The sequence below is a fragment of the Pipra filicauda genome, unplaced genomic scaffold, assembly GCF_003945595.2.
Source record: "Pipra filicauda isolate LSUMZ 115617 unplaced genomic scaffold, ASM394559v2 scaffold431_size579624_pilon, whole genome shotgun sequence".
NCBI classification, from domain to species: Eukaryota; Metazoa; Chordata; class Aves; order Passeriformes; family Pipridae; genus Pipra; species Pipra filicauda.
This window is the reverse complement of record NW_024104567.1, coordinates 1-61,640: the sequence shown is the minus strand read 5'-3', so window position 1 is coordinate 61,640 and position 61,640 is coordinate 1. Positions and strand designations below refer to the sequence as shown.

At 47.5% G+C, this 61,640-nt stretch overlaps 1 protein-coding gene across 1 annotated transcript; it reads right to left on the bottom strand.

Annotated features, from left to right (window-relative positions):
• Positions 1–15,869: 15,869 nt before the first annotated feature.
• LOC113997190 (centromere protein C-like) lies at positions 15,870–45,045 on the bottom strand. The gene is given in 20 exon segments (XM_039385753.1): positions 15,870–16,108; positions 18,052–18,142; positions 19,856–20,010; positions 20,300–20,398; positions 23,006–23,101; positions 23,901–24,005; positions 25,106–25,174; positions 26,105–26,178; positions 27,401–27,439; positions 28,010–28,397; positions 36,782–36,803; positions 36,909–37,633; positions 38,297–38,676; positions 39,265–39,468; positions 40,359–40,575; positions 40,669–40,759; positions 41,830–41,927; positions 42,251–42,312; positions 43,233–43,279; positions 44,905–45,045. Coding segments are annotated over 20 exon segments (3,174 nt in total). The 3' UTR covers positions 15,870–16,037.
• Positions 45,046–61,640: the final 16,595 nt, after the last annotated feature.

Genomic DNA, 61,640 nt, shown 5'->3' with positions numbered 1-61,640 from the left:
AAGGCTCAAGTGTTCTTTCAAAGTTGCTGCCAAGAACAACCTCCCGGAAGTTTCCTGCTGCATAAAGCACCACTGAAGAGCTGAAGTTGGTGACTGTACAGGATGGGGGCACACAGCCCTGTCCCTTCCACAGCCAGGCCTCCATGAATACTCTTGAAGGACCAACAGTGACCAAAATAGTCTGGTCTCTGACCCTATTTTCTGGGCCCCCTGCTCAAGGGGCCCCAGTGCACTCATCACAGACCAGTCCCTTGCAATCACTGTTCCCAGCACTGGTCTATCTCTCCACCTCATAAGGATTGTTTGTCCCCCATGGAGGAACATCAAATGAGCATATTTGCACTGTAAAGAAGAGAGTTAAGCATTCACACTGTGTGTGTGTGTGTGTGTGTGTGTGTGTGTGTGGAGAGAGGAATCAGAGTGAGCACAAACGTCATCAGCTACTTCTAGAGAGGCCAGGAAGGACAGTGTCTTGAGATCACTTCATTTTGAGAGTCACATCCCCTTGGAAACCACCTGAATGCAGCCCTGGGATGTGCTTCTGTGAACACAGCTCCCCTGTGTCTGTCCCTCAGGCCGTGGGGCATCTCAGAGAGGGGCAGAGCAGGGTCTCTGACAGCCCAACACAAGGCTGTGACCAACAGGCTGTCACAGGGACTGGGAGATCCCCTCTGCCTGAGGGCCTGGGCTCACTCCAGCAACGGGGCTTCTCTTTGGGCTGCCCGATCCCTCGTGCTGAGCGCAGGATGGGACAGCAGCTGGCACAGCTGGGCCCTGTCTGTGCCAGCAGCTGAAAGGAGCAGCCTGGGGACAGCACATGGAAGCTGCTGCTGTCAGGGCAGGGGAAAGGCCCCAGGAAGGCTGAGGGGTTGGCATGCTGCTGGAAAGGCTGTGTCCCACCTGCTGGAGCTTTCCTAGGAGGAAGGAAACTGCCCGAGACAGAGACACTGCCCCACACTGCAGTTGGAAAGGTGGAGAGAGGGGACGAGGAGAAAGAAATGTCCCTGCAAGGGCATTGCTGTGGGAGGAGAAGCATCCAGAAGGAGGAGGAGATCACTCCATGTGTGTATTTGAAGAAACAGAGTGTGAGGGTGGGCAGCGGTCAGGGAAGGGTTGCAAATGGCAGGGGTGAGAGCTGGGGGGGAAGCCGGATGGGTGTCTGCAGCCTGCAGGGCAACAGAAGCAGCTGTGGGACAGCACAGGACAAGTTGTGCTGGAGATGGCCAAGGGCACTGGCAAAGTTTGTTAACTATTGCTTTTAGGACCAGAGCTTCATATATGCTTGCTTCATATATGTCAGAAGATTGCTTTAAAACATATTTTTGCAGTCAGACCTTATCACCACCGATGACAAACCTTATTAACCTGTCACAATTTGTATTAATAAAGAGTGTTATTCCCTGAACTGTTGGAGTGAGTTCTTTCAGTTGCCAGCAGCGGGAAACACTTCAGCAGGGTCTGCTGAGGGGTCTTCATGTTGTTGGCTGAGATCCCCCTGACAAGGGCACTCAAATCACCCTCTGATCTTGTGAATCTTTACGTGAAGGATCTCATTACAAGATGCCACGGACTGGTTGGACACAAGGGTCTCGACTTTCCTGGGGGCACTGACAGGCAAAAATCTAAACTCTCTCCTTTTGGGTGGCATTTAATTGCTGCAGCGAAGCAAGGTTGTCAAGGATAATCTGCTGCAAAAATACAAATCTCTGCCTTCCCAGGCTGGGAAAGACTTGGTTCAAAGGTTTCAGCAAGTTAAAGAGAAAATTGTGGTATGCATGGAACAATGTCAGGCTAAGCAGAAATGTAAGGATGGAAATGGTAAAGGTACAATTTGTGTAGTGTTATAAACCTGTTTGTCTTCTGCACAATAAGAAGCTAAAAATTCATCTGCTTCTGAATGGATTTCTGATGTTGAGTCTGCTGTTTTGAAATCAGAAAATGTGGTGTTGAAGTCATCATTAGCCTTTGAGAGGGAAATGGGAGAAAAATTGGATAAACTTGTTGCTAAAAATGAGCTGCTTCAAACTGAGGTTGACCACCTTCAATGTCTTGTTGCACCAGAGTACAGAGAGAAAACTTGCTAAAAAAACAGGCTCCTGGTTTGGTCAGTGTTATAGGTTAGGACTTCAGGAAAATTTGTCTTTCCCCTGCCGCCCCCCCCCCCACCCCCCCCACTGTAGGAAAAACGGAGTTTGAGTGAAAAAGGGGGAAGGGAGGTCATTAGTTTTACAAAAGATGTACCTGGCTGAGCTGGCCGGGTCATTAGATTTACAAAAGATGTACCCTGGCCTTGCTGATGGGGAGAGAGGAACTGCTGTTTTTTGGGATTTTTTTGGTGGGTGTGTGTTCGGAGGGGAGAGAGGGCAGACGGCTGGGTTCTGTCGCCGGGACAGAGTCAGGGACGGTATCCAGGGATCTCTGGAGGAAGAGCTACTGAGAGCCCAGGCTCCAGTGGCAATCAGAAGGCCTGACCACCGGCCCTGCACCGCCACTGCCTCGTGACACCTGCCGGGAGCTACTGGTCGTTTTTTTTCCTTCTCTTCATCAGAGAGGTCTGTGTTTGCTGGGAGGAGAGGGCAAAGCCTTGGAACGTTGTCACCTGGGAACAGTGAGTCCTGTTGAGGGGTGAACTGCTGAGGGGAGGGTCCCCCACCCCGTTGTCGGCTCCCTGCACGACCCGAGACCAACCCCCAGACCCCTCTCCCTGCACGGTGACCGCCAGAGATCCCACAGCGCCTCTTGCCGACCATGACAGAGAACTGCAGGCCCTACATCTTCGGCGGTCCAACAGCGCCCCCTGCAGGCCACGACAGGCATTGCAGATCCTGCACCTTTAGTGACCAAATAGTGCCCCCTGCAGGCCACGACAGGGCATTGCAGATCCTGCACGTCCAGAGATCCCACAGCGCCCCCTGCAGGCCACGATTAGGACTGTGCTAAAGGACAGAGAAAGTACACATTTAGACTTTTTTGTTGTTTGGGTTTTTTTCTTTCTTTCTTTTTCCAGGATTGCTGTCTAGTTCTTTTGTGTTTTTGTTACTGTTTTTTGCCAACATACATATATCTTTTATTAAAGGGTTGTTATTTCTTCTGGGTTTTCCACATTTTCCTCGAGTAAAGCCCCTTAATTTTGATATTCCAATTGCTGAGAGAGAGGAGTTTGGTCTACCTCATAACTCATCCTCTTTAGTAAACAGTCTAGTCTCATCAGACTGCGACAGTCAGGCAACTTCATAAACCAGTGTCTTACCCTGGCATTGAGACTTGGGAAACCACAGACAACTCTGATTCTAAGTCTGAGGAGAGACAGAAACCAGGAGACTTTAAGTTCAACTGATGTTTCTACAGTCTCCCAGCTTTCCTCACATTAATGAAAATTGGCTCATGAGGATAATGAGGATGCAGCTTCTGCTATGGGGAATTCTAAGCATTCTGGGGTCAGCAAGACAACCTGGTAAGTAACACTTGAGTGAATGGGGGGTTGTCTTGGGGGCTTGTTTCCCTTCTCTTTTCTGTCTCTCGGTTTCTCATTTTGTTTGCTACTTTCTTTGGAATAAATGCTGGTTTGTTCAGCTTTCAACTGTGTACTGTTTTCAGTTTTGGCAATCTCCCTGCTACACGCAGACATAACAAACAAATGACAGCATCAGCAGATGCCTTTCCATTCCTCTTTCCCTTCCCATTCCCCGTTCCTCTTCCCATTCCCACAGCCAACACACTATTTTATTTCTCACTTTAACAAAGCTCTTTTCTCCTTCAAGCCCCTCAAAGGTGCCAAGGCCACATAGGAGGCCACACACAAACAGTACTCCTCTTCCCACTTGACAACACCTTCCCCCTCACTGTTCTACAGGGAACACAGGAATCTGCTCGCAGAGGCCTCTCGTTTCCCATCAGCAGCTCAGCACAAGGAGCTAAAGGAGCTCAAGCCTTAGGCCACAAGAGTTGACAGCGAGGAAACTTTGGGAGCAAACTAATGCTGCTAACACGGACCCAGCTGAATCCAGCACACGATCACAGAATCCAAGAGTCCTTCAGCTTAGAAAAGACCTCCAAGATCAGTGAGTCCTGTGCAGCCCCTCCCCGACCACCTGCAGGGACTGGATGATGCTTTGCACAAGCACCAAAAGGAATACTGTGAAAGCCATGGCCTGCAGGAGGACACAGAGAAGAGGTTGGCTGGGGCTGGGAAGGAGGGAGCTGGCGCTGGGGGAGCGGGGATGGGAGCCTCGGGGATGTGGCGCAGCAAGGACAGGGGCCCAGGCAGCTGGCAGGCGGTAAGGCCTCACCCCTGCCCCAGCAGCAGCACCGGGCCCTGCCCAAGGTGCTCCTGCCAGGGGTTGGGCCCTGCAGGCAGGGGCAGAACCCACTCCCTGGGGCGGCCTTGCTGCCCCGGCCCTCGTCCGGCCCAGCCTCTCCCTGTGTGCGCACTCCCCACAGCACAGGCTGCACTGGGCAGCATCCCCTGATGGGCCCTGCAGAGGTGCCCCACGAGGACACTTCCCTTTTATGTCACAGGCGCCACAGCCTGTCCCAGCCAGCCCTGCCCATTGTCCCCACCCCGGCTCAGTGACTCACAGTGGCCCTGGCAACCAAAGAACCAAAGCCCCACACCCCCAGAGTGCAGCCCCACCCATCTGCAAGGGGCCCCCAAAGGGTTCCCTGCACAAAGCAGCCCCTCCAAACCCTTGTCAGATAGAAAACTGGGGGACATGACCCTTGGATGCTTTTAGTACAGAGGTACAAGTTTTCTTGAATAATGGAGGGGGTCACTTTTTTATTATTATATTTACAGTTATCCATTTGGGGACAGGATGTCCTACAGGCTAATGTGGTGTCACATTTGGAGTGAAAAGTACTTTTCAAAGAAACTCAGGGTGCATGGGTGATGCAGAGGAAGCTGCCAATCACCCAGTGTGAAGCTCAACACTGCTTTGCACCAGCACTGCCCTTTCACACACATCTTTGGCAAAGACAAAGATGTCAGGGTTTAGTTTCTAAATCAGTAACACTTGACAAGATGTCTTTATGAACTGACAGCAAGAGAACTTAGGAGCAGCTTAGGGTTGGCAAGTGTAGGAGCCCAGAAGAGAAGGGGCTGATGGGTAGGTCGTGAACACTGACAGCTGGATGGTCGTGGAGCCGACCAAGGACTGCTGGTAAAATAGAAAGAACATGTGACTGGGGAAGGGGCAGCACTTTTCCCGGACAAACATCCTTGTTCCAGTTCCAACAGACACAAAAAACAAGTGACAGCATCAGCACAGAAGCTCCTCTTTGCCTTGCCTTGCCTTGCCAGACATGAAAGACACATGCCCAAACACCAGCCCCTCCTCTCCCTTGTCAACCACTCAACCACAGCCTGCACACACCCACACCTGCCAGGGCCAACTGGCTGTTTCTCTTCTCTTTTCTGCCTGGGGGCGAAGGAAGAAGGACAGGGAGGGCATTTACCTTCAGGCCAGAGGGAAGGGGAAGGAGATCCCCCCAAATCCATCCCCGGCAGGATGGGGGCTGGGGGGAAATTGGGGGACCCCCAAGAGTATTTTCGAAGGGGGGGAAAGGATGGGGGCATCCACAGCGGGGTGGGGGGGAGGGACACAGGAATCTCGTGGTGGGACACTGGGGGGTTCCCAGTAGTTTCTTGGGGGAGTTGACCCTCAGCAGTCTGGGGGTGGGGGAAATGGACGGAGGAATCTGCTGTAAAGGCTTGGAGAGACCCAAAAGATTCTAGGAGGGGGTCGGGAGGGGCCCGGGAGTCCTGAAGAGGGTTTGGGGGTCCCCAGGAGGGAGTTTGGGGGTCTGAGGTGGTCCCAGGAGATTTTCAAGGGTTAAGGGGACGCACAGGAGATTTGGGGGGAAGGGGGAAAGACGGAGGGGAGGCCCCCAGGAGGGGGGCTTTCGGAGGGTATCCCAGGACTCTTGGGGGGGATCTGGGCAGTTCCCAAGAGTCTTGGGGGAGATTTGGAGGGGTCACCAGGAGCCCCCGGACCCCCCGAACTCACCCGACACCACCATGGCCTCGTTGGGGCCGCACGTGAAAAACATCTCAGCGGGGGAGACCCTGGGGCCGGGATCGATCGGGACCCATCGGGTTCAATCGTGATCCCTCCTCCCCCCCCACCGCCCCGCTCCCGGCAGCCCCCGCGGAAGTATCGACGTTCTATTGGATGACTCACCGGCGCGAGGAGAGGGGCCCAGCTGAATTTGGCAATGACGTCATTCCAGCAGAGCCGTTCTATTGGCTGCGACCCACGAGGGAGCCCCAGAACCTGTTCATGGCGTGGGGGGGAAGGAGAGCCGGCATGGCAAGGAAAGGGGGTGCAGAGGGTGTTCCAGTGCCCAGGAAAGGGGTAAAAAACTTTCCCCCCTCTCTCCCAGTGCCCCCCAGCCCATCCCGGTCTCTCCCCTCTCTCCCAGTGCCCCCGTCCATCGAGGTCCCACCCGGCCCGGCCCCCTGCTCTGCTCCGGCCTGGATTTCTCCCCTGCAGGGGCAGCTGAGGCGGTTCCAGGGCGGGCGGGAGCTTTCGGGGCAGGGGGTGGCTCCCGACGTGCTGCTGGAACCGCCCCTGGCAGGGCGGATCCGTCAGCCTGGGGCACCTCCTCAGCCGAGCCTGGGGGACGGGCCGGCAACTGGGAGGGGCTTTGGGGAGGAATGGGGAGGCTGAGAAGGGGTTGGGGGTCGTGGAGGTAAGTGGGAAGGGGTTTGGGGGAGCTTGGGGGGTTGGGAGGGAGGTTGGGGAGATTGGGGCAACTGTGAGGGGTTTTGGGGCATCGTTGGGGGTGTGGGAAGGGACTGGGAGAGAGTTTGGGGGCGTCCTCGAGGGGAAGGGGGCAACTAGGAGAGGGTCTGAGGGGTCCTGGGAGGGCTGGAGGTAACTGGGAGTGGTTTGGGGGCATCCTGTGGGGTTTTGTGGGTCTGGGAGGCAGTCTGGGGGCCTCGGAGGGTTTGAGGGCAAGTTGGGAGTGTCCTGTGGGACCAGGATGGGATTCGAGGGCTCCTGGAGGGGCTGGGAGGGGTTTATACCTTTATACTGCGGGCATTGTCTAGTATTGATGGGGGTAATCGGTGAGCTGACTGTTTCATAATCACCAAAATTTTGACAAGACTTTGAAGGTGGTGAACCTCAGTTTGAAGCAGCTCATTTTTAGCAACAAGTTTATCTGATTTTTCTCCCGTTTCCCTCTCAAAGGCTAATGATGACTTCAACACCACATTTTCTGTTTTCAAAACAGTAGACTCAATATCAGAAATCCATTCATGACTTCCCTGTCAGCACTCCATGCGGATGTCTGTGCACTCACTTTGGCCTGAGAGAAACCTGCCTGTTTGCAGGGCACTGACTGGGCAACTTTTCTTTTTGCGGGTGGAAAAGGGCAGAAGTAGGAAACTGAAAACACTGCCTCAGAAAAGCTCCTTTCCTTCCTAATAATTGTGCTTTGTCCTTCCCATTTGACAGTGGAAATGTGCTGGTGTGATCTGGATCTGTGAGCAGCCCTGACCTCTGTAGTGGTTTGAACCTTGTTCTCCCCAGAGGCTAAGAGAAGTGGTAGACCCCAAGGGGTGGAAACCCCTGGAAGTTTTGAAGTTCTGCCCAATGGACGCTCCTGCAGAAATGTAAACATACCACAACCAGACCGGAAAAGAAGAGTTGTAGTTTGGTTGTTGTAGGAGAGGTGGCCATGTTGTAGAGCCACGAGGAAGGGGCTCTGAGCCCCTTGGGGCCTCTGGCCCCCCTCCCAGCCCCTGGCTGGGGGGCTGCAGGGACCTGGAACAGCATAAAGCTGGGCTAGGTGCCTGTAGTTATGCCGGGAGATGTTTTCTCCATGGGCACAGAGCAGCAGCCGACGCTGACCAGAGAAACGGTGGCAGAGAGCCAGAGATAAGGACCTGAACTGGAGGAGTAGCAAAAGCAACATGCAGCACCAGAGAAAGGACTCCTGGAAGGAGAGCCGAGAAAAAAAGAGAGCCAGCAGCAGAGAGACAGAGTTTGGGGTAAGACTGTACCACACTCCCCCAAAACTCCCTTGAGACCCCTCTTGGAGAAGAGGGACATGGACTCCTATTTTGGAGAGCAGTTTTAGACATGCAGCACCGGAGAGAGAGAGGAGCTGAGAAGCTCAGAGCGTCCCGGAGCTGGATCGGGACGGCCAGATGGAATGCGGGGGGAGTTGACCTTGGCTCTCCCCCCTTGCACTGCTGCCACGGTGGCAGCCTGAGAGACAGGGCACAGAGGCCCTGCAAGAGATACCAGACCGTCACGAAGACCCCCCTGTGTCTTCGTGATATCACGTGGTGAAACGACCTTTGTCTGGGGTTACGAAGTCCACGGAAGACCCCTCGGTTGTGAGGCGATGGGGCCGAGAGAGGCTTGAATACCTCCCTCGTGGATGCTGGCAGAAAGCCAGCTATCAGCTGCTGCATGCATGAGATGAGGAGAACCTGCTGCCTCAGAAGATGCTGCTGCTTAAGGACTGGAAGGGATCTGTCCTTCTTTCCCTCCTGGACTTTTATTTGGAGGGGAGAAGAGATCTGATCCATTGTAAATACATATGTCATGGTAGAGATAGTTTGTGATCGTGTGTATAATGTGATGTTATATTTATTTGTACAGTCATTGTAATATATATTCCCTTTCCCCCACTTTGAGTCTGGTGTGTTTTGTCTGGAAAAACCCATCTCACATTAGGTTGAGATGTGGGAGGGGGAATGGAGCTAGGGAATTGGATTTTGGGACTATCTCAAACCATGACACCTCCCACAGCACTCATCCAATGGCAGGAAGACCCTGCCTGGTTCCTGCTAGGGTTCTCGCCACCCACCGACAGCTTCTCCCTGCAGAGGTGTGGGCAACTACCCAGGCAGGATGAGACCTGAGCCCGGCAGGCAGCAGGGTCCCTGCCCTGACATGAAGAACCCCGGAGCACAGGGACCCTGCTCTGCAGGACAGCCCCGGGCACCCCTGGCTGCACCCCCACCTTCCCAGCCCACAGCCATCCCTGGGAGAAGGAGCCCACCTGCACTATCTCTCTGACAGTGCTGCAGGGAAGGTCTGCCCTGGAGAACATCCTCCTCCTGTGCAACAGAGAAACTGGGAGAGTCCTGACAGAGGCGCAAGGCTGTGGGATGTGGTAGCTCTAGGAGATTCCTCCAGGAACACAAGGGACATTGCCCTGCGCCTGTAGACTCACTCTGCAGAGGAGTGTGAAGTCGTGTCCCCAAGGGAAGTCTCAGCTGAACACCTCCCATCTTTCCGCTGCCTTTAACCTCCCTCTGCCTTGCTTCTCTTCTCTCGTGGCTACAGGCAGTGCCCTCGGCCCTGCTGGGCTGTGCAGAGGAGCTGCTCCCGGGCAGAGCTGTCTCTCTGCAGTGCTGCCCGCTTGCCAGGAGCTCCCTGTGTGCCAGGAGCCCGGCCCAGCTGAGCAGCAGAGCAAGAGCCAAAGGTAGCCCTTTCTCTGCCCCTCTGGGTTCCCCGCAGGTGTCCCTGGGGCTCCAGGGGAACCTGCTGTGGAACAGGCTGAACAAAACAATGATGTTCCCTCTTCTCCCCTCTTCAGTGACACTTCTTTCCAGCAGTGACATTTCTCCCCTTAGAAAATTAACAGGGTAAGATGATCACCTTTTCTAGTTTCATCATTACACAAGATGCCAGGAGGGTGACAGCAAAGGATCTGATAACTCCCTGGCACAGTGGGGGTTTTCCTGGAGTCACACACAGAAATGTGTCAGGGCTCTGCGAGGTATCCACCTCTGAGCTGGACTGATGCACTGCTCACACACACTGGGGTGTTCAGAGACATGAGTCCTTCCCTCGCACACACCCAGGCAGTTCATTGCAGCAGGGGCAGGGTCTCCCTGGGCTCCTGCTGCCACTCCCAGAGCCTGGAGCCACCTCTGCCCTGTAGTGCTCCCACCCTGCCCACTCCTACACTTCAGATGAACACTGGGGTTTTCTACTCCCTGGAACTGCCCAGTCCAGTCCCTCCCCGGTCCCCCCATCTCCCTGCCCCGCCCCAGCCCAGCAGAGCAGCACAGTCGTTTCTGGTCCTGCAGTAAGAAGGGGAGGAAATAGAGGACAGGGACAGTGACTGTGTGTCTCGACTGCTCAGGAGATCATCAGCTCAGGCGGCAGCTCCTGCAGCCCCAGGGCCAGACTCGTTTCCCAGTGGCCCAGGCAGATGCTGCCATGTGGGCACAAGCTCTGCTGCCCAGGAGGGTCCTGTAGTGCAGAGCTTTGCAGATGGCCACATAGCGGTCGTAGGACATGATGGTGAGAAGGGCAACCTCCGCTGTGATCAAGAAGAAAAGCAAAAACACCTCTGCAGCTCATCCTGAGCAGGAGATGCCCCTGGTGTTCCAGAGGGCCATGGTGCAGACGCAGCCCAGGTGCATGAGGGAGAGGTGGAGCAGCAAGAAGTCCCTGGGGGTGTGCCGGTGGTGGTAGCAGGCTACAGCGCTGAGGATGAGGCTGTTGCCCAGGGGGGCAGCCAGGGAGATGCCCAGGAAGAAGCAGAAGTGCAAGAGCTGCAGCCCTCGCATGCCAGGAGAGGAAGTGTGGGATGGAGCTGCTGTTGGACAGGAGCTTCCTCCGGGCATCAGGAAGTGTCCAAGGAGGAAAAGGCAGCAGAAATTTTGGGGACAGATTTCCTAGACCAAAGCCCATGAATTCCTCTGAGCATCTACCCTCATCCCAAGTATCTGCTGTCACACATATGTAGATTCTGGACTGTAGAAGACAGGTTTAGCATGACTTTAAGATGATTTCTTCTGAATTTTTTGATTTATTTTTCTACTGCCAGGTCTGAGAGCTCTGTCACGGTGGCACAGGGGGCATCGTAGAATCAAAGGAACCCTGAGACATTTCAGAATCCCACATGTGTTGGGTCTGTCTGAGCTGGAGTTCATTTTCTCACTGCAGCCGTCACAGTGCTGTGCTTTGCATTGGGAGCTACAAGGGGGTTAATCACACCAGTGCTTTGGCAACTGCTGAGCAGGGCTGGCACAGCATCTGCATTGTCAGCTTCCTCCCTTGAATCGGGGGCAAGCTCATGAGAGGGGATACAGTCTGGCCAGTTGAGCCAAATGGACCAAAGAGACATTGCTACAAAAGCTCAGGAAAGGAACAAGAAAGGGGGAAATCAATTTTTTTGCAATATTTGCCTTCTGAACGGCCTCTCTGTGTGGTGAATCCCTGCTTCCCGTGAAGTGACCAGGCATGGCTGCTGAAGGGAAGTAGAGAATAAATCTCTTTATTTTCCTCTTCAATTATGCATGCACAAACTTTGGCTTTTGCTTTAGTAAAGTGCCTGATCTCAAGGTAGAAGTTATTTTCCATCTTCTTCTGTCTCTCCTGTCTGGCTGGGAAGGGCAGCGACAGAGCGGTTTGGTGGGCACCTGGCATCCAGACAATGTCAACCCAGTGCAAAATGGCAGGGTCTCATGGAACCAAAGGACTGCTGGGACACTGGGGGAACTCACGGAATCAAGCGACCGTCATGACTCTGCCCTGCATCACGGAAGTAAATATTCCCTGGGAAAGTACAGAAACCCAGGGAATTAAGGGAACGTCACTGGGATGTGCGGGACCTCAAGGAATTAAACAAACTCTGGGATATCTTTGAAACTTCATGGAATCAAAGGGATAAAACAAAAGAATTAAACCCAATGACCAGAAACCATTGGTTTGAACATTTCTTTAATATGCCAGTGGGGATTCATGGGGGTGCTCTGCCATGCATGAATCAAAGAATCAGTATAACTTTTGGAATATAAATACAGTGATACTTGAAAGACCCCCCTTCACAAGCAGCCCATACTTAAGATTTTGGGGTCAAATAGCATCTGGGTTTGCATTCGTGGATGCCAGCACAGAAAGCTCTTGCTCCCCAGGGAGTCTCCAGGCTGACAAACCAACTGCACCACAAAGCCAAAGCTTTTAGGCTTTCTTGCCTGGGACTAAGGGCTGTTGTTTCCTGTTTTCAGACGTGCCTCACAACACACAGCCCGACCCCCAGAATTGCACACAAAGAGAGATTCCTCCCACACCAAAGATGCCAGCACAGAGATGTCTTGCTGCTCATGGACACCTCACGCTGAAAAACCAACTGCACCCCAAAGCCAAAACTTGCTGCCTTTCTTTCCTGGCGATAAGGGCTGTCGTTTCCTGTTTTCAGTCGTGCCTCAAAACTGACAGCCCGACTCCAAAAACTGCATATAAACAAAGACTCGTCCCGCACCAAAGAGGCCAGCACAGAAAACTCTTGCTCCCCATGGAGTCTCCAGGCTGACAAACCAACTGCGCCACAAAGACAAAGTTTGCTGGCTTTCTTTCCTGGTGATAATTGCTGTCATTTCCTGTTTTCAGACTTGCCTCTGAACTGCCAGACCGACGCGTAAAATTGCGTATAAACAAAGATTCCTCCCACACCAAAGGTGATAGCACAGAAATCTCTTGCTGCTCATGGACTCCCTAGGCTGACAAATCAACTACACCACAAAGCCAAAGCTTGCTGGCTTTCTTTCCTGGTGATAAGGGCTGGCATTTCCTCTTTTCAGACCTGCGTCCCTACTGCCAGATTGACTCCCAAAATTGCATATGAAGGAAGATTCCTCCCACAGCAAACATGTAAGCAGAGAACATCTTGCTGCCCATGGAGTCTCCACGCTGCAAACCAACTCCACCTCAAAGCCGAAGATTGCTGCCTTTCTTTCTTGGCGATAAGGGCTATTGTTTCCTGTTTTCAGCCCTGCCTCCCAACTGACAGCCAGACTCCCAAAATTGCATACAAAGACTCCTCGCACAACAAAGATGTCAACCCAGAAAGCTCTTGCTCCCCGTGGAGTTTCCACGCCGACAAACTAATTGCACCACAAAGCCAAAGCTTCAAGGCTTCCTTTCCTGACGATAAGGGCTCTCATTTCCCTTTTCCAGCGCTGCGTTGAAATTGCCAGCCCGACCCCCAAAATTGCATACGGACGAGGATTCCTCCAACACGAAAGATGCCATCCTGGAAACTCTTGCTGCCCATGAAGTATCCAGGTTGACAAACCAACAGCACCACAAAGCCAAAGCTTGCTGGTTTTCTTTCCTGTCCATAAGGGCTGTCATTTCCTGTTTTCAGAACTGCCTCCCAACTGCCAGACCGACTCGCAAAATTGCATATAAACAAAGATACCTCCCATAGCAATGATGCCAGCACAGGAAGCTCTTGCTCCCCAGGGAGTCTCCAGGCTGACAAACCAACTGCACCACAAAGCCAAAGCTTCCAGGCTTTCTGTCCTGTCCATAAGGGCTGTCATTTCCTGTTTTCAGCGCTGCGTCAAAATTCTCAGCCCGACTCCCAAAATTGCATACGGATGAAGATTCTTCCCACACTAAAGGTCCTGGCACAGGAAGCTCTTGCTCCCCATGGAGTGTCCAGGCTGACAAACCAACTGCACCACAAAGCCAAAGGTTTTAGGCTTTCTTGCCTGGGGAAAAGGGCTGTCATTTCCTGTTTTCAGCCCTACCTCTTAACTGACATATGGACCCCCAAACCAACTGCCTACGAACAGAGATTCCTCGCACACCAAAGATGCCAAGGGGGAGCAAGAGCTTTCTGTGCTGGCATCATTGCTATGGGAGATATCTTTGTTTATATGCAATTTTGCGAGTCGGTCTGGCAGTTGGGAGGCAGGGCTGAAAACAGGAAACAATAGCCCTTATGGACAGGAAAGAAAGCCAGCAAGCTTTACCTTTGGGGTGCTGTTGGTTTGTCAACCTTAAACTCCATGGGCAGCAAGAGTTTCCAGGATGGCATCTTTAGTGTTGGAGGAATCCTCGTCCGTATGCAATTTTGAGGGTCAGGCTGGCAATTTCGAAGCAGCGCTGGAAACAGGAAATGACAGCCCTTATCGACAGGAAAGAAAGCCAGCAAGCTTCGGCTTTGTGGTGTAGTTGATTTGTCAGCCTAGGGAGTCCATGAGCAGCAAGAGATTTCTGTGCTATCACCTTTGGTGTGGGAGGAATCCTTGTTTATATGCAATTTTAGGCGTCGGTCTGGCAGTTGGGAGGCAAGTCTGAAAACAGGAAATGACCGCAATTATCACCAGGAAAGAAAGCCAGCAAACTTTGTTTTTGTGGTGCAGTTGGTTTGTCAGCCTGGAGACTCCATGGGGAGCAAAATATTTCTCTGGTGGCATCTGAGCTGTGAGAGGAGTCTTTTTATGCAATTCTGGGAATCGGTCTGTCAGTTGGGAGGCAGGGCTGAAAACAGGAAACAACAGCCCTTATCGGCAGGAAAGAAAGCCTGGAAGCTCTGGCTTTGTGGTGCAGCTGGTGTGTCATTCTGGGCACTCCATCGTCAGCAAGAGCTTTCTGTGCTGGCATCTTTGGTGTGGGAGGAATCTTCATCCATATGCAGTTTTGGGCGTCGGGCTGGCAATTTGGAGGCAGGTCTCAAAACAGGAAATGAGAGCCCTTACTGCCAGGAAAGAAAGGCAGCAAGCTTTGTCTTTGTGGTGCAGTTGGTTTGTCAGCCTGGAGACTCCCTGGGGAGCAAGAGTTTTCTGTGCTGGCCTCTTTGGTGTGGGAGGAGTCTTTGTTTATATGCAGTTTTTGGAGTCGGGCTGTCAGTTGTGAGGCACGACTGAAAACAGGAAACGACAGCCCATATCCCCAGGCAAGAAAGCCTGCAAATTTTGGCTTTGTGGTGCAGTTGGTTTGTCAGCCTGGAGACTCCATGGGGAACAAGAGCTTTCTGTACTGGCACCTTAGCTGTGTGATGAATCTTTGTTTGTATGCAATTTTGGGGGTCGATATGTCAGTTAAGAGGTAGGGCTGAAAACAGGAAATGGCAGCCCTTATCGCCAGGAAAGAAAACCTAAAAGCTTTGGCTTTGTGGTGCAGTTGGTTTTTCACCCTGGACACTCCCTGGGGAGCAAGAGCTTTCTGTGCTGGCATCTTTGGTGTGGGAGGAATCTTTGTCCGTATGCAATTTTGGGAGTCGGTCTGGCAGTTGGGAGGCAGCGCTGAAAACAGGAAACAATAGCCCTTATCGCCAGGAAAGAAAGCCAGCAATCTTCGGCTTTGTCGTGGAGTTGGTTTGTCAACCTGGGGAGTCCAGGAGCAGCAAAAGATTTCTGTGCCGGCACCTTTGGTGTGGGAGGAGTCCTTGTTTATATGCAATTTTAGGAGTCGGTCTGGCAGTTGGGAGGCAGTTCTGAAAACAGGAAATGACAACCCTTATCGGCAGGAAAGAAAGCCTGGAAGCTGTGGCTTTGTGGTTGGTTTGTCAACCTGGGGACTCCTTGAACAGTGAGAGCTTTCTGTGCAGAAATGCTACGAGGCCTGATTAGCGAGAAGACCACTCTCCGAACATGACTGCCCCCCCCCCGAAGAAATGGACGCTAGATGGCAGTCTTGCTGCACTAATAAAACCCAAGATGCTATATGACATCAAAATCATAACCTAATTCTTCACTGCTGTTGAAGGGGGCGGGGTCTTTCAAGCGTCACTGTATTTATATTCCAAAATTTATAGCAGATCTTTGATCCACGCATGGCAGAGTACCCCATGTATCCCCAGCTGACATATTAAAGAAATGTTCGATCCAATGGTTTCTGGTCATTGGGTTTAATTCTTTTTTTCCCCCCTTTGATTCCATGAAACTGCAAAGATATCTTAGGTTTGTTTAATACCATGAAGTTTAAACAACTCCAAAGAAACAGATGAAAAATTTCAGTTGGTGGCATCTTTGAAGCCACTCAAGATAACTTACATTAGCTATAAATATTTACAAGTCAAACTCATACAACTACCTGCATTTTCAAAACATGGAAAGCTAGAAAATCAATTCTAAAGTTATTTAAAATCAAAGAGATCAAAACTGATTTGCATTACTTAATATTTATTGATACAAAGGAAAAAATAATTTGCAACAAGCTATGTATTTACTATTTACACAGAAGAAAGATCTTTAAGATCAATGAAACAACCTGCCCCTAAAACTGGAGTGTCAGATGAAAACCTTCAGTGTTCTTCAGAATTCCTTTGCATTATATGATCTTCAATTTGCAGGTAAAATTATGGGGAAGAGGTATCCAACAATGTATTTCTTGCTTTTGGTCTAAATTATAAAAAGAACAGAAATTCGTTCAAATGAACACAGTTAAAAATAGGCCTATCTGTGCCATAATAGTGGGGAATTACCAGACAGTAAAGTGAACAACAGCAAATTGTACTCACAGCAGCAAGGACATCAGAGCATTCACCTACTTCGGTGCCAAATCAATAAAAATATTAGTATAATTTCAATTATGCTCAAAAGAGCACATTAGCCTAATTTAATTTAACTAACAGTGGTCTCTGACAAATGTGTTCATCTGTGCAAAATTTGAAGCTGTCAAAATCACACCTGGTTGTGGCATTGACACTTGCTCTGCATGTATTTTCTTATGCTATTTCTAATTCAAAAAGCTGTATTCTGTGAAGGACTTAGAGGCCTCAGTATTTAGCGTGCATGTGAGTTTCATGTTATTTTTATAGAAATCTTGTGTGTATTTTAATTCATTTAAACTCAGGTTTACCCAAACGGTCCCCAATCTCTGGTCCACAGTCCCAAAGGTCACGCAAAACTGCTTACAGTCGGGAAAATATCCAAGAATTAAAACTGTTGCTGAGAGAATAACAACGTCTGATGCAACTCACCCCACCAAGTCACAGCTGAGGACTGCTACTCCACATGTAGAATTATATGGGAAAAGCAGCCACTTGATAGCCTGGACTGCACAAGATGCCAAATTTCAAGTTGGTTTAAAGCCCGCACAGAATGAAGACTGCTGTTAAAAATTTTAAGTGGAAATAACACTATCAAAATACATTTTTGTAAAATGTTACGTGCAGAAGATTGTTAGCTAATTCGCCCAAACTGAGCAGTGGACTTCTCATCAAATCCAGGTATGTGTCTGCCTTAGAGAGACTCCTCAGGGCAAAGACCAGAAAGGGGAAGTCAAAGCTGACAGCTGCAGCAACAACTCAGCATGCACCTTTTGTCCTTTACTGTGAAGAAATGGATAGCAGTGGCCATTCACCAGCAGCCAAGCGCTCTGGCACACCCCACACGGATGGCCTGCTGTGCAACATGGAAAAGGCTACTTTCCAGTTGAGGTGTAAAGCATCAGGGTCTTCCCAGCACAAGCATGAACTATACTTCTAGAAGAGCAGCTTCCACAGCATGGGAGTCTCCGACTTCACAGGATGGCTGAGATCGGAGAGAAGCTCTGGAAGGCATTTGGTCCAACACTTTGCTCAAGCAGGACCACCTGTATCCAGTTGCACTGGATACAGGTAAGCTCTCTTTTGCCACATACGAGCTTCTGTCTCCTGATCTTTTCTGTACCTCTTGACCTCTCCACAGCTACCACAACAGTGAGGATGCCAAGTGTGTACACAAATACTCTAACATGCTTTAGAAATACACACTCCCACCCATGGCAGTGGGTAAGACAGAACAGAGATAAAAGGTTCTGAACTATGTAGACAGAGCAGTTCCACATGGAAGGATATATCAAATAAGCTTGGCAGGTCTCAGCTCCATCTCCAAGAGAAGTGTATGAAGCTGATCCAGAGGGGCCACCCAAGCTTTGCAGCTCATTCAGTCTAGACTCCCTCTTAGACACCGCAGAAACATCAAAGCCCAGGAAGATTACTTTGTCCTGGCATTTACCAGAATAGTCAAGCAGCAACAGGGTGTGAGAGGGCACTTACATCCACAGCACTTACATCTGCAGCAGTGGGCATGTGCTGCCATGCTAGACCTCTGTGCCAAAACCAGCTGGTGCCAAACTGCATTCCCACTGGCAAGAGGAATGAAGATGTAAGAGCAGGTGAATGCCTGGACTAGCCGGCCAGTACAAAATCAGGGTATGGCATGGTGCCTAAGTGATGGCCCTATACCTTCCCACTCTCTATTCCATCTCTCTTTCAGTCACTAAGTTTGGTTTTGATTCCCAGCACGCTAATTCAGTCTCAACCACCTCCAACAAATTGGTTTTAGACACATGTACTCACCTGGAGGAACATAGAAGGAGTCTCCTGTACTCAGATAATATGATGTCTTATGTAATGTAACAATAATTTTGCCACGGATAATATGGAAAGCCTTAATGAAAGCCAAAGGATTCTAAGATTAGCAATGCTTCCTTTGCAAACATTTCAGAAAGTTATCCAAGAAAACATTTGCACACATGTTGTAACAAAGATAAAAACCTGTCATGGTTTGAGATAGTCCCAAAATCCAATTCCCTAGTTCCATCCCCCTCCCACATCTCAACCTAATGTGAGATGGGCTTTTCCAGACAAAACACGCCAGACTCAAAGTGGGGGAAAGGGAATATATTACAATGACTGTACAAATAAATATCATATCACATTATACACACGATCATAACTATCTCTACCATGACATATAGTATTTACAATGGATCAGATCTCCTCTCCCCTCCAAATAAAAGTCCAGGAGGGAAAGAAGGACAGATCCCTTCCAGTCCTTAAGCAGCAGCATCTTCTAAGGCAGCAGGTTCTGTCTGTCTTCTCCACATGCAGCAGCTGATAGCTGGCTTTCTGCCAGCACTCATGAGGGAGATATCCAAGCTCACTCCCTCGGCCCCCTTGATGCAGGTAAAGGGGTCTTCCGTGGGCTTCGTAACCCCAGACAAGGTCATTTCACCACGTGATATCACGAAGACACAGGGGGGTCTTCGTGACGGTCTGGTATCTCTTGCAGGAGACTCAGCTCCTTGCTTGCAGGGCCTCTGTGCCCTGTCTCTCAGGCTGTCACCGTGGCAGCAGTGTGAGGGGGGGGAGCCAAGGTCAACTCCCCCCGCATTCCATCTGGCCGTCCTGGTCCAACTCCGGGACGTCTCTGAGCTTCTCAGCTCCTCTCTCTCTAGTGCTGCATGTCCAAAACTGCTCTCCAAAACAGGAGTCCTTGTCCCTCTTCTCCAAGAGGGGTCTCAAGGGAGTTTTGGGGGGCTGGTACAGTCTTACCCCAAACTCTGTCTCTCTGCTGGCTCTCTTTTTCCCGGCTCTCCTTCCAGGAGTCCTTTCTCTGGTGCTGCATGTTGCTTCTGCTGCTCCTTCAGTTCAGGTTCTTATCTCTGGCTCTCTGCCACCGTTTCTCTGGTCAGTGTCGGCTGCTGCTCTGTGACCATGGAGAAAACATCTCCCGGCATAACTACAGGCACCTAGCCCAGCTTTATGCTGTTCCAGGTCCCCGCAGCCCCCCAGCCAGGGGCTGGGAGGCCCACAGAGCCCAAGGGGCTTAGAGCCCCTTCCTCGTGGCTCTACAACATGGCCACCTCTCCTAAACAACCAAACTTACAACTCTCCTCTTCCGGTGTGGTTGTGGTATGTTTACATTTTTGCAGGCGCGCCCATTGGGCAGAACTTCAAAACTTCCAAGGGTTTCCACCCCTTGGGGTCTACCACTTTTCTTAGCCTCTGGGGGAAAACAAGATTCAAACCATGACAAAACCAAAATAAGCTGGCAGAACTGCAATCCCTTTTTTCCCCCACACTGCTGAAAAATAAGATGCACACCTCAAAAGGGGGATGGGGTCATCTTATTTATTTGATACTTCTGTCTTGCCTGCAAGATCTACACAGTAAGTGCACATAGACATAAAGATTTAGTATGACACAGAGGGCAATGTTCATGCAAAGTACCTCTAGCAAATGATTCATTAACATTCATGTGCATTAAGGGAGGGAAAGCCCCTGGAAAACCCATCAGCTTCATATGTTACTTCCAACCACACTAAGATCTCCTGTTTACACAGTCAGTTTTATAAAAATAAGAAAAAAGCACACTTACTATTGTATCCATGTGGACAAACTGGTGTCCCTTTTCCTTAAGTGGTTTCAAAATCAATTTACCAGTTGCAAAAACAGATGTATTCAGATTTTTGTATATTTCTACCGCTTCGTCTTTGAAGGAGCAAGCGTGACTGCTTTCAGTGTTAACACATTCTACAGAAAAGTCCAGGAGATTAGCATTAATGCTCTCATATAATTAGTCTTGTTATTTGCTCAATGCATTACATATTGTTTTAGTGCAACACCTTCAAAAGCTATATTCAATATTTAGCTGAAAAATCAAGACACTTTTTGTTTTCCTCAGAACTTTCTCCAGAAGAGCAATGACTATTTCAATAGTTTACCTTTTTATGCCCAATGTGGCATGAACAATTTTTTTCTTATCATTCTAAACACAGCTTATATAATTCACAAAGTCCCTTGGCCACATCCTTCAACTCACCTAGAACTACCTCCTCATTTGTTTCTGGGTCCAGTACAACGGTTGGCTTAGAAGTATCAGCTAGGTTGTGATCCAAACTTGCAGGTATCTCTCTTCTATCTGAGGAAACAAAGAAACCAAAACAAAATCAGAGAAATTATCACCATGCATTTTAAAAACTTATTGAACTACAACTTTTTCACAATTCTAATGTCACATGTTAAGTACTTAAACTTGTTTTAATAAGTGAACTAAACAGACTGAATACACTTCATTTAAATAAAAGGAAACCATCCGTAACAATTCCTTGAAAATGTAAGTTTCATTGAAATCATTTCTGTGTGTAATAGATGAAGGCTCTCTAAATCCTAAGAAACTTGCCAGGGGAATGCCAACTATTTATCCTGTGCTATTAACAACAGTATTTATTCAGAAGTATCTGTATTTTCAGAGAAGTGCTTTTCTAGCAACAGATGCTGAGAGGATATAAAATACAGGATGAAGACTAAGTTTTTTTGCTTTTACCTATTGCTGATAAAGGAGATTTAAGAGATAAAGCATTCTAAAGACTAAGTGCATGTCCAATTTTCCTTTTCTCAAGAAATACCATTACAGGAATCTCACTGTATGTTGTAAATCTGAGAACTATTTCTATAATAAAAAGGATATAATAAAAAGGATTTTTCCAGAGCAGGAAATATCCTAAGAATCAATGACAACTCTACGCTTTTCAAACAGAAAATAGATGCTAGAAAATGTTCACAACAGAATATCCCAAAGCTCTCTTGCAGAATTCTCATAAGCAGACAATTTTAACTCTACAACGCACAGGAAATTTCTTTAAATGCAACCAGAAGCAGTATGTTAAAGGCAAGCTGTTGCGCTTTGTAGGCACTCATGGCTGCTTAAATACCCTTACACCAAGACAGTCAGAGGTAGGAAGAAAGTTGCTGTGTTTGAACAGCTCTGTTCCAACATAACCATCTCTGGATAAAGAGAAGCAGCATCAGGTGTAACTCTATAGCTATAACAACAGAATTTTTATTTTATCAATAAGATTTGAGAATTCGTGCTAGAAATTTTACTCAGCTGACAGTCCCTATATATGCATCACTAAAACTGAAGGATGTGAGCAAAGGATCTCTGAGGATGGATGTCTGTTAGAGAGGAAATCGATCACTTCTGGAAGACAGTTCAAATGCACCCAAAGCAACCAATAGCTCTTGTAAGATACAACATAAACAGTCACTACCAGTTCAGGTTCACATGCACTGCAAATTATTTATATTACAACGTAAACTGTACTTGATTGATCAAGACCAGGATTCTGTCTCCCATCAGTGGCCAAAAGCAGGTACTTCTTCCATCCCCAAAAATGCCATAACAGAGCAATGGCACTTCCATGGAATACTTCCCACCTCTAACCTGGAACTCATACATATTTAGACAGTTAAGTCTCCTGTTAATATATCTAGATCTCATCTGGAATCTACACAAATATTTTTGTCCACAATATTATGGGGCAAGGAGCACATAGTGAGAATGGCCACCTTATTCTGCTAAAGAACTCAGCTCTCCATATCTTCCTGCCACACCTTCTAGTTCTTGTGTTTAAAAACAAACATATAAAAAAAAAGCCAATAAAACAATTTATTCCTATTTCTCTTCTCCACACCACTTGTGATTTTATAGGTCTTTCTCAGGCCACCACAGAACTCCCCTGAGGGCTGAGGAGTCTTCACTACGTAGTTGCTTCTGCACAGAAGTCCTCTCATGTTTTTGATGAGCTTTCCCTGAACCTTCTCTAGTCCTACCACTTTCTTCTTGAGTTAAGGGATAAAATTCACATGAAACACTCTAGAAAATCAGATATTTTTACCAACAGTGACCATTTTCTTCCTTATTTCTCTGATTATTATTTCAGCCCCGATTTGTTTTAGAACTGTGTTAGGACCATATGGCATTATCCATTCTTGTTAGTATTTGTTTTATTAGTTCTATAACTTCACTGAGAAATGTTTCAATTTCAAACAGCAGTTCTAGACAGTCCCCACAAAGAAAGGTTCTCCAACATTGAAACATCTTCCAGATTGCACAGCAAAAATAATTTAGCATTTGAATTTTGACTCTTTTCTGAACACTACCTAAATATTTATTATCTTCTGGCCACAGAGGCTCTAGCTAAGCTTCCTCTTCCTGTTTGTTTAAACACAGATTTATTGCCCACTTTGAACCATTTTATGCACTGTTCTTAAAGCTCCCTCTTCACCTACCATGTTGTGGTTTTGTATTTAACCTACAAAAGCTTGAGACTCTACTAACACCATATACTGCTTTTTTAGATGTGATATTACAGGTATCAGTAAAACGACCACAAGTTTTTATACCTTAACTGTGCACATTAGCATCACGATCTGAACACAAACAGAAGTACAGTTTATTTTTTTTCTACCCCTGCTTTAAAGGCACAACAATACTTCTGGGTATGTTCTGTATTTCTTCCTTTCTTCTGAAAAGTTAACGTTTTTATAATAAGAATATACAGCATTGCTACAGATAAAGTAAGAACAGGTTTTTCCACATCACGTTAATAGATTTTGTTATAAAATTATTTTCATCCACAGAGAGAATCAAGTGTTACAGGAGGAATATCTTACAGCAATAGAGTATTTGATTACAGATAACTTTGTTTTTAAGTATCAAAAGGGAAAAAGTCTGTGTTCGTACTTGTTTTGTTGGCTTTCTGCTTGTGACGATCCTTCCTCTGTCTATTCTTACTGCGAGATTGTGTTTCTGGATGCACTAATCCACTAATCACAAGCCCTCCGGAAACAAAAGGAAGTTAAACAAAGCTTGCTAACTCACAGTAACCTTAAAAACTTACACAACCAACAAGCATTTTAACCGAGCATTTTAACCTTGGTGTTGAAATTTTCAGACAGCGTTAGAAAGCCAGAACAAACCAAAAAGCTTTTCATTATTAAGGCAACTTGAGATATTTTGAAAATAATATTTATCAAATTTCAGTCACAGAGCATTTCAGAAAGCCATGATATGAAAGCAATTTTTTAAGAAAAAATATCAGTTTTAGGAACGCAAAGAAATACTATTCTCAAGCAAATTAATTAATTAAGAAAAGACAAAATATTAGGCTGCATTGGTCAGAAAAAATCCAAGAGAACAAGATATATTTGTTCACTTAGGGAATTTAACACTGAGACTGGATAAAATATTAGAGTATCTGCTCTGGAAAACAATCCTCACACAAAGAGAAATGCTCCAATGAATGATCCAGCAGATTGTCTCTTTTTCCAGTATCATACACAATCTCTGATGTAATAAACCTACTAGTATAGAGAAACTGTTCTGCTCTTCTCTAAACAGTGAAGGCAAAGTAACTTAACATACTCTCCTGATGCTATTTTCAGCTGACAAGGGAATATCAGGAATGAAAAGGACTACATAGAAAGGTGACTAAATAGCTAGTGACCATAAATAATCTTTAAAAAAAAAAATTACCCAAAAGTAAGCCTCTCAAAGTCCTCCTGGCACAAGATCAACCCACAGATTTTTCTTTACTGCCCCATCAGAAGGAAGCAAATAGGTATTTTGGAACTAATACCTGAAGAGTTCATAGTATAGTTTATGCGCTCGCCTCTCCAATATTCCAGAGGTCTCAGCCGTATCCTTTTCGTTCGACGAACGTTAGGTGTGTTGGAAGGCATTACTAATTTGAAGGATGACATAATTCATATTAAACATGAAAGGAAAATTCAGAGATGGAAAATATTAAGTATCCTTTCCTGTTTTGCTGTATCACAAGGGGGGGTCAGCACTTCCCAGCTGATATTTATATCACATTGCTATTGTGACAGGAAAATGGGATCCAAATATTGACAAAAGCCCTCTTTTGCATACATCACTATTTCACTCTCCTTTTTCTTAAACAATCACCACACTGACTTTATATTATACTTAGTTCTATGTATCTTAGTGAATCACTGAGACATGGACCTTAGGAGCTCAAGCACAAGGACAGAAAACATGCTACAACTGTGAAGACAAAGCTCTCGACAAAGACTAAGGACCCAGCCTAAATCTGAGGGATTTCATTAGCAGCAGTGGAAAGGCACTGCCTTAGTTACGGCAAGGGGAGAGTAAGAGACTGCATAAGCAGCTCCTCCTCTTCCAGATTCACAAGTCCCATTTCTGAGGTCCAGAAGAATGGCACTTCTGCCAACAGAAACTCCACGTATTTCCAAGATTTCTCAGATATTTATCTTCAGATGTACTTATTACATAGTCTCAACTTTCAAGTTGTCTAAGCTACCATATAGGAATACAGTAAGATATATTTTAGTATTTGGAAGGAAGACTAAAAGCCCTTTAAGAGCTAAGAGCAAATTAGTCAAGATATTTAAATGTTAAAAATGGTAAATATAAAAAAATTGATGAAATAGTTTTTGAAGGTAGACAACTAAAGTGTTGTGCATAAAATAATAATGAAGGCCATAAAAAGAACCCAATATAAAACAGACAAGCATGGGACTGCAATCGACTGCACACGCATTGTTCCATCCTATCCAGACTCAGACCACCACAGAAGGCAGGTTATTTGCACCATCAGTTATACTGCGTAAAACTAATACAAACTCTTACTGTTCTCACTGAACTGTGGGTTTGTCCTGACTCAGTTGTTTAGGAATACATTCAGTGCAGGTAGCTCAGTGTGCAGCTGCACGCCAGTCTCCTTCAGCAAACTTTACATCAAGTTGGAAATACATTTGTATTTACACACTAACATTATGATATTTTAAATAATCTTACCTATTTTATGCCTTGCTATGTTGTCTGACAATGGATCTCTCACTTTGTAATTCAAGTCATCAAAAGTCTCTGTAAACACATTCAAAAAACCACCACCATAGGCATTTAATATTCCTGACTTTTATTCAATATACCCACTAAAAGCAACCAAGGGTAATACAAGTCCCAATGATAGTGTTCCCGCTTAACACATTTTGCTATAAACATGTATGAAACCCAATGTAGATAAGCAGTATATGTAATCAGTAAGCTTGAAATTACATGAAAACTATATATTCAAGTAAATATTCCTCAGACCTATCCCTCTTGATAAAACACACATTGGAAAATTATGACAAAGTGCAAGGTCAATCAGCTTTATATCACTCAAACCTAGCTTCAGAACAAACTTCTTACAAGAACACACACAAAATTAGGTCTCTGAAGAAGGCACCGCATGAACTAATAACATTCGCATATTCACTTTTGGCTCTAAAATACTAACAAAATGACTTTTTATCTCCAAGGCTCATGTTCATTATGACAACACGTACAACTCATGTTGTGAAACTTAAAATCCAAACCAACCAAACAAAACTTTTAAAAAAAAACAGACACCACAAACCAAACCAACCAAACCAAAACATTCTTGGGTGAACAGGCCATCGGGCTGTACACTTTGGTCCAGGGTGGCCTGAAGTGATTGCATTTAGTACCATCACATGGCAACACATCAAACTGGTACAAACAGAGCCTGAAAAATGTGTTCAAAATATTTTGGAGCGATAACTTTATCCCAGTAGGCTTGATGCCAAACCCTGGAGGGTTTGTTCTTCCAAAGCTAACACAACATAAAGCTGGCATAGCGTACCACCTACTTGGACAGAAATGTAACCACAGCCAATAAAATCCACATTTGTTCTGGACAAGCTGAATACAACAGAAATTACTGAACCATCAGTTACAGTTTATAAGAAGCTTATACATAAAATGCAAGAAAATATCAACTTTAAACATTACCTGATGATGTATCATACTGTTCACAAGACTTAGTGCTGGAATCAAATTTATCGCAATGTTCTAGAACAGGCCCACTGCAAAAGAATAAAAAATAAACCTGCTTAAAGATGTTAAATGTCAAAGGAACATTACAGCACTACCATATATATAAAAGTTAAGTTTTTTTCAGATCATGTGGTCTGGGTTTTATTTTTCTTTTAAACATCTGTCTACAGTGATTAGACACTAAAGCAAATGACTGCTAGTTAGAAATCATAGGTCTGAAATTCATCAACTCCTCCTCTACTCAGTCACCAGGCAGAAAAATTAGTGTTCACACCTCTTCTCTAAACAGGTTCCTTAAACTTCTTTTTTTCTCCCTTCCAGAATAAAGATACTTTCTTCTGTAGCATTACCTTTCAAACAATTTTCCATATACTGTGATTATGGTACTGCTTTAAAGAAATATTTTGCATACTATAAGGAATGGACAGTAAAATAGTTTGTCTTTGTAATGAGTAGTCTGCCATGAAATCTCCCCCATAAAATGACAATTTATATGTGTGACTCCACCAGAGATTCTTTAGCAACCAAATCACTTCTAACAGGACCTCTCTTGCAGCCTTAGCATCAGTACCCTTCACCTTCCTTCTTCCTCCATCTGTGGCTGTGCTTCACTGCTTTTACTGTGCCAGTGAAGTTCACCTGTTATCCACCTAAACTCCAAAAGATGCATTTAAATTACCTAAATTACCAAAACTACACTACAAATTCATCCAAGTAAGTCGGCGGTAGTCTCCCTTATAATTAAAAACCCCAAATTTTTCTGCAGAATGACTGCTTAAGAATTCAATAAATTCACAGACTGCCACTCCTGTTTGCTTTGCTTTGTCATTAAGTTCCCATCCCGTGAAGGGGAAGATACATGCCTATCTACATGCAAAAAGTTTGGATCATAGATACAGCTCTATACCCCACTTAACGGCAACTTTATTAGTACAACTGCTATTAGTTCTAGGGGCACTGGTATTTCTGTTCCAAAATCACACACTAATGTGGAAACAAACCTCAAAGGAAAAAAATCCCCTAAGGCAAGAAACCTACTATGACCCCTTATTTATGACAGGAAGAAAAATTTTACTAGTTTATTAACTGTATTAATGCAGTATTTAAAATCCTCAAGCATGAATTACAATTCTTTTCTACTAGGTGCTTCACTAGTAGAGCACAGAATGGGGTAGTACTACCAAACTCTTCTGTCTCAGTGGGGCAGAAGTGAGATTAAATTCAAGGTTTTCAGACAACTCAAGAAATTACCTTTCATAGTTCACAGCCTTCTCAGCCACAAAGGAATATCTAGAAGAGAAAAAATTATTCTTAGTACATTTTAGGGTTGAGTCAATTTTACTTAATGAAAGGAACCTGTAGGGCAATAATTTTATATCCTGAACAAAACCATAAAAAGACATTAAAAAAAATTAAAAAACAATGCAAAGAACAACTATTAAAAACTGGTTTTAGACTCCTTAAACTTCCGTCTTTAGATTGCCTATGACTAGAAAGTTACATCCACAAAAATATATACAATAGTTGAAGAATTAAATGCTGTATTTTCCAAATTTCATTTAAAAATACAACAAACCTGACAGTGAAGTTACTCTGTGGTGGTAGGATTGTATCTACTACACAAGTCTCACGAGAACAGTTTAACCAGCACAAACTTCCTCATGTAAAAGACACTAGATTTGGCACCCACGTTTGAGAACAGGATGTTGACTACACCACTTGGTTTCTCTATTAACTATTTGACCAATCTCAAACTATCTCGTAGTTCAATTGGGCCATCACTGCTTAAAAGTTAACAAGGTGTGTTTAATTATCTACCAAGTTATACCACGCTCGTAAGGAATCACATAAAAAGCTTACTGTGGTCCATGTTGCCTGTTACGTTTTCTTTTGTTATTTTTCATTTTTACATCTGATAACTTCTGTTTTTTCCTTGCCATGTTCTGTACAGAAGAGCTGTCAGAATCTGTTTGAGACTCAATGTCCTCAGGGTTTGAGGAAACAGCTTTATTGGTTCTGCAAGGAATCTTTCCGGGTATCTTCCCTGAATACTTGGCTGGCAACTGCTTCTTTTCAGAATTCTTCACACTGTCCATGGGATGTTGTAGTGCTTTCACAGGAGATTGGTTATTTGCACCACCAGGTGACTCCAATGTGTGCAACACATTTCTAGGCTTTTCAGACACAGCCAATTTCTGAATCACGGTGTTGCAAAGCAATTTAAATTTTAGTAGTAGAATGGCTAAGGCTTATTAGGAGAGTAGGCCTAGAAAAGCAACACTCCAAAGAAGTAAGTTAGCAACCTTGTTTGTGTGCTGAAAAAGTGGAAACCATAATCAAAGGATCTAGTCAAGCATGTATATAATGATTTGTTACCTAGGATATAGTAATTTGTTACCTAAGATGAAGTAAGGGTCTGTTAAACAGTTTCTAGGGGTAAGACAACTTAAGCAGATTTATGATTAGAGTAGATGATTATTAATTGTTATCAGTATGGAGCATGAGCTTGTTTGTAACTGCACCTGGTTTGCTGTGGAAACTGTAACTGTTTTGTCGTGGAAACTGCACGTAAACTTGTTTGAGTATAAAAGCTGAACTGAAAATGAGGGTCTTCGGAATCCTGACTTTGGACGCTAGTCCTCAGGTTCCCGGGGCCCCGAATAAAGCACCGCATAAACCGGCACTCTGTTGGTTTGTGTTTCTTTTGGTTACGGGCAACAGTTTTCTGGCGACCCAGACTGGGGACTCCGGGGGTAGCTGGGGCGGCTCACGCGCTGATCTACTCCACGCCGGCAACCAGGTGATTTCTGGGGAGACATCGACCCGTGCCCGACCCCGCACCTGCCGGACAACCCATCCAGGTAAGCCCGGAGGTGCTTTATTCCTTTAGGTTTGTTGGTTGGGAGCCTGCCTATAAGACGGGACCGTGAGTTACCCGCTGGGTTGGGCTAAAGGTACCTCGGTTGGGAAGCCTAGGCGCTGGTCGTAAGACGTAGCGAAAGCCGCGCTGTACCAGCACTCGCCACTCAGAGGGAGAATTGGCGAGTTGGTTTTGGTTTTGGTTTTGGAATATGTAATTGGTTTATATCGTTGTGTTATTGCGCTGGTCGTAAAACGTATTGGTTTATATTGTTGTGCTATTGTGAATTTGATTTTGAATTCAGACTGTGGTGTGTGTGTGTGTGTGTGTGAGTCAGTATGATGCCGTTTAAAACCTTTAAGGCACTATCTTGTGCAGAAAATGATATCCCTAGTGATTCTCCGCTTGGTTGCTTGTTAAAACATTGGAAGGAGGGAAATTTTGGACAAGAGTTAAACAAGAAACAATTGATTGATTATTGTAATAATGTATGGCCTCAATATGAGACAGAAGGAATGCAGTGGCCTAGGAATGGTTCATTGACTCTGGAAATTATAACCCCCTTGATGCAATATTTACGGGAGAATGAAATATGGGATGAAATACCGTATCTAGACTTGTTTTATTATTTAAAACGTAAGACTGAATGGCAAAAAGAATGTGGTATGTTGATTTTGAAAGAATTAGATGATAAATGCATAGGATGTCAAGAACGGAAAATATGGTTTTCAGAACCAGAGGAGGATGTGTCTTTGTTAGTCTCCCCCAGCATAACTCCAAGTGCGCCCCCGAGAGATAGTCTCCCTTCACGTGTGAGGGTACAATCACCCACCATGCCCCCGCTAGAATCGTCCTCGGATGAGGAAGAAAAGAGAAAAGGGAGAATGTGATTTTGATAGCTGAACAAACGCGGAGAGCACGAAGAGAACGAGGGAGGAGTAGAGAAAGACGGGGAGGGGGAGAGTTGAGGGAAGTTTCGCTTTCACCTCCGAGATTAATGGCCCCTTCGCGGGAAGCAGTTGGAGTGGACGGGGGAAAAGTCATGATGAAAGTTTCTTTTTTTACCTAATGATATATTAATTTGGAAACAGTCAGCTGGGTCATACAGAGAAAATCCGGAGCAGGTGACTTGTATTATAAAAATGGTTAGAAAAACTCAAAATCCGGACTGGAATGATTTACAGGTATTGTTAGATACAATTCTGGATTCAACAGAAAAAGAAATGGTATTAAGAGTGATGGTGGAAAGAGCGAAAGAAAGAATGCGAACTCTGTCCCAGGCGGCGGGGGGAACAGTGGATGATTTTATGCCGCGGGAGGATCCCGGGTGGGATCCAAATGTGTCTGGAGATTGTAGAAAGTTGAGAATTTACCGAGAATTGTTGGTGGAGGGAGTGCAAAGTGAGATACCAGGGACGCTGGACTGGTCAGGGCTGTACTCGGTGGGACGGGATAGGGGAGAATCTCTTTCAGCCTTTTTAGAGAAGTTAAAAGAGGAACCTCTGAATGAAGTTAAAAGTAGTAAAAAGAGGAACCTCAGAGAGAGATTACAAATAGCCCTCTGATAAGAAGATTAGTAAAAGGTGACTTTGAGGCTAGGACGCTGAAGATTCCCCCTGAAAGTCCCTTGAGGAACCTCTTAGAGAACCGGAGTTGTTATTCCAGCACTTATAGAAGATCAAAGGAGAAAATGATTAAGTATTGTATTGAAGTGTGGGGAGGTAGAAGAATAGGAAATAATACTTACTGGCCCATATATGGTACTTTTAAGAATTGGGTCTGTGAACTTTTAACTTGGTATGTTAGCAATAAAAACCCTTTTGCCCAGAGGAGAGTTTTTATGTCGATATATAGTTAGAAGCCAGTGAAGATATTTACTTGTTTTCTTTAAGAGAAAGAAGGAGCACAACCCTTTAGAGTGTGACAATACCTAATTAGTTTAGAAGCCAGGAAAGGAATAGCTCCTATGATCACATAGTTTTTAATTTTAGGGATATTAAAAGAATGTGAGTCAGAGTTTAATACTCCCATTTTTCCGATAAAAAGCAAAATGGTAAGTATAGGTTAGTGCAAGACTTTAGAGCAGTAAACCTCATCACAAAAGATATCCACCCGGTTGTAGCTAACCCTTACACCTTGTTAACATCTGTTTCTGAGAGATTTCAGTGGTTTACAGTGATTGATCTAAAGGATGCCTTCTTCTGCATACCACTGGCACGGGAAAGTTGGAAAATCTTTGCCTTTGAATGGGAGAACCCAGAGACTGGACGGAAGTGACAGCTTACTTGGACTCGATTACCACAAGGATTCAAATGCTCACCCACGATATTTGGTAATCAGTTAGCAAAGGAACTTGAAGAATGGAAGACTACTCAGGTAAAAGAATCTCTTTTTTTCATATATAATACTTCAATATGTTGATGACATCTTTTTGAGAAATACAGAGCAGGGACTCTGCCGTCAATTAACCATTGAACTGTTAAACATGCTGGGGCAAGCAGGCTATCGAGTCTCAAAAGAAAAAGCACAACTAGTAAAACAGAAAGTTATTTATCTGGGATGTGAAATCTCCCAAGGAACCCGGCGCTTAGGAACAAATAGGGTTCAAGCAATATGTGCTATCCCTGTGCCTCGAAATAATCAGGAACTGAGATCTTTTTTTAGGAATGGTCGGATGGTGCAGACTGTGGATTCCCAACTTTGGACTAATTGCCAGACCTTTATATGAAGCAGTAAAGGAGCCCAAGCTGACCTGGGGGACGAAGCAAGAGAAAGCGTTCCAGGAATTGAAAAGAGCCCTCCAGGAAGCACCTGCCCTGGGACTGCCGGACCCAACCAAGGAGTTTCAGCTCTATGTCTGCGAGAGACAACGAATGGCTTTAGGAGTCCTCACTCAGCGTCTAGGATCCTGGAAAAGACCGGTTGGATATTTCTCCAAACGGCTAGACGCAGTAAGTGGGGGATGGCCAGGGTGTCTCAGAGCTGTGGCAGCGACGGTTACTTTAATACAAGAAGCACGAAAATTGACTCTGGGAAAACACATGGTAGTGTACGTACCCCACATGGTCATAGCAGTTTTGGAACAAAAAGGGGGGCATTGGCTCTCATCTAGCCGTATGTTAGAGTATCAAGCTTTGTTGAGAGAACAAGATGATGTTGAACTGAAAATCACTAACCATCTCAACCCAGCAGAATTCCTTAGGTCTACACAGGAAGAAGGTATCCTGGAGCATGACTGTGTAGAGACCATTGAACAAGTCTACGCGAGCAGAAGAGACTTGAAGGACGAGCCATTGACAGATCCTGACTGGGAATTGTTCACTGACGGATCTAGCTTTGTGGAGAACGGCACCAGGTATGCTGGGTATGCAGTGGTCACTGAACAAGAAGTGATAGAAGCAAATGCACTACCCCCAGGTACGTCTGCACAAAAGGCCGAAATATGGGCATTGGTGAGAGCTTTGATATTAAGCCAAGGAAAGAGAGTTAATATATGGACTGACTCCAAATATGCTTTTGGGGTAGTTCATGTTCACGGAGCACTCTGGAAAGAGAGAGGACTTCTTACTTCTCAAGGGACAACGATTAAACATCGGGAAGAAATTTTACAATTGCTAGAGGCAATACACAAGCCCTCAGCAGTGGCAATAATGCATGTTAAAGGACATCAGAGAGATCCCGGACGAGAATTTCAAGGTAATCGACAGGCTGACCAAGCGGCTAAGCAGGCCGCAAGAGAAGTATGGACTCAGATGGTTTTTTTGCCTGTTCGAAATAATCCAGCAATACCATATATGGAAGAAAAACCACATTATTCACAGGAAGATGAGAAATTAGCTCAAATGACAAATACAAGGAAAAATGTTAAAGGGTGGTATATTTCCCCCACAGGACAAGTGATTCTACCTGTCAGAATAATGAAAGCAGTGCTTGAAACAGAACACAATAAGTGCCACTGGGGTGCAGAAGCATTGGTAAAATTTTTGAAAAATGAAGTTCTCTCAAACCAGATGTTAACACTGGCAAAAAGGGTAAATGCAATGTGTCCTATGTGCATAAAGAATAACCCAGTAGTCAGGAAGCAGGTGCAAATGGGAAAATTACAGATAGGTCAGTTACCGGGAGATTATTGGCAAGTAGAATTTTCTGAGTTGCCTAAGGCCCAATCCTATAAGTATTTGTTAGTATATGTCTGCACCTTTTCCAGATGGCCTGAGGCTTTTCCCTGTAGGACTAATCAAGCAAAGGAAGTGGTAAAAACTCTCTTGAGAGAAATCATCCCAAGATTTGGAGTTCCCCTAGGGCTGTCCTCTGATCGAGGACCGCACTTTACAGCAGAGATAGTACAAGATGTGTCGGTTGTATTAGGGATAACATGGAATCTCCATACACCATGGAGACCACAGTCTAGTGGACAAGTTGAAAGGATGAATCAGACATTGAAAGGTCAATTGAAGAAAATCTGTCAGGAGGCAAAGATTCCGTGGCCCCAAGCAGTATCCATTGCCCTGTTGAGAATTAGGATCAAACCAAGAGAGAGGATAGGAGTAAGTCCATATGAAATATTATATGGCAAACCTTATCATGCAGCTACCTACCAAGGGGATCCTCATATAGTAGGTGATCAAGCAGTGTTTAATTATGTGTTATCTTTAAATAAGACTCTCACAGCCCTCAGAGGAGCGTTGCAGTGGAATCGACCTTTGCCCCTGGAGAATCCAGTGCACGACATTTCTCCGGGAGATCATGTCTACGTGAGAAACTGGTCGGTGGAGCCGCTGAAAGAAATATGGGACGGTCCTCGCCAGGTGATAATGACGACCTACACGGCAGTAAAGGTCGAAGGAGTCGACAGCTGGATCCATTATACTCGGGTCAAGAAGGTTCCAGTCTCGTGGTCGGTAGAACCTCTCTCACCCACAAGGATGGTATTTCGAGCCAACCATTGAGGATCATAGTGTTCCTGGGGTTGATAAGTTTAGCAGAAACCACCGTGAGAATTGAGACCCCGGATCCTTATTTACTTGTACCAGAGCATACTGATGTGAATTTAACCTGTTTGTTTTCTGATGACCAGGGAGCTGAATTAAGGGATGTTAACGTCAAGTGGAGATGGAGAGATCAAGATCAAACCATGACAGAAGGAGTGACAACAGTTTGGGATGCTACACAACAAAAAGGTTACACCGTTCTGCAGGTACCCAAAGTGTCTAAAGCCATGGAAGGGACATATATGTGTGCAGTTTGGATTTGGGAAAGTTTTGATTATGGACATATAGAAATATGGACAGTAAACACGACTCAGAAAACGGTGACCACAGTGCGAGTTATACCCACCAGGAAACAATCAGACATGTGGGATGGTCCTCCTTTAAAAATCAATTGTACCTTCCAATTTGATGATTGTCAAAAATCAATTAAAGTAAAGTGGTGGAAACTGAATCTGGCAAATCAATCTTGGGAATCGCAAAGTCAAGGAGTTAGCTGGTGGTCAAATAGTAAGGGAGGTAAAGGGTGGTTGAATATTTCTAATCCCAAAGTAGGAAAGACAGAAGGTACATTTCTTTGTGTGGTCTCATGTGGAGAAGAAAAAGATTATGGGATAAGAACAGTAGTAGCCGTACCACATCAAGGAGTAAGACTCAGACCAGAACACAGTGTTTACCCAGCTCAGGAAGGAAGAGATCTGATTCTAAGTTGCAAAATTCCAGAAGGACAGTATTCTGAATATGGGTGGCGGTTTAAGGGACAGAACTTGAAAGTTGGGAAGAGACATCAGATTGGAAAGAGAGCAGACGCAATAGTTTTGAAAATCAAAGAAATACAAAGAGGAGAAGATGAGGGCCAATATACTTGCTGGATAAGTAAAGATGACTGGTGGGATACTGGAATTACTGCCGTCTACATAAGGGCTGAAAGAATAACCCGACAAGTAAGTAACCTGCAGATTCCAGATAGAGAAGTAGAACAAAAAACCTAGTTGTAGGCCTAATTCGTGATTTTGGGAAAGTACAGAATGTCACAAAAATCACTGCATGTCTCCCTATGCCTCATGCTGCAAGAGACCCAATCCCATGGGGAATAATTCCAGTACCAGAAATTCCTAAAGTATTTAAGAATACTACGTGGAATTGCAGATTTGTGACCAAAACATGGAATGAAATGATAGATGCATGTCTACTCAAAAACGAAATGACTAAGAAACAATGTGAACAAGTACCTGGATTTTTCCGATGGGTAGTAGTTGGAACATGGGTAACAAGCGAAAACATTGACAAATTAAAAGGATCTTGTTTAGTTACAGATTCAGTAATATACCCATGTTCTAAAGTCCCGGCTCAAATAAAACGAGAAAAACAAGAACAAGTATGTCAAAATATTACTAGCTCTACAACCAAGGATGAATGGCAAACAATTTGGGGACCCAGCTTATTAGAGACTTTTAGTTATATTGGAAAAGTACAGTGGTGTATTCACTGGAAAGGGAAAAAGAATCAAACTTATTCTACAGGCAATAGAGGAAATCATAATTGGAGGACAGAAACACGTGCAAAAGAGAATTGGAATTGTACTCGAGTATATACATGTGATACCCCAGACGATGAAATAGGCTTAATGCCAGTCAAAACACTTTTGCAGTTAGGATGTGAATGCCGAGGATATAACCATATGATTAAGGGATCTGTGAAAAACATTGATTGCCGTACCACCACAGTTAAGAGCCCAGGAAATTTAGTGTGGGTCATGGGACATGGTCAGTGGACCACCCACATGCCAATAGATGGTCCAGTTGTACCTGTCACACTAGGGATACCTACTCTCTGTCCATTCTGGAAGCAGGACAAGTTAACATCAGTAGAAATAAAACCACGAAGGAAAAGAGAAATTAGTAAAGACATTGATAACCTGGGGTTGGGAGATTGGCATGAACCATCAGCAGGAGTTAAATTTGGATGGGCATTAGAGCCTCTGTTTGCACCAATCTCAACATACCGGAACAGAGAAATGTTGTTTAAATTAATGGGACAAACTGAAAGGTTAGCAGCAGTCACCAAGAAGGGATTTAAAGATCTAAATTTACAATTACAAGCCACCTCTAGAATGACCATACAAAACCGCATGGCATTAGACCTAATATTACTTAAGGAACATGGAGTTTGCGGCTACCTGCATGCTAAGAACGAGTATTGTTGTGTGCACATCCCAAATGTCACTCAGGAAGTAGAAAAAGATATTAGTCAATTAGAACAAATTGACGAGAATGTTCATGAACTGCAAAAAGAAGCAGAACACAATTGGATAGGACAATTATTCAGCTCCCTAGGTCTTCATGTGTCAGGATGGATATCTTCTGTTATCCAGTATGGAATATTGATTGTAGTGATTATTGTGATAGCTATAATTGTTTACAAGTGTCTTTTAGGAATGATTGTAAAAGAAAGTCAACATACGAGACGCATCATGAAAAGCTATAACAAGAAAAGAAGTAATCTCATCGCAAGATGGACCACCTCCTGCCTGTCAGGAAACTGCAACCTGAAGATTGCTGTATTTGAGCATCCTTGCAAGCAAAGCCTGAAGAATGCTCAAAAGGGGGGACATGTTGCAAAGCAATTTAAATTTTAGTAGTAGAATGGCTAAGGCTTAGTAGGAGAGTAGGCCTAGAAAAGCAACACTCCAAAGAAGTAAGTTAGCAACCTTGTTTGTGTGCTGAAAAAAGTGGAAACCATAATCAAAGGATCTAGTCAAGCATGTATATAATGATTTGTTACCTAGGATATAGTAATTTGTTACCTAAGATGAAGTAAGGGTCTGTTAAACAGTTTCTAGGGGTAAGACAACTTAAGCAGATTTATGATTAGAGTAGATGATTATTAATTGTTATCAGTATGGAGCATGAGCTTGTTTGTAACTGCACCTGGTTTGCTGTGGAAACTGTAACTGTTTTGCCGTGGAAACTGCACGTAAACTTGTTTGAGTATAAAAGCTGAACTGAAAATGAGGGTCTTCGGAATCCTGACTTTGGACGCTAGTCCTCAGGTTCCCGGGGCCCCGAATAAAGCACTGCATAAACCGGCACTCTGTTGGTTTGTGTTTCTTTTGGTTACGGGCAACAACGGGAGTCTCTAATTTCTGACGCAAGGGTGTGGTACACACATCTTTCAAATCTACAGGCTCTCTTTCATGCTCTTCTTCACTAGGTTCACTGTCAGAACTCTTCTCTCTTTGCAACTGAGGTTTTTTACTACTGCTTTTCTGGACAGATTTTTTAAGCTCCTTCCTTGAAATTAATGCCACTTTCTTAGCTACTTTAACCTTAGGAAGTTTCTGCTTAGCAGTTTGTTTCCTCTTATCTAAATGCTGAGAAGCTTTTGAAGCTGACTGCAGATTCTTGGAAGACTTGAGAGACTTTTTTGAAGACACAGTCTGCTCTTGTTGATGCCCAGATGAGGGCATAGGCAAATCTTCACTTGGCAGCACCCTTGTTTTACATTTTTCTGCATCAGATGTTTCTGTTTCCAATCCAGATCATGACAATATCAGTTCTTCAGCTTCTGGTTTCCAGGATGTGTTCTTTTTCTGGTTTGGAGAGTCTTGCCTAAGTGCGTCCTTTTTAGTCTTTCCTATCAATACACAAAACATTTGGACATCAATATCTTTTTACATTAAACAGATACATGTTGACATCTGAATGCCTAAAAATAAACCAAAAATTCAAAATGGGAAAACATACAAACAAAAGGTATCACAAAACCAGGTTTGTTCCCGAAGGCTAAAAGAAGGCCTTCTCTAAACTAGAGTGTATAAAAAAACCTTTTTAGTGTACTTCCAGTATTTCCTAACAGAAAAAAAAGGGAGCAGAAATGTCACATTTAGCTTACTATCCAGTTTTCAGTGTTTCCTGCTACAAACCTTTTCACAAATAATTCCTAAAACCCAATCCCCTTCAGTTTGAAGCATGTGTCTTAACCTCCTTCCTACCTACCTTCTACCCTACGTACCCTACCATGTGGGTACCTACCTTCTACACCAGCTCATAAGGAAAGACAACACCACTAAATTAATTTTCAACATCCTAACAGGAAGGGTAAAGAGGATGGGAAAAGTAAAAACACTCTGTCTCACTGCCTCATACACTTCCAAATCTAACTGTGGAACTGAAACATCAAAAAGGAATCCATTAATGTCTCCTATCTACTTTATTATAATTTCCTAATAAACCACCACAAAATAATCCAGTAATATGACCTGGAAGGAAACATTTAAGGAGCTGTTAAAGAACTTACCTGTATGAGTACTCTTTTGACTTTGAGATTTAAGGACATTTCCTTCACTGTTAGAGATTGGATCCGGTTTCGACGTTCTTTTGATGTCAAAGGCTCCAGCATCCAGATTATTCAGTTTCTGTTTAGTAAGTGCTTCAACCTGTGCTTTCCTGTTCTTGCCTTTCTTACTCTGTGTCTTCTTCTGTTCAGAGGGCTGAGATTTAGAAACAGGAGTTGCAGAGCCATCTTTTTTTGATTTTCTTTTCTTACTGGGTATTGAAATCCAAGAAGTAAATGATGCACCACCTGAGTCATCAATTAAAAATTCACATTCATTTTCGATTTCCATATCCTGATCTTTCATAGGAGGAGGTGATGGAGGTGATATTGAGGCTGAATATCTACAGAAAGGAGTGACAATGACAAATCATTTTGGGCGGTGGGGTAAATTGACTTACAATCTTTAAGATTCCAGGACACCTAAACACAGTACAGAACATTCTTCAGAACGCATTCATTCAGTGCTCTTCAAGCTTCCAAAAAGAGCACAAGGCCTGCTTCTTCTTGTTGATGCTGGACAGTCAACTGGACAGACACTGGACAGTCAATTTCCTACGTAAGCAGCCAGATCCAGACTAGCTCTGAGAAAAGACTGCTTGCTCACTGTAAACTTCAAAATCACATAAGGTTTTCCTGAATCCTCTAGGCTACCTATCAAAACATCTCAGGGTCTATCTGAAACACTATTCAACAGACATTATTCAACACACCATTTTACTGGCAGACAAAACCAAGAGCACTGTTAAATTCTACACAAAATTTTGAAACAACCATTCAAACCCTTTCTCAAGTGGCATTTTTAAGTAATGGTCGACTATCACAAAACATGCTCCCAGACTTTGTTTATAGATAAAAGGATGTTGTTCCGATATTCAGACCAGAGTTATTTTAATAGCAAATTATGTTCCATATTAAGCCTCAAAACAAACCTCTGTCAAAGTGTTCCTGTTGCTACAGCTGCTAAGAGAGCTGAAGAGAAAGTCTTCTCTTTCTGCACAGAAGATGTAGCAACAGGTTCTGTTCCTTGCACAAGAACAACCTGCTCATCTCTCCCAGTCTGAGGTCCTTCCAAATTTTCAACTTCTCCACAGTTCTTTGCTGCAGTAGGTGTATTCCAACCATCAAGACATAATCTATGTATGAAAAACAGCATTCAGATATATTGCTATAAATCTTGTGAGTGCACAATAAAGTATTGTGAGGAAGAACAGATGCTCCTGCTGACAGTGTCTCACTTAGGAATGAGTTTCCCCTTGGTAATTTGCTGAAACACGGCCTAGCTGTAGTACTTCCCAGCACAGCAGCATGTGTCCAAAGCAATACAGAGTCTTATGGTGACTCTTGAGCAAAGTAAAGGCTGCTCAGTAAGACAAATTCCTAATTTGTCCTAATGTGCTTCAGAAATTGTCAGGTTTCCTAGACTGTAGGTACACTGTCTTCCCAATCTCACTCCATCAATGGGAATCAATGGGATCAGTGTCAGTCCGTCTCTATGATCTACCCTACAGGCTCAGCCCTCCAGGAAAGCAGAACTGTGGTAAGGACCACTGGCCAATATTGCAGTTGGGCTTCAAATTTTCCTGTGGGGAGACAGAGATCCCAGTTTAAGTTTTTCGATTTCGTATAAAAAACTCGTCTATTCAGAGTGAGAAGAATGATGACTGTTCATTTCTACTTTAACAAATTCTTGTTAACTTCTAAGGTCAATACTGTCAGTAGGATTCATTGAAAAAGTCTGGACTACTTAAGAAGCTGATAATTTGGTGAACTTTTCTGCAAAGAGTTCAAGTCTATTCTGACAGGCTTCCTACACTTGGGTGCTGCACTTATCACCAGAATATTTAATAAAAAATAATTCTGTCCTTCCTAAAAACAGATATGGAAATTTTCTAAAAAGCTTGGAATTATTTTTTATGAGTTCACAATCTAAACTTATAAACGATGGAAACCACTGTGTTGATTTACCCTAAGGTGGAGGGCACACAGGGGATGTAAAACCACAGCCATGTTCAGCTCTACTTACTTAACTACCGGAGAACTTTTCCCTTTCTCCAAAGGAAAAGGTGATCCAACAGACCCGTGATCATCCTCAGGGTCCAAAAACACGGCAGGACTTCGGCACAGCGCTTCAACATCTTCTAATGTAGTTTTTTTGCTTTCAGACACAGGAGACTCTGTTTTTTTAGTAACATCTACATAATCATGTATTGCAGGCTTCAAGGGTGATTTACATGACTGTCCTGCCATATATATAGAACAGGTTTAATTCCTCTACTCAAAACCTTACAAAAAACCCCCCGAGAAACCCTTAGCTCAGTACTAGTGGGACCAACCTCTGCTGCTGACTGGTTTTAGCAGTGATGTAGATGAGGATTCTGGAGAATAACAGGCTCTTTTCACAGAGTTGGTTGATCCTGCCTTTGGCTGTCATAGTTGGTAACGAATAATGAGACAAAGTAAAACAGTTGATAAAGCAACAGTATTTTGATAGGAATACAAATTTCTACAGAACACGATATACTTTCCTTCCCTTAAATCACACTGTGATGTGAATCACAGTTCAATTTTAACTAAACACTTCAACTTTCTATCAAGTAAGACTTTCTAGAAGTAACTATAAATTTCAAATAACAGGGAAAACTGTGTTCAGCAAAAGTCTATATGCAGCTTTAAACAGGCATCCTGCTAGTCTCCAGGCAAGCTATTCTTTTCATTAGAATGAATTATTTTAAACAATTTAATTCACCTTTCTTAAGACAGGCTGAGGTTTTGCAAGAAATTATTTGACATTATATGCTATTCTAACATCAAACTAAAGTAAACAAACACCACTATAAAGGATGCCTGTTCTCAACCCTGCCATTAACGGAATATCCTATTTAAAAAAAATAGAATCAAAACATTAAAATTAAATATACAAACTAGATTATTGGCATCATTTTCCCAGCACACTAACAAGGCCTTCAACTTGTTTCCACTCTTCAAGAAAGATACATATATATAAAGTTATTGTACAGATAGCTATCAGGAGTTAACGAGCTTTTGTACAAGCATCACCTTTCAACTCTACTGTTCACCATTTAGCTAAGAACTGTGTCCATATATCTAGCAAAGTGGCCAAAACCAACTCCAACGGAGTCCAAGACAGCCATACCCACCAGCAGTAATAAGGCAGCGTGCTCCAACCTGAGACCATAAAAAATTTAAGTGTCCTGGACAAAAAGCTGAAAAAGCTTTCACTAGAAAAAAACCTGGAAAATAAGCTATTAAACAAATCTAATTACAGAATATTTACTGTTAGAGTACAACAAACTAAGAAAAAAAACCATTATCAACAACTATTACAGATGGTTAAATTGTAGCCTATATACTGTTACAAGTGGCATATGGAGCTTCTTCAATGCTCATACAGAACTAAATCCTACAGAACTAAATTTGGACCCCAGTGAAACTGTACCCAAAGCTATACTGTGACATTGCCATAACTAACTTACGCTTTGGCTCTGCATTGAAGTCCTCTTCCTATTTTTGACAACAGGAGCTGAGCAAAGGGTTGTATTTGGAGAGTTTATTGTCAGATCACTGCTGCAACCTATGAAGAAAACACTGTAAGTATGGGGATCTTGGAATTGTCCAGGTCTCATTTATTTTAACAAGTTGCTACAGCTATTAAGGTCACATAAATCCAAACAAGAAAGGAATCAGCTACTCAGGAAAGATTACCTTTATAAGACAGCTAAGACACAGTTTTAAGCAGCTGGGAGGGGGGTGCTTTTCAAGACCCAAAAAAACTTTATTTTTATCCATTTTATCTCTAATTTTTATTTCTATTTACTTACCACTAAATATAATATAAAGAAGAAATTATTTCTTCTTTTACCAGCAAATTGAGTAAAACACCAAATAAGAGCTTACTTTCAAAACAATCCTCTATGAGTTTCAGTACGTTTTGACCTGGCTGTACATCAATCTTACTTCTAGAAAGAAGACGAAAAAAAATATTTTAAATCAAAAATATCAAATGTTCTTATCCCAGCAATAATAAAGCAGCAAAGTTCTTACTTCTCAATATTTTAAATTATTATTTCCTCTAGTCTCAGCTTCAATATACTTTTACCTATCATTTCCACACATAGATATCTGCCAAGAAACTTGTCAAAATAAGAATTCCAGGGAAAAAAGCCTCACTGCCACAGATTATGATGAGAATGAAGAATTCTCTCTACATAAAAGAAAACACACAACTACTTCCCTGAGGTAAAAGAGCTTTGGGGTGAAGAAAGTCTCTCTTGAAATAAACATTTTTGGGGCAGAAGTGAGCGATTCACTAGCCAGACAATGTTGATCAAAACCAAAATAACACTAGAAAAGACATGGAGTATTACTCCCATAATGATCATTATACACAGCTGATTTGGTAGATTTGGTAAGCTCGTGAAATGCAAGTCTAAAAATGGATTCCAGCAACAAGAACTTCACAGGCTTCTGACGTGCCTTTAAAGAATGCTACAGCACTGCAAATACTCCAACTCATCTCTAGCATTTACCAGCAAGGTCCAAATACGCTGGAACTCTGTGTGGGCTTCATTTCTCTTCTTCTCAAAAGGCAAAATGTCTGCACAGACGACTCCTTCCGTACTCAGGCAGCCTAGTTAGGAGCACCTTAGGTATAGCAACACCATAGTTTGCTGCCTCAGCAAAGGAAACAAAGGAAAACCTTGGGGCTTTGTCCCCCAGCACTGTTTGCTCCTCCCACCACTAAGAAATACAAGAAATTTGGGAAACATCGTATGATCGGATTAATAGGATACACCGTATAGCTTTGACATTATGCTCTCAGATAAAAATCCACATAAGTTTTCCAGAATCTAAGAATAAAACTTCAGATGCAAATTACCCTCCTCCATGGCAGAATCTTGCTCTGTAGTCTTTTTTTAAATGATTCTGTGAAGAAATAAGAATAAGTTCTTACTAGGCATAATGACACTTGACAGGAAAACAAGTAAGCAAACATCAAGCATTCTCCGGCCATCGTAAACTAGTGGGAGAGTGGGAGTTACTGCAGCCCTGTTTTCCTTAGAATGCCACAGCAGCTACAACCCCTGTAACAATTGCCAGAAATTCAGCTTTCCACAAGAACCATCAAAGCATCTGTTGCATTTGAAGTCAGAGAGTCTTACAGGAGACTTACGTGACAGAAATCACAGAGAATGTAAGGATTTGGTTACCATTTACTCAAGTGTAATGACTAATCTTTAAAGTAAGGAAGAGGAATGATCTACCACAAAGCAAGCCAGGACATAACCAAACATCTGCTGCTGTGTGTTAACTGCTCACGTGATGGTTCTTACCTGTTTGCCACAGGCACGACCACACTGACAGGCAGTGAGAACACATCGCTGTGCCACGGTAAAACTACAGCCTCAGTTAAGTCCCAGTGCCACCTCACACACTTGAAACCCAAATATAATCAAAGTCATTCAAATAGAAAACATGACTCCAGTCATCTACTACCACAACTGGAGCAGTAATACTTCAAACGGCAACATATTATCAGTGTTACCTTCTACACCAACAAATGAAATAAAGCCACTGACCTGGAAACAGGCAAAGAACATCAAGGATACGAATGGGAAGAAAGGTCTAGAAAAATTCAAGTGCTAAGCACAGTGCAGTTTTTCACAGATGTGACAGGAAAACATCTAAAAAAATGTAAATGTTTAGCTGAAAAACAACTATGACCTCTTATTCATTTGTGTAAATTTAAAAAGTATGTGCAGCTTGGAGATTATCTAGTCCTAACACAACGGAAGTCAGCTCGTTTTTCTGAAGTTTGCTATACTGACAGTACTTTGCACTTTATGATTCCTCTTTGGATATTACTTCTGGTCACAAAAATAACCAACACCACATATGGATTGATTGCACTGGAAACTTTCAATATCAGCCTTAAGCAGCAGAAGGAAACTCTAGGTCACACGGGAAAACAACTGACCAAAAGCCACCTCTTCAGAAACTGTGCACACTACAGTCAATCTGACACTCGGCCTTAAACCTCTTCCCCTTGCAGCAGAGTGTAGCACAATCCACTGGCACGCAGCCTTTCGCACTAAGAGACTGAAAATCTCCGACAACGGACCTTTGAACAGTTCATTTATGAGTGTGTTCGCATTGTCCTACACATGAAGAGTTTTAAAACTCAAGATGAGCACGATTGTGGCGTGCCTGGACAAGTGTCCGGCTCTGTACGTGCTCACTCGCCCATGGAAGGCGGCTCTCCAGAGGCAGCCTGAGGGAAAAGGGGCTCCCGAGAGACAAGCCCTCGGAGCACAAGTGTCTGTGCAAGGGGCCCGGACCCGAACACGAAGGGCGCGGTGCGCCAACTCCGGCCTCCCGCTCCTCAGGGAGAAGCGGAAGACCCCAGGGTGGGGCGGAAGAACGACCCCGCCCCTCCCCCGGGAACGCGCCGGGGGCCGCACCTCTGGCTGCCCACAGCGCACAGACAGACCGACAGGCAGGCGGACAGACCGACAGACAGACACACCCCCGCCATCCCCGCACTCTCTCACCAAGGCCTCCGCCATCCCGGGCCGGGGCTCGCGCGCGCCCCGCGCGCCGCTTTCGAACCTGGGCGCCTTTCCCGCCGCGCGCGCGCCCACGGCCGGCGGGGACAGCGGCGCCCCGGCCACGCCCCCCCGCCTCCGCCTCATTGGTCGGGGGCCGCCGCGCGCCAGTCAGGGACGCTACGTTTTGGCGCGCGCAGGAGCGGGGGTTGTCTCCGCCCTGGGCTACTTTCTTGCCTTCCCTTCCTTAAGGGGACCTGCACGGCGACGGGTCCCGTTTCTTTGTCCTCTCCTGGGAAACGCCAGTTCAAATTCTCGAGTTTCCAAATGGCCACTGACACTACGGGGAGCTGCAGTTTTTCCTGCAGCTACGGCGAGGCAGTGCATGGGAGAAGCAGCATCCCCAGAGAAAGCTTGGACGTGGCATAGCATCTCCGAACTTCTTTGGACTTCCTGGCGATGCAGCCTCTGTGAGGAGAGCTCTTCTGTGTCCCTCCTCCTGCTCCTCTCGCTCAGAGGACAAGAGAAGAGCCTGTCACACCTGAAGTGGATGTGGTGGAAGCAGCACATCTGCAGCAGGTTGAGGGGCAGAGTGCCGAGGCGGAACCGGTTGAGGAGGGCAGGGGAGGGAGAAGAAAGCAGAGGAGGGAGAGGAGGCGGACCGGCCGGAGCAGAGGGACGGGGCTGTTGGGGGCAGCGTTAGGCCGGGCGGCGGATCGGCGGATGCGGCTCTTTGGGGAGCCGGGCTGACGGCGCTGGCCGCGGTTCTGCTCGGTGCGCAAGGCTGGCGCCCGGGGACCGTGGTGGCCGCGGCTGAGATGGCCGTGCACGTCCCTCGAGGCTGCCGTCCGACCTGGCAGGTTCTTCACAGAGCTCAGTTTCCGAATTAGCCTTCCGTCCGTCCCTCCCTCTGCTCCAAAAAGCATTCCCGCGAAACACTCACCGCTCTTACTTTTGTGAAGCCCTTCTTTTTCCCTTGCGTTTCTCTCGTCCTTCAGAGAACTCGTGCAGTCCGTGCTTTGTGTAGTAGTGAAACTGCCTCTTTCATAGGGGCGCTACATTGCTGCACTGTAGAAACTATTAAACGAGTTGTGCATTTCTAAGAAAATCCCCTGAAAGCTCCCAAGACGACCGTGTCAATGAATCCGTGTCAGCCAGGGCGCAGGAATACAGCTCCGTGTCCCCGAGACGGGGCCCAGAGAGTTAGAGGAAGGTCCAAAGTCCATCTCCCGGCGAGGACAGCCGCCCCCCTGGCGCTCGCAACTCTCGGCACCCTTTAGCAGCGCGCGCGAGGAGTTCGGGGCTGTGACCCGGGAGCTGCCGGTAGAATGGGATACAATCGCCCGTCCGTAACTTGGCGTGTGAACACTTTACGGTGATCTCACTGCCTTCCCTTGTCTCCACCAATGTGTCCTAGTGCCCCTGGGCTCTGCCTGCAGACACTGGCGGGGAGATAAAGACAAAAAGCCGTCCGAATTACTTTTTGCACTGGACGTTGTTTCCCAGAAGAAAGGGCACAGAAAGAGTCAGGACCGTACGGAGAAGAATTTGACGAGACTGTCAAGGTGTGCAGTTGTGGAAGTGTCCATTCGAATTTACTGGAGAGTTGAGTGCGGGAAAGAGAGGTGGATTTTTGGAGTCACTGAAGAATGGGAAGTTGCACGACTGAGCTAAGCAAGAGAGAAAGGAAAGTAGAAAAGGGGAAGGCCGGACTGCAGGAGGTCTCTGAAGGACAGAGAGTAAAGCAAGGAATCGGGAAGGGCTCGACAAAGAAAAGAGCGGTGAGAGTTCAGAGGGAATACTTTATGGAGCAGAGGGAAGCGACGGACGGGAGGCTAGTTGGGAGACTGAGCTCTGTGAAGAACCTGCCAGGCAGGACGGCAGCCGCGAGGGACCTGCACGGCAACTCCAGCCGCGGCCCCCCGGTCCCCGGGCGCCAGCCTTGTGCACCGAGCAGAACCGCGGCCAGCGCCGCCAGTCCCGCTCTCCGCCAGAGCCGAATGCGCCGATCCGCCGCCCGGCCTCTCGCTGCCTCCGATAGCCCCGTCCCTGCTCCGGCCGGGCCGCCTCCTCTCCGCCTCCTCTCCCTCCTCTCTCTTCGTCTCCGTCCACTGCCCTCCTCATCCAACTCAGCCCGGGTACTGTGCCGGGTGCCGACGCCTCTCGGGCTCTCGTCGGGTGCGGGTTGGATGCGGAGGGTCGGCGAGAGCGGCGGCAGCGGGGCGGCGGTCGGAGCTCTGCACCGCGGAAGCGGCGGGGTCGGGCTAGGTGGGAGGGGTGGGGATTGGTCTCGAGGAGTTCAAGATTTACAGACCATGATCTTTTTCCGTGGCCGTCATCTCTTCCCTCTCATCTCTCTTTTGCTGGCCCGGGGAGACTCCTGAATTGTCCTCCATAGCACGCGCTTTTGAGAATGGTCGAGGGGCACGAGAGGCAGAAAATCCTCTCGGCTCACCTCCCCGGGTCAGCCTCTCCTGGCCTTTCCCGGGGAGCATCCCTGCTGGTAACAGGAGCACTTCTGCTGGTGACAAAGATAACCTGGGCTTTTGTCAGGGGATGTGGCACCAGTGCTACGTAGGCGCATTGCATGGGAGAAGCAGCATCCCCAGAGAAAGTTCGGACGTGGCTTGGCATCTCCGAACTTCTTTGGACTTCCTGGCGATGCAGCCTCTGTGAGGAGAGCTCTTCTGTGTCCCTCCTCCTGCTCCTCTCGCTCAGAGGACAAGAGAAGAGCCTGTCACACCTGAAGTGGATGTGGTGGAAGCAGCACATCTGCAGCAGGTTGAGGGGCAGAGTGCCGAGGCGGAACCGGTTGAGGAGGGCAGGGGAGGGAGAAGAAAGCAGAGGAGGGAGAGGAGGCGGACCGGCCGGAGCAGAGAGACGGGGCTGTTGGGGGCAGCGTTAGGCCGGGCGGTGGATCGGCGGATGCGGTTTTGATCCATGCATGGAAGAGTACCCCATGGAATCAAAGGGGGAAAAAAAAGAATTTAATCCAATGACCAGAAACCATTGGATCGAACATTTCTTTAATATGTCAGCTGGGGATACATGAGGTATTCTACCCAGCATAGATCAAGGATCTAGTATATATTTTGGAATATAAATACAGTGACGCTTTAAAGTCCCCACCCCCCTTCACAAGCAGTCGAGACTTAGGCTTTGATTTTGAGGTCATATTGCATCTTGGGTTTTTTCGTGGAGCAAGACTGCCATCTAGCGTCCATTTCTTCAGGGGGGGCAGTCATGTTCGGAGAGTGGTCTTCTCGCTAATCAGGCCTCGTAGCATCTCTGCTTGATCTATCTGACCTCTAACTCCTAAATTAAATGTGCAAGGACCAACTAAGACACGTGTCTTAGAACTTCCCATTTGCTTAAACAATATTTAATTGACTTTCTTCTTAACAGAACAATCTCTTATTAAAGAAGATTCCTGAGGCATGTAAGCTAATTTCTTGAAGATGGGCATACGATACACTCTCTATTCGTTTCCATGTGTTATCTACATTCTCTCTCCTAAAAATAACTGAAGTCTTAAAAGAATTGGGATATCATTTTTATCTAAGATAAAACTTCTGATGTACTAAGTCGTTTAGAAAGGAGATCCTCTCTCATTTAGTGCCATTGTGACAATATGGGGCTTCATGTAGCACCTGGATCACTGAACACTGCAGATTCCCCTGGAATCAAAGGACCATTGTGACGCTCTAGGGCCTCATGGAAGAGGGAGGTACTGCAGTCTGTCCGTACAACCGAGGTTGCCCCATCCCAGGGACAGAATCTGGCACTTTCCCTTGTTGAACTTCCTCTGGTGCATGATTGCGCAAACCTCTAATTTGAGGTCTCTCTGCAGTGCCTCCCTCTTCCATGAGGCCCTAGAGCGTCACAATGGTCCTTTGATTCCAGGGGAATCTGCAGTGTTCAGTGTTTCAGGTGTTACATGAAGCCCCATATTGTCACAATGGTACTGAAATGAGAGAGGATCTCCTTTTTAAACGACTTAGTACATCAGAAGTTTTATCTTAGATAAAAATGATATCCTAATTCTTTTAAGACTTCAGTTATTTTTAGGAGAGAGAATGTAGATAATACATGGAAAGGAACAGAGAGTGTATCGTATGCCCATCTTCAAGAAATTAGTTTACGTTCCTCAGGAATCTTCTTTAATAAGAGATTTTTCTGTTAAGAAGAAAGTCAAATAAATATTGTTTAAGTAAACGGGAAGTTCTAAGACACATATCTTAGTTGGTCCTAGAACATTTAATTTAGGAGTTAGAGGTCGGACAGGCCAAGCAGAGAAGATAAGAGGCCTGACTAGGGAGAAGACCACTCTTCGAACATGACTGCCCCCCCGTGTCTGAGCGTGTCTGTGAATGCCTGTGTGTGAGTGTTTGTGAGTGTGTGCATGTCTGAGTGTGTCTGGGTTTGCCTGAGTGTGTCAGAGTGTGTCTGAATGTGTCAGGGTGTGTGCGAGTGTGTCTCAGTGTGTCTGAGCGTACCTGAGTGCGAGGGAATGTTTTAGGGTACGTGCGGGAATGTGTCTAAATGTGTCTGAGTGTCCAAGTGTGTTTGCAGTTTTGTCTGAGCGTGTGCGAGTGTCTGAGAATACCTGTGTGTGAGTGTTTGTGAGTGTGTCTCTGTCTGAGTGTGTCTGGGTGTGCGTGTGTGTGAGTGTGTGCGAGGGTGTCTGAGTTTTTCTGGGTTTGACTGAGTGTGTCTGGGTGTGTGTGAGTGTCTCAGTGTCCGTGAGTGTGCCTGAGCATATACTTATGGGTCTGATTGTTGGTCAGTTTTTCCAGGTGTTTCTGAGTTTATGCGATTGTGTCTAAGTGTTTCTGAATGAGTCTGAGTGTGTCTGAGAGTGTGAGAGTGTGTCAGAGTGTGTCTGAGCATGAGGGAATTTTTCTGTGTTTTTGCGACTGTGTCTAAGTGTGTCTGAGGGCGCCTCTGTGTTTACAGTTTTGTCTGACGGTGTGTGAGAGTGTCTGAGTGTTTCTGTCTGAGTGGGTCTGAATGTGTGCGAATGTTTCTATGTCTGGATGTGTGGGAGTGTACTTGAGTGTGTCTGAGTGTGCCTTAGTGTGTTTGAGTGTGCACAATTGTGTCTGAGTGTGTGCGTGTCTGTCTGTGCATCTCTCAGTGTGCCGTAGTGTGTCTGAGCGTGTCTGTGTGTGTGAGTGTGTGTGAGTGTGTACCAGTGTGTCTGTCTGGGTTTGCCTGAATGTGTCTGTGTCGGAGCATATCTGAATGTGCCTGGGTGTGGGCGAGTGTGCCTGTCTGAGCATATCTGAGTGTGAGGGAATGTGTTAGGGTGTTTTCAGGAATGTGTCTAAGTGTGTCTGTGTGTTCGAGTGTGTTTGCAGTTGTTTCTGAGTGTGTGCGAGTGTGTCCGAGTGTGTCTGATTGTGTCTGAATGTGTCTGTGTCTGGCTTTGTGAGAGTGTGTCTGAGTGTGTCTGAAAATATCTGTGTGTGTGCGAATGTGTCTGGGTGTCTGGAGTGTGTCTGAGTGTGTGTGAGTGTGTCTGAGAGTGTGTGAGTGTTTCTGAGTGTTTCTGAATGTGACTGGATGTGTGTGAGTGTGCCTGAGGGTTTCTGAGGGTGTCGGAGTGTATCTGAATGTGTCTCGGTGTGTCTGAGTGTGTCTCAGTGTGCGTGAGTGTGCCTGAGCATATAGTTATGGGTCTGATTCTTTGGCAGTGTTTGCAGGTGTGTCTAAGTGTATGCGATTGTTGCTGAGGGTGTCTAAATGTGTCTGGCTTTGTGAGAGTGTGTCTGAGTGTATCTGAGAATATCTATGTGTGTGCGAATGTCTCGGGGTCTGTGCCAGTGTGTCTGAGTGTGCCTGAGGGTGTCTGAAAGTATGTGAGTGTTTCTGAGTGTGTCTGAATGTGTGTGAATGTTTTTGAGTGTGTCTGGATTTGTGGGAGTGTGCTTGAGTGTGTTTGAGTGTGTCTGAGTGTGTTTGAGTGTGCTCAAATATATCTGAATGTGTGAGAGTGTGTCTGAACATCTCTCGGTGTACCTGAGTGTGTCTGAGTGTGTCTGTGTGTGTCTGGGTGTGTGGGACAGTGCTTGAGTATGTCTGAGTGTGTTTAAGTGTGTCTGGCTGTGTGCGAGTGTGTCTGAGTCTGCCTGAGTGTGTCTGAGTGTCTTTGAGTGTGCTCAAGTGTGTCTGAGTGTGTGCGAGTGTGTCTGAGCGTTTCTCAGTGTGTCTGAGTGTGTCTGAGTGTGTCTGAGTATATCTTAGTGTGAGCGAATGTGTCTGGGTGTGTGCGCGTGTGTCTAAGTGTGTCTGAGTGTGCGAGTGTGTTTGCAGTTGTGTCTGAGCGTGTGCGAGTGTGTCTCAGTGTTTTTGAGTGTGTCTGAGCATGTCTGAGTGTGTCTCAGTGTGTCTGAGTGTGTGTGAGTGTGTGCGAGTGTGTCTGAGCATGTCGGAGTGTATCTCAGTGTATCTGGGTGTGTGAGGGTGTGTCTCAGTGTGTGTGAGTGGGCCTGAGCATACATTTATGGGTCTGACTGTTTGACAGTGTTTGCAGGTGTGTCTGAGTGTATGTTATTGTGTCTAAGCGTGTCTGAGTGTGTCTGAGTGTTTCTGAGTGTGTCTGAGTGTGTTTAAGTGTGTCTGGCTTTGTGAGAGAGTGCCTGAGTGTGTCTGAAAATATCTGTGTATGTGCGTGTCGGAGTGTATCTCCGGCAGGAGTGACCTGTGAGTTTCTTGTCCCACTGCAGGCATTGCTGCTCAGATCCAGGGCTGCCTGGCAGCTCCCCCCAGACAGCCCTGAGCATTTCCTTTGCTTCATCTTGTCTTTTTCCTTTTTCTCTGCTCACAACTTACTGCCATTTACCATCCCTCTATCTCCCCCTGCAAAAAGCCCGTGTCTGTTTGCCCTTCCCTCCCTGGCCCCACTTGGCATCACAGGAACATGCACCTTGGGGAGCAAGATCATCCAACAAGCGCTTCATTAATAGTCTGTAGTGCCCTGCAGTGCCTCGGGCTGTTCCCTTGCCAGAGGCATCCCAGGCCAAGGTGAGCCCCCTGCACACACATATTGACAGCTGCCCCAGAGAGCCTCAGTGCTGGGAACTCCGAAAAACTCTGGGATTCGGCATATAGAAAGCTCCCAGGGCTTTACAGAGAAAAATGATCTGTCCTTTACTGGGCCGGAATGGCCCCAGAGCTGAGGGCACAGTGGGCTCTGCTCAGCCACCTGAGGAGCAGGACTGGGGTGTTATGAGGGAGGCCAGACAAACCAGAGGTGCTGCTGCCCTTGGATTAGAGTAGCTGCAACAGGGCCAGTGGAGCCACCCAAAGCACAGATTGTCACGCCCTAGACTCGGCTCTGCTGTGGCCACATCTGGTACTGGTGTGCCTGGGTGTGGGGTTCCCTATTCTGGAATAATGAGAAGGAACTGGAGAGGCCCTGGAGGACTGACAGGAAGGGGTTTGGGGCCTGTGTGGAGAAACTGAGAGACATGGGCTGCTGTACCTTTCGAAAAGGAGGCCCAGGGCTCTGCAGGAGTATCTGGTACTGCTGGAAGAGCAGTTTGAGAGATAATGGAGTTTTTATTGGTACTGGAAAGAGAAGGGAACCCACAAAGTACAATTTGGAATGTTCAGACTGAAAGTGATGAAAAAGAAGTATCACTCAAAAGGACAAGAGGTCACTCAGAGAAGAGTCAGGATAATCCCATGGTTTTGTGTTTCAGAGAACAACCAGGGATGGGTGCAAAGACATCAGTGAGGGTCTAGAAATGCTGCTGGGAGGGGGGTGGGAAAGCAGGAGGGAGGTGTGCAGCCTGCAAGGCCAGAGCAGCAGCAGGGACAGGGCAGGACAGCCTGCAGGAGAGATGGCCAAGGGCTCTGGCAGGGCTGCAAGGCCCAAAGGCACCCAGGCCTTTGTCCCCTTGCCTCTGTCAGCTGCCTCTGCCACTCAGGCCACCACAAGCAACTTTCCTTTGAGGTTCTGCACTTTGTTTCTGCCTGGTCCCTCCCTGAGGATCCTGGGAGGGGTTGCACAGGTTTTGACCTTTGTTGTTCCTCCTCCTCCCATCCCACTGCCCCCCAAGCATCCCTGAGCCACCCAGGAAGGACAGAATCTTCTGTACCAGGGCCTGGGGCTCAGGTCTTGGCCTTCCTGCTCCACAAAACCAAGGCAGGCTTTGCTCAGCATTGCAGGGGCCTGCCCAGAGCCTTGGTCTGCCTGCACTCCTAGTCTCCAAGGATGTGCTCTAAAGAGTCCCTGGGGAGGCTTTGTCAGTACCCGCCCTCAGTGGGGCCCATTGACACTTCAAGAGACTTGGAGTTTGGTTTCTGACTCCTCGAGCAGCTTCTTCAATACCTGGGGACCATGGACTCAGCCCCAAGTACACCATGGGGCTCCTTAGAATACAGAAAGCCCTCACAAGTTCTTTCTCCTCCTTTAATTATCTTCAAGTCTTTAAGACTTTTACAGCCGACTGGAGTCTGTCTGAAGTGTTGTTAAGGAGGAAGATTTCAAAGTGCATGTCACGAAATATATAATTTTTTTTAATGAAAGGGAATATTTTGTTACTTTTCAGTTTAGAGAGAGGTGATAGAAGCATTCTCCAAGTGATGTTGATACTATCTCCTCGGGAGGTCTGGACAGTCCCTTGAGGGGTTGACCCTGTTTGGACAACCTTCCTCCTCATCCCCCAACCTCTCCATTTCTGACATTGCCCACTTGGGACTGACATCACTGTTCTTGTATCAGACTTCTCCTGATCTCTACAGCTGGATGTTAACAGGCCCGTGGCACCATCTCCCACCTGCTCTCCTCAAAGATCTGCCCCCACACAGATCCAGCAGAGTTTTTTTGTAACAAAAGGAAATTAAGCATGAGAGGGTTTCATAAACACCAAAACACCCTCAGTAACCACATGCTCAGTACCAGCTGTCTCTAATGACGTCATCTTCCTGCAAGGGATGATCTTATCAGAAAGGTTTTAGATAGATAGATAGAAAAGATATATAGGAACATAAAAAAGAGCTGTCCGGGCAGACAGGTTCCCAAAGGACAGGAGAGCTTTTAACTGCTGGAATCTCAAGTGAGCAGCAGCTGGCAAGCTGAGAGGTGTCTGAAGGAACAAATCATGGTATTATAGAATATCTCAAATTGGTTAAACCGCTGTTTCCCTTTGTGAACCTGGGCTGACCGTGCCTGATGTTGACGTTGTCCTCCATGGTCCCTTTAATAGCACCCACTATCGCAGGATCATAGACTTTCTCAAATTGGAAGGACTCATAAGGATCCACGAGTCCCTGCTGCTTTCAGGACCACATAAAATGAAATCATAGGACTAAGAGTATCATCCATACACTCCTTGAGCTCTGGCAGGCCTGGTAACCACTTCTCTGGGGAGCCTGTTCCAGTGACTAACCACTTTCCAGGTGAAGAACCTTTTCCCAATGTCCTGTCTGAACTTCCTCTCATGCAACCTCATGCCATTTCCTTGAGTCCTGTCACTGGTGACAGAGAGAGACCAACCCCTCCATCCACTGCCCCCCTTGAGACAGTCGTAGATGGCAATGAGGTCACCCCCTCACCCTTCTCTTCTCCAGGCTGGACAAACCAAGTGACTGCAGCTTCACCTTGTAAGTTCTGCCCTCGAGGCCTTTCACCACCTTGGTTACTCTACTCTGGACACCCTTTGATGTCCTCCTTATATTGAGGTGCCCAGAACTGCCCCCAGGGCTCAAGGTGAGGCTGCCCCTGTGCAGTCCCAGAGATGCTGGACCAGATGGCCCTCAGGACACGGGGGGCCCTTTGGCTTCCAGGGCAAGCTGGTGATATATCTTGCCTTCCACCCAAACACCCAGATCTCTCTGTGGGGCAACTCTCCAGACTCTCATCCTCAGCTGTGTCTGTCAAACCAGAATCACCCCAGCCCAGGTGAAGGATCTGGCACTTGCTCTTAAGAGGCGTTTAGGACACAGTGTCCATCCAGTAACCAACCTGCAGGCTCTCAGGGCTCCCCAGTATCTGATCCAGGCATATGGTCTCTAGACTAACTAGATCTCAGGTCTCTTTTTATATTTAATGGGGGATGAGCCAAAGCTGGGATGAGGTGCCCTGTGCTGACCCTTTGTCAGTGCTGGTGCAAATGTCTGAGGGGTCAGCTCAGACCCACCTTGTCAGAGTCCTTGGAGAATGGCTCATAGTGGTAGGACTCTACCCAAAGCATCGTGCACACATGTGGGTGCTCCTCTTGGTTTGTATTTAAGCAAAGTCCTGTGTTTAATTCACTCCAAGGAGTGCACTAAAACCTCCCCCCAGTTTTGGCTTTCTGTATATGTCTGTGCTTCATTAAGAAATGCTCCGAAACAACCTCAGTCAGAAGCTCCCTGTATTCTGCGGGCAGAAAGATTAGGAAAACCAGAGAAATGCTTTCTTGTGCTTACTTTTTTTGATAAAATTTTGACTTTGACAGCACCCATGAAACTGCTCCAATCAACCACGTGAGAAATGAGGAAACAAACTCCAGAGCTGTGGTGTGTTTGGGCACTTTGCCTGTTCCTGCTCCCTGTGGTGCTGAATCCCTGAATTGCACCTTGGGAACAAATGTCCTGAGAAGTCAAAGTCAGCAACGACCCCCAAGACCCTGAGGGTGTTAACTGGCCCCACTGATGGTCATCACTGAAGAGACCACTGAGGTCCTGACTGGTAAGCTGACCATCCCTCGGAGGTGGTGAAGCAGGAAGTCAGAGGCAAGGGTTAGAGCTGGAAATGTGGGGGTGGAACAGTCCCAGACCCACCAAGGCCCTTGGTTGTCACTGCCCCAGGCTGTCCTACTCTCCCCTGTGCCTGTGCTGTTTCCCTGCACACTTTAACCACCCCTCGGCTTCCCAAACTCACTCTTACCCCAGGATGTGCCAAGATTTACTGATATCATTCTGTCCTCACTGGTTGCTGCTTTAAACACCAGTCTGTCATTACTTTAGGATTTCCCCATGCCTCTGAGTTTCCCATAGCCCATCCAGTTCTTTTAAAGCCCAATTCATGCTCCTCTATCATCCAGCGCATCCCAACCCCAAACTCAAGACCTCACTCCGCATCACAGCACTGAAATAAATTTTCTGTTTTCTCTCCCCTGTCCAGGTGATGAGGGGAGTGACAGAGTGTCTCTGGGGGAACCTGGCATCCAGCCAGGGTGTCCCCCCCCAAAGCCCCCACAGCTCCCAGGACCCTCTCAGCACAGCCATTCCCAACCCCCAGCTCAACCCCCATCCAACCTCCCTCCACCATGCCCCTCCCAATGGTGACAGGCAAGTCCCAGGTTCCTGGAGACCTCCAGTGATGGCCCCCCTCCCTCCCAGAACTGGATCCTAGATGCCTGGGCCCCCATCCCCCAGTTCTGTCTCCCATCCAGTTCTGGGTCTCCCCCAGTTCTCTCTCGCCCAGTTCTGCATCCTCCCAACCCAGTTCTGTCTCTTCCCCAGTTTGGGACCCCCTCCAATTCTGGTTTCACCCCCAAGGTCATCATCCCCAGCATCACCCACAGTTCTCTGCCTCCCCTAGTTCTGTCCCCACCCCTGTTCTGTCTCGCATTCAGTTCTGTCCCCCTCCAAATTCTGCTTCTCTCCAGTTCTGGGTCCCTCCCAGTTCCTTCCCCCTGCCCTAAAATCCTGTCTCCCCCCCAGTTCTGTCTCCTCCCGTTCTGGGTCGCAGATGCCCAGGGCCCCCTGGTTCTGTGTGGGAAGTTTGTCACCCTCCCACCACAGGAAGGAAATGCGGGGGTGGGTTGACACAGGGTGACAGTGACAGCATGGCGGCTGTGGGGCACAGTGGCATCATCAGCATTTTCTTCGGGGTGCTGTTGGCCAGTATGGGGGCACTTGGGGCCCTGACCCATGGGGGGATGGGGGTCTCTATCCCACAGCAGGGGAGGGGGGAAGCCTGACCCACTGTGGGGGGGGTGGGAGCAGCTAGATGCCCAGATCCTTCCCATGCTCGGGGGAAGGAAGTGAAGCCCCATGTTGGCGCCATGAGGCCTGATGATGGGTGGCCCCTGCTTATGGGGCTCAGCGACCTGGGACCCCCAGTTATGGTGCTCAGAGAGCTGGCTTCCCTCTATGTGCTCCTTTGGGGGGGCTGTGGGGGGTACGGGGTCTCCTCTCATGGTGGATGTGATGGAGAAGCTGCAGAACACCTCGATCCATATACGCCCCGGGTGGGTGTGGGCAGGGGTGGGAGTTCAGTGGGGTGATGTGCAGGGGGAAATGGCATGGTGTGGGGCCTACAGGGGCCAGTATAGGGGATGGGGGCCATAGGGGGCACTGTGGGTGATGGGATATATAGGGGGGACTATGGGGACTATGGAGGTACTGTGGGGGATGGGGGCCATAGGGGGCACTGGGGGGGATGGAGGTGGAGGCTATGGTGGCACTGTGGGGGCAGGAGCTATAGGGGGCACTACAGGGGGATTGGGGGATGGAGGCACTGTGGGAGGGGACTATAGGGGGCACTGTGGTGAGGGAGGCTATAAGAGGCAGTGTGGGGGATGGGGGCAATCGAGGGCATTATGGGGATGGGAGCTACAGGGGGTACTGTGGGGATGGGGTCCCTGGGGGCACTGTGGGGGCACCGGGGGCAATGGGGGACTATGGGGGGCTCTGGGCCCACGGTGGGCTGGACACTCAGAGCAGCCCCTGTGGGCAGTTCGGGGCGGTGCAGTTCTCGAACAGGGTCCAGACCGTGTTTACGCTGAAGGAATTCGCAGCCCGGCCACAGACCCAGGAGCTGCTGCAGGTGCTGGAACAGCGCGGGGGCCTCACCAACACCTTCGCTGCCATCGGCTTCGTCACGTGAGACATACCCTGCCCCGCAGCTGCCCCACTGCCCCCCGCTGCCCTCCACTGTCCCCCCTTGTCCTGGCCACCCCTTATGCCCCACACCATCCTCCACTCCCTCTCGCCACCCTTCAGCACTGCCCTCCTAATGCCATCTCTGTGCCCCACTGCCACCCCCACAGCAGGGCAGCACCCCCACTGCTGACCCCCAGAACCACCCTGATCCCCATTGCACCCCACTGCCACTCCCCACTCCCCCTTTGCCCCACTTCTGCCCCACCCCATTGCACCCCACTGACTGCTGCCCCTGTGCACCCCTGCACCCCACTGCCAACATCCAGCACCCGCCTGTGCTCCACTGCTGTCCCTTGGCTGCTCCCCACCACCCAGCACCCCATTGTCCCCCTACTGTCCCCCCACTGCCCCTCCTCTGCCTCACTACTGCTCCACTGTTGCCCCCCTGCTGCCCCTCCAGTGACACCTACCGAGCCCCAGTGTTCCCCCAGCTGAACACTGAGTGCCCCCAGCCCCCACTGCTGCCCAGAGCTGCCTTCCAACCCCCTCAGCACCCCCCTGTCCTCTGAATCTGCCCCATAACCACACCACAGCACCCTACTGCCAGCCCCAACCCCCAAACCCATAGTGACCCCCCAGCCCTCTCTGCACCCCCCACTCTGCCCCCAGCGCCCAATTACCCCCAGCTCCCACCACACCCCAAAATCCTCAATTACCCCCAGGCCCCACTATCCCCCAGCCCCTCAACTCCCCCCTATCCCCCAGTCCCCCTGCCCCCCAGAACCAGCCCCGGTGCCCCCCACCCACCCGGTGCTCCCCGCTGCAGCCCCATCAGTGCCCTGTGGCTGCAGGAAGGAGCTGTTCTCAGAGGAGGCGGGGGCGCGGCCAGGGGCACGGCGGGTCCTGGTGATGATCACTGATGGTGACGCCACCGACCACGACCCAAAGGCCCTGGACGCGGCCAAGGAGCATGGGATCCACTGCTGTGTCATCAGGGTGGGTGGGCAGGGGTGTGACCGTGGTGGGTGTGGCTGTGAGGCCGTGATGGAGCTTGACATGGTGGGCATGGTCAGGTGTTGGCGTGGTTATGGTGGGACTGGTAGTGGTGTGGGTATGGCCATTGTGTGGGAGTGGTCATTGTGTGGGTGTGGTCATTGTGTGGGCATAGCCATTGTGGGAATGGTCATGACTGGGTGTGTTATTGGGTGGGAGTGGTAAGTAGGTGTGTTTGGGGTGGGCGTGGTCACAGTGGGCAAGACCAGTGGTGGGTGCAGCAAGGAGTTGTGGTGGTGGGTGTGGCCGGGAGAGGGTTTGGTGGAGTTGAGCGTGGTGGGTGTAGTTGATATGGGTATGGTCATGAGTGGGCGTGGTCAGGTGCAGTTTAGGGGTGTGGCCCTTTGAGGGTGTGACAAAACAGATCACAAGTGGATGTGGTCATGTTGGGATTGGCAGAATGGTTCACGTGGGTGTGATCATAGTGGGTGTGGCCCTGGGTGGGCGTGGCTGTGGCTGCCCCATCCTGAGGTGCCGGGATAGGGAGGGTGGGAGGTGGGTGGAGGGGATGGGGAGGGTGGGAGGTGGGTGGAGGGGATGGACAACATCCACCCCCCACCCCAGCAACGCCCACCCCTCCCGGCACAGGTGGGGAACAACTTCAACAGTCCCGACACGAAGCGCTACCTGCAGCAATTCGCCTCCGGACCTGGCTTCATGAAGGTGCTCGAGAGTTTCAAGTGGCTCCGTGGCCTCTTCCAGGAGTTGCAGGCGCGGCTCTACGACATTGAGGGTACGCTGGCACCCCCCACTTCCCCAGTCAACACGTCCCCCTCCCCAGAAGCCCTACTGCAACATGGAAGAAACCCCAAAATTGGCTGGGGTTTGCACCCCACCTACCACCCTAATTAACCCCTTCTTTCCCAATTAGCCCTTCTCTCACCCCAATTAACACCTCCCCCACCCTCAAGTCTGGTACCCTCCAGTCCCCTCTCCCCCAGTTAACCTTCCCCCTCCCCTCCCCCCAGGTACCACCCAGCTGCACAGTTTCCACTTGGAGATGTGCTCCAGCGGGATCAGCGTTGATGTCATCCAGGTGGGTTGGGGAGAGAAGGGTTTCAGGGGAGGGGTGTCCTTGTGCTCACGTGACCCTCTCCCCCCTCCCCCCAGGGCCGATGGGTGACGGGGGCAGTAGGGGTTGATAACTGTGCGGGGGGGCTGCTGGAGCTACTAGAGCTGCAGGAGAATGAGACCTTCATTCCCAACCCCCACCCAAAGGAGAGCAGGCCCGAGGGGTACCTAGGTGAGAGGGGTTAATTAGAGGGGAGAGGTTGATTAGGGATGGGGGAGGGATTATATGGATGGAGGAGGGGTCAATAGGTGTGGGGAACGGGAGTTAATTGGGGGGAGAGGTTAATCAGGGGGATGGAGTGGGAGAGGGGTTGAATGTGTGGGACACGGGTTGAGAGAGTTGGGGGAGGGGCAATCTTGTGGGGGGGAGACCCTGGGCTGGAGGGTTCAGCATGGGTGGGAAGTGGGATCATGGAGGGGGTTCAGACCCAACCAGGAACCAGGTGATAATGGTGACCCTAACCCAGGGTGACCATTGGGACCCCACCCCAAAGCTCAGAGTGACCAGGTCATCACACCTTGATGACCATCCTGACCCTGGTGACCCCAGGCCAGGGAAACGTGGTGACCAAGGTGACCCCAACCCTGGGGACCAGCATGACCCTGGTGACCCTGGTGCCCCACTGCCCCCAAGCTACGCCTTGGCCAGGCTGCGCATCCCCGACCGGGTGCTGGTGGCTGCAAGTATCCCCCGTCACCTCTACGTGGGCAAGGTTGTCCTCTTTGAGGTCCCTGAAGCCACGGGGGACTGGAAGGTGCTGCAGACCCTCGAAGGGGAGCAGGTATGGGGGGACAGGGTACTCCTGGGTGTCCCCACTCACCCCTCGTGACAAAAGTGTCCCCTCACAGATGGGGTCCTAATTCAGGGCCGCCCTCTGTGCCATGGAGGAGGGCCCCATGGATGTCCCCACCCTCTCCCAGGTGACACGTGATCCCCATGGGTGCTCCCACCCCCCCATTGACACGTATGTTCCTCCACAGGTGGGGTCCTATTTCGGGGCCACCCTCTGTGCCCTGGACCAGGGCGGGGGGATGGTGGCACTGCTGGTGGGGGCCCCCAACCACTACGATGGGCGCTGGGGAGGATGAGTGCACCTGTACAGGTGGGAGGAGGTAAGGGGGGCACCCCCACCCTGGGGCCACCACCAACCCCCAGAAGTGGGGGGCACATGGCCGTGGGGGACACCAGCCCAGGGACGTTGGGTGACTGTGGTAACCCCAAGCCAAGCCCATGGGATGGGGGTGACCAGGAGGACCCTGACCCAGGGAGGGTGGAATGAAGGTGACCAGGGTAACCCCATCCTGAGGAACGTGGTACTAGAGTGATCGGGGGTAACAACAGCCAAGGGTGAGCAGGACCAGGGTGACCAGAGTCCTGGCAAGACTGGGGTGACCCCCAACCAGAGATGTAGGGTCACCACAGTGCCACCAGCTTGGCGACCATGGGGTAACCACAGTGACCCCCACCCAAGGTCCATGGGATTGGGGTTGGCCAAGGGGATCCCCATAATGTCCTTGTGCCCCCAGGATGCCCTACACCCCTCTGGGCAGCTTTATGGTGCTCCAGGTCACCCCTTGGGCTGTTTCGGGGCATCGCTGGGAGACCTGGACAGTGACAGTGACAACCTGCCAGAGGTGGCTGTGGGGGCCCCGCTGGAGGACAAGGAGCGTGGGGCTGTCTACATCTTTTGGGGGCATCCAGGGGGAGTGGAGTTCCACCCCCGCCAGGTAGGATCTGGGGACAAGGGGGAGCAGAGCCCCACCAGGGGAGGGGACATCAGGGGCTGAGGTGTCCT